Source organism: Nyctereutes procyonoides, unplaced genomic scaffold, assembly GCF_905146905.1.
Source record: "Nyctereutes procyonoides isolate TBG_1078 unplaced genomic scaffold, NYPRO_anot_genome, whole genome shotgun sequence".
Taxonomy (NCBI): Eukaryota; Metazoa; Chordata; class Mammalia; order Carnivora; family Canidae; genus Nyctereutes; species Nyctereutes procyonoides.
The window spans coordinates 28,069,555-28,139,504 of record NW_026575049.1 but is presented as its reverse complement, the minus strand read 5'-3'; the positions used below and the strand labels follow the sequence as shown (position 1 = coordinate 28,139,504).

The 69,950-nt window shown below is 58.1% G+C and overlaps 2 protein-coding genes across 2 annotated transcripts; both read right to left on the bottom strand.

Annotated features, from left to right (window-relative positions):
* Positions 1–817: 817 nt before the first annotated feature.
* ELFN2 (extracellular leucine rich repeat and fibronectin type III domain containing 2) lies at positions 818–3,342 on the bottom strand. The gene has a single exon (XM_055328744.1). The coding sequence runs from the start codon at positions 3,272–3,274 to the stop codon at positions 818–820; it is 2,457 nt and encodes an 818-aa protein (XP_055184719.1). The 5' UTR covers positions 3,275–3,342.
* Positions 3,343–42,599: 39,257 nt separating this feature from the next.
* On the bottom strand, positions 42,600–58,811 carry LOC129512153 (uncharacterized). Its single transcript, XM_055329426.1, has 4 exons — positions 58,770–58,811; positions 53,227–53,451; positions 52,088–52,532; positions 42,600–42,801 (listed from the first exon to the last, which is right to left on the bottom strand). Exons 1-4 carry the CDS (start codon positions 58,809–58,811, stop codon positions 42,626–42,628), a joined length of 888 nt encoding a protein of 295 aa, XP_055185401.1. The 3' UTR covers positions 42,600–42,625.
* Positions 58,812–69,950: the final 11,139 nt, after the last annotated feature.

The window sequence follows — 69,950 nt, the reverse complement described above, 5'->3', positions numbered from 1 at the left end:
TCTCGCAAGCAACACCTCCCATCTCTCCTGGGTGCTGGCAAGGGGGCGAAGGACCCCCAGTGTGATGAATCACAGCTCCACGCTTGGGGCGGGGGGGGGGGGCATGGCTGTGGGGCTTTCTAGAAAGGAAGAGCACCTGCCTGACTCTCAAGTTCCTCAGCCCCAGGAGACCACAGCTCCGGAAGGGGGTGGCGGGCGGACGAAGGGCGGGGGACACAGCATGGGGCTGGGAAGTTGGACAAGGGCCTAACCTGCCACGTGTGGCCCTGGGGTTATCACCTCCTTTCTCTGAGCCTCAGTTTCCCCAGCCATAAAGAAAGGAAATGATGCCCGGTGTCTGCCTGGTGCTAAATCTCCAAGTGAATGACGTGTCCCCAGAGCCGGGGGTGGGAGAGGGGAACCCTCTCCCCGCCCCGGACTCCTCTGCCCCCAAACCCATCCCTAGTCCCAGAGCCCCAGACCCCACACCCCCTTTCAGCTTCTTTCCTGGCCTGCGCCCCGCCCCCCCAGCCCCGCACACCCCAGCAGAGTCCCTGGGCAGCACAGTAAAGACGACTGGTTTCGGTATCAGTGTGTAAACTTTAAGGAGAACGTGTCTTTGTTTTCCTGTCCGTTATTGTCGGGTGGTGGTTGTTCACAGTCAGGTGGTGGTCAGGTGTGTGCATGGGTGCGTGCGTGCGGGTGTGCGTGTGCGTCCACTCCTTGGCCTCGGCCCCCAGCGCCCCCTGTCACCCCCCTCCCCGCCCCGGCCGGGCCGCCGGGCCCTTCCCCACGAGCCCCCAGCCCTCCCCCTCCGGCCTCACCGGGAAGGAGAGGGTCACAGCTTCTGCTGGGCCGAGACCCCCTTCCAGTAATCGAGGATGTCGTGCAGGTCCTCGTCCTTGGCGAACTGGACCTTCTTGCGCAGGGCGTGGCCTGCGGCCATGTACACCTCCTCCCGGTGGTGCTTCTTGTAGGGCCGGAAGCGCTCCCAGATCTTGTGCGTGCTCTCGGATGAGTACTCAGGGCTGGACGAGTAGCCTGAGTAGTAGTGTCTGGGGGAGAGCTGCGAGTAGGTGGAGTCCCGCTTGGAGCGGGTCAGCGGCTTGAGGAAGGACACGCGCTGGCTCAGGCTGTCGGCGCCCTCCTCGTAGTACAGCGCCGGGAAGCTGTGCCGGTGCTCGCTGCAGTGGTAGGCGGGCTTCACCTCCAGGTGGTGGATGCCACCGCCGCCCCCGCCACTGCCCGCCGGCACCAGCGGGAGCCGGTCCAGCGGGCTGTTGAGGGGGCTGCCCTTCTCGATGTACTTGGAGTCGCCCTTGGCCAGCCCTGCGGCGGCCGGGTGGTCGGGCACGTCCAGGCTGAAGACCTTGGCGCTCTTGATGGAGCCGCTGGACGACACGCTGCAGGTCTTGCGGGCCACGGCGGCGTCGGCGCTCAGCTGGCGCTGGAGCGGGTGGTGGGAGCTCTCCTTGTACGGGGGCGAGAGGAAGCTGGGCCGCTCCAGCGCCCCAGGGGGGGCGGCCGAGGCAGCGGCGGCGGCGGCCGCAGGGAGGGACTGGCACTCGAAGGCCAGCTCGGGGTCCCCGCTGCCGCCGCCACCCCCCAGAAACGAGGCCGAGTCCAGCTTCAGGGCATCGATGCAGTTGTTAATGATCTGGTTGACCTTGTCCACCTCCTTGGCGATGGTGGAGATCTCGGCGGCCGAGCCCTGGCCGTTCTCCAGGTCCGGGAGGTCATCCTCAGGCCGAGCCAGGCCATCCCCACCCGCGCCTGTGCGCACCTCGATGTAGTTGCCCTTGGTGGCCACCTTGGGGGTGTCCAGCCCAGCCTCCAGCCCCTTGGAGGTGGGCAGCTTCTCCCCAATCATGGAGGGGATGGAGGACATGCAGGACACGGGCAGCACGGGAGGTTCGCCCAGCTTCTGGGCGGCGTGGACCACAGAGCCGGCATCCACATCCGCCCCGTAGCGCATCTCCAGTATGGTCTTCTTGACCTTGACCGACTTCTGCTTCTCCTCCTGCATGCGCCGCTTGCGCAGGCAGTAGTAGACGGCGCCCAGCACGATGACCATGCCGAAGAGGCAGCCCAGGATGGTCATGATGTAGTGGGTGGTGGTGGAGGTGCTGGGCGCCAGGTCGCCCGGGACGGGGTCCCGCGTGGTGAAGGTCAAGCAGGTGTGGTTGAAGCGGCGGCTGTTGCGCAGCGAGGTCACGCAGAAGGTGTACTCGGTGTGCGCCCGCAGCTTGTCGAGCGTGACGATCTCCTTCTTGTTCTTGAGCGTCATGACGTCGGAGAAGTAGCTGTTGTTGTACTGGACCAGGACATACATCTTGCTGTAGGGGTGCGGGATGATGACCACCAGGGTGGCCGAAGTGAAGGTGACGTGGTGCAGCTTGATGGCGGGCCCCGCCGATGCGTCTGTGGTGGACGAGGCCGGGGGCTCCACCGAAAGGATCTCGTCGGGGTTGAAGCCCGAGTTCTCATCGGGCTCCCTCTGGGCATCGGTGGAGTAGGGCGTGGGGTGGCTCGCAGGCCGGGCGGGCAACGAGCCGTTGCGGCACTTGGCCTGGAGCACGGTGATGGCGTTGAGGCTGTGGTAGGGCCGGGGCACCAGCAGCGGGTAGCCGGCAAACTCGCGTGGGGACTCGCACTGCAGCCGGTCGTAGTTCTTGGTGACATTGTTGAAGACCACCAACCAGGCGAGGAAGCCGAAGAGGTCGCACTCACAGTTGAAGGGGTTGCCGGCCAGCTCGCACACCATGAGGCTGGCCAGGCTGGCGAAGGTGGCGCCGTCCAGGCGGCTGAGGCGGTTGGAGGACAGGTCGATGCTGATGAGGCTCGGGCACTCAGAGAAGGCGGCGGGCGTCACCACCTCGATGAGGTTGTGCTGCAGGAAGAGGAACTGCAGGCGGCCCATGCCGCGCAGCATGCCCTCCGTCAGGTTGCTGAGCTTGTTGTACCCAAGCTGCAGCACCTGCAGGCTCGACTGGCCCAGGAAGGCGCCGTCCTCGATGTAAGAGATCTCGTTCTTGGTGAGGTTGAGGTCAGTGAGGTTCCCGAAGCGGTTGAGCGAGGAGTAGAGCACGGCCTTGAGCTTGTTCTCGTTGAGCCGCAGGTCGTGCACGGTGCTGTTGATGTGCTGCGGGATGGTCTCATAGGGCGGCTGGTTCTGGCTGCAGATGGCCAGCCACACGTACCCCTTGTCGCCCTCGATGAGCCAGCAGTCGGCGCGCACGGTGCCCGGCCGGCACACGCACAGCAGCGCAGCGGCGCACAGCCCCAGGCGCAGCATGACGCCGGCCGTGGCCCCCCTGGAAGGCCGGGCTTGGGGTGAGGGGGGCCCGGGGCACGGGGGACCTAGCAGCGGGAGGCTGGGGCTGGCGGCACAGTCCTCCCTGGGGCCGCCACCATCTTGGGGGCGACCCCCGGCACAGGGGTCCCCCCGAGGGAGCAGACGTGGCCGGTGCCAACCGCGGTGGAGGGTGGCGGTGTGGGGGGGATCCTCCCAGGGGTGCTACTGGCAGGCGTGGGCCACCGAGGATGGGCCTGGGACGCACCCCCACCGCCTGTTTCTGGAAAGGTGCACGGGCTCTCAAGACTTCCTCTCCTTCCTCCTCCTCCTCTTCCTTGTCCTCCTCCTCCTCCTCCTCCTCCTCCTCCTCCTCCTTCTCCTCCGGTTCTAGGCTCAAACTTCAGACGATTCCCACGATTCCCACAGGAGGCTGGAGAATGAAGCTCTGAGGAGGGAGCGCGAGAGACGGGACAGGAAGGAAGAGACCCATCTGTCTCCTGGCTCCTGAAAGGCAGCACCGAGAGGGGGGACAGATCAGTGAAGGCTCAGAGCACCCCAGTGAAGCTCCAGCGGGGCCCTGCTCCTTCTCCACCCCTCCCACGGGGACCCTTGGTTTCAGCAGCACTCTGGGCTCCCTGTTGCATCAAAGAAGGGAGGGTGGCACGCAGCAAGAGAGGGAGGAAGGGGTCAAGAGGTCTGGAAGGAAGGAGACAAGAAACAAGGAATAGGAAGAAGGGGACAGAATCTGAGGACGGTGGGCAGAGAAGGAAGACAGGACAGTGACAGGTCAGGTGCATGCGTGTGCACACACACACACAACACACACCTCAGCACTCCTGTCCACACTCATCCACCTGCCTGCACAAGGACCCACATGCCCTCACGTGAGCCAGAACGCAACCCACGCCCACAGTCTTCTGTTGGACAAATGGGCCCTTACACACACGACCACGTATCCAGGCAGGCACCTTCCAATCCAGGAAAGGAATTAAGAAGCCCAACAAAATGCCTTCTCCCCTCCATACCCAAAGATAAATAATTCATTTGTTGTGTAACCGCTCTTGTTCCAAAAATAATTCCCTTGTCTCAGCTTCCACGGGGGAGGGGGAGGACAGCAGCATTACCGTGGCCCCCCCCAAGCCGGGGTCTCCCACAGGGGGAGGGCATGGGGAGAACTCATTTCTACAAGCAGGACCAGAGCCAAGGGAGAGAGGGTGAGAGTCTGGGAGGCCAGACACACCCCCAGCATCACCTCCCTTTCCATTAGAGGGCCCTGATCCTGTAGCACAGGCCTGCGGCAGGCACCGTCCCAAAGAGTGTGGCCGAAGCCCTGGATCCCCTCCGTGGCTGGAGAGCCAGAGGCTCGGAGAGGGGCAGCGACTTGCGCCTAGTCCCACAGCACAGCCCGGGCCAGGATCAAGGCTCCCAAGGCACCAGGAGTCAGGAGGTCTGGAGCCCCCTCCACCCAGCCCAATTAGCCAGATGGAGCCAACCACCTCTGAATGTGTTCCACATTGTAAAGTGGGGACCAGATGCCTGCCCAGCCATCTGATGGGGAAGAAGTAAGGGGAGCCATGCTGCCGAATGCCCGAGATGCAGAGGAGCAGGCTTGATGGCACAGGGCACGCAGCCAGCAGACCCTCGTTTCACAGGTGGGGACTGGGCCCCAGACCAGGGGAGACCTGCCCCCATCACCCAGCAAGCCAGACGGGCCGCTCGGCCCCACGTGGCTCCAGCTCCCACTCCAGGCTCTCTCGACTTGCGGGAAGAGCACAGTGTGCCCACCCCTCACCCTGGGCAGTGGCCAGAGACATGAGACTGGGCCAGAGAAATCCATGTTCAGACAAAGCAAGCCAGAGACTGTTCACAAGAGCCACCTCTACCTCACGCTCCTCCTCCTGGGAAACTCCGGAGTGCTTTGAAAAGGGGCAAAAAAAAAGTATTAAACCTTTGCTGTTAAAGCAAAACCAATTTACAGCCCTGAGCCCCAGAGGGTTAGAACAGAGGAAAGGGAAGCAGGGAGAGAAACAAGTCCAGGCAGGCAGTTCCTGTTGAGGAGGTGGCAGGTGAACAGGGCATTCGATGACCTCTCGGATCAAAGGCAGACACAGAGACAGAAGCTGTGATGATCAGGACCTCTAGGTGAGGCGAAGTCACACCTCCTGGTCCCCCGCAGGGCTAGTTCAGGCTGAGGGGCTGGATGGGGATCGGCAGGGGACTGGGGGGGACAGGCAGGTAGGGTATGAGGGGGCACAAGGCAGTCAGGCAGGGATGGGTGCCCACCAGCAGAAAGCATTCTTGTCCTTGGCCGTGCCACCGTGCAGCCTCAGGGCTGGAGTCTGGAGACCCGAGCTGCCATCTGACCTGGCAACTGGCTCCGTAGGCCCTCAGTTCCCTCCCCTGCCACAGGCACCCAGGTTGTACAGGAGGCTGAGATGCCAAGCTCACCCTGCCAGAGAGCCCTCTGTCTGCACCACATCCGGCTGGGAATGGCTGGGGACCGAATTTGTATGCGGGTATGCATGCAGGTGTGCACCAGCTCAGAACGCCAGCGCAGGGGTGTGCAAGCAGACGCGTGCAAGCAGACGGATGTGCAGGCGGCCGTGTGTGCACATACACACCCAAGCGCCCAGGATGTAGGCACCTGTAGCCTGCCAGAGAGTATTCTCAGGCCAAGGTGAGCTCACTTGTGTGTGGAGGGATGGGAAGGGGGTCATGTAGGGGCATCTTGGGAACAAAGGCAGATACCTGCTTATGTGTCAACACATTTAAGCACATGTGTGTTCCACACGTATATGTATGTGTGCACATGTGCAACTTTAGCCACACGAAGGCCCCCTCCATTCCCCACCCCCTATCTTCAGATCTGAGAGGGGTTCAAGGCAGCTCCCTGCAGCCGGGTGCAGGGGGTGCAGGGCAAAGCTGAGCTGGCCAGAGCCTCTGGAAATCCAAAGCCAAGCTGAGGAGGTGTGACAAGGCTGAGGGAGGGTGGAGAGGGCACTAGAAGGAGGCACCCAGGCTTAGGGACAGGGGTGGTCCTCTCCCACTCCTTCTCTTCCCAGTCCAGAGAAGCCCCCACCCCCAGCTACTCTGAGCTGTGTGCAGCCAAGCCCTCAAGGTGACCCTGCCCGGGGCACCCTCTCCTGCTCCTCATGATCTCCAGGACAGCCTGGGCCAGGGCCCAGCTCCCCTCACCTACCCCTCCCATGACTCAGACCAAAGGGGAGGAAGCTCCCCATCACCCCTTCCCGTGTGTGCGTCAGCCACTCTGTCCCAGTCCCTGGGCCGCCTGCCCACCGCCCCTGGAGGCCTGACACTGCCACGGAAGGCGGACAGCAAGGAGAAGGTGCTGACAGCAGCACTTGGCCCCCAGCCCAGCTGCACACCCACTAAGGTGTGGGGGAGGGCTGCTGCCTCGCACCTGGAGCCCAGGGGCCTGGTGGCCATAGCTATCCCCCAGCACACAGGCCAGCAGAGGAAGCAGACCGACCCCACACTCCGGGGTGGGAGGTGGGGGGTGCTGCAAACAGAAGGCCAGGACTGAGCAGGATAGGAAAACAAAATACCAAAGAGAGCCAAGCGGGAGAGTCCGAGGAAGGAGATGAATGGAGAGCAAGCGTCTGAGACAGGAACCAATCAGCAGAGCAGCTCAGGGAGGCGATGGAGGGCACGGAGCCTGCGGCCCACCTGCCAGGCCGAACCGCAGCCAGGGACCAGCTCTGAGGGGGGGGGCAAGCAGCCCAAAGTAGCTGTTGAAAGCAGGGCCTTTAAACCTGGGAGGGCCTGGCCCACAGGGAAGCAGGCTGGGGGCCGGGGCGGGGGCTAAAGGGCTCCGGGGTGCAGCATCTGGCAAGAGCAGCGCTCAGGCTGACCTGGCCTCCCCACCCCCCACCCACCCTGGCCTACCCCCAGGGCACAGAGGTGCAGCAGGAATTAGAGACCTCTGGCCTGAGGAGGGGCAGGCCCCAAGTGCCTCCACGGCACCACTGTAAGGATGCCCCTCTCTCCTGCCAGCACAGAAAAGGAATGTGGCAAAATTGGGGGGTGCAGCATACTGTAGAGGGATCTTGGGGTGGGCCCCCAGCCTAGCTGGCTTCAAAGTTCCCTGTCACGGGGACTCCCTTGGATGGTGAGGAAGAAGAAGGGCCAGTAAGGTGGGGGTCTGAGTTCAGAGCCATGCAGCCACCACAGACTCAGAATCCTAGAAAGTCAGAGGAGGGATTAGGGGCCCTGCCCAGAGGGTAAACAGATACCAGGACCCCAGGGAAGGGTCACACACCGCTGGTGGCAGGTCAGGCTCAGGAGCAGGGTGGCCAGATCTGCCAACCTCAAATCCCTTCTGGGGGCTCACTGCCCCACAGGGGCTCCCTGCCCAGCCACCCAGGGACACTGCTCAGGCTGCACAGCACATCATCCAGCACACAGGACTGCTCCCCAGGGCTCCCCCCACCCTGGGCTGGATGAACGGGATAGGGGTGGGGGGACAGGAAGCCTGCCTGAGTGTGCCCCCACTGGGGGGTGGGGTGGGCGGGGGATGGGGGAGCCAGGGTCAGCAGGGGTCAGCAGGGGTCAGCAGGCTGGCCAGCCCTGAACCTGCCTCTCCACCTGCATGGTGAGTGCCTCCTATAGACCTCCCGGGCTCCTGTGAAACCCCAAGCCATGGTGGACACAGGGCAGGAGGCTCCCAAGGGGACACTGGAGGAGGGGACACTGGTGGGATCTGGGGAACAGGTGCAGTCCATATTCCAGCCTCCCAGGAGCAGGGAGGTAAGGGTTAACTGGGGAAAGCTCATTTGCAGCAGCTGATAAGCCCTGGCACGGGCTCTGCCCTGGGCCAGGCTGGCCAAGGTTCCCCGAGGTGCCATTGTCACCGTCCGTGTCAACACCATTACCCAGGATTAGGAGGGCTGAGGACTCCTGGGACCCAGCCAGAATTCTCCGGGCAGGCAGCCGCCTCACCTCACTCTGCCCCAAGACAGCACTAGGCCGGGGTCCCAGAGATGGGCTCCTACCCCGCTGCCCTCTGGGGGCCGGACCCTGAATCTTGTCGCTGCCTCCACCTCACGGGGTTCCCCGGGGCAGGCCACTCTGGGCCTCAGTTCCTCGTCTGTAAAATGGGATAATTACACCTTCACCACTGAATGGTAGTGGCAGGTAAACCATTCGGATTTCAGGTACAATGAGCCCCAGCTGCAGGGCAGAGAGCAAGAAGTATGGATGTTGAAGGCAAAGGATGCTGGGATTGAAAGCTGAGCTGTTGACCTCTCTGGGGCTTCAGTCTCCTCCCCTGGGAGATAGTCATAACTATCCCTTTGCCTGACAGTGTACAGTCCTCGAATCTTCTATCAATCCTTCATGACTGGTGCTATTAGCCTCATTTTACAGATGAGAAAACTGAGGCTCACTCCTTCCCCAGCTTCCTCTAAAGAGCTGGGCCCACAGCAGGGACTGGATATGCAGGGGCTGCCAAGTGGCTTTCCTACCCACTGTGGAGGCACCCTCCTCCCTATCAGGAGATGGGCTCCACGGGCCGAGAGACTTCAATTTCTCCATCTTTAGAAAGTACTTATTCCAGGCCAGCTGTGCTCCTCAAACCCCCAGCCCCCAGGCACACTCCTACCTCAGGGCCTTTGCACATGCTATTCTCGCTGCCTAGAATGCTCTTCTCCCAGACCCCACTTGGTTCAGGTCTCTACTCAACTGCTCCCCTCAAGCCCACCTTTCCTGACACCAAATCTGAGATAACTCACTGGTCACTCAAAGCTGGCTGTGGTCCCATCAGGGCACTCATCAATACCAGACACCATTTAGTTTATTACCAGCCGCCTTCCCCCTCCCATCACCAAATCAACGCAGGCTTTATTTTGTGTGCAACTATAATTAACCTCCATGCCTCGAACAAGGTCGGAGTTGTAGCAGGTGCTCAGAACACGGTGTGTGGAACAAGAGCTCAGGGCCAAAGATGGGGACAGAGGGCAGAGGGAGGCCCTAGAACCCCAGACTCCACTGAGTCAGGATGATAATATCAGAGGGAGGGGCCTCGCTGACGGGGTGGGGGTGCTCAGGGGCTGCAGGAAACACGCTGAGCCTGCCTGTTAGCCACATGACTCCCTTATGCTTCTCATTTACAGATGAGGAAACGGGCTCAGAGAGGGGCAGTGATCTGCCCAAGACCACACAGCGGGGAGCCAGGGCCTGCCTGAGCTCTTAGAATCGCAGGACTTCCCAGAATTCCTGCAGAGGCAACTTCCCCCAACTTGCATACCCCTAGTGACAGGGATCTCAGCACCCATCTGAGGCTACTTAAACCCTTCTCGAACAGCTCTGATTGTTATCAATTCTTCTTATATGCCAACTCCGACTCCTTGTACCCCTGTCCACTGGTCCGACTGCCATCTGGAGCCACTGAAAACAAGGCCAATGGCCTCCCTTAAAGACCCTTCCAATATTTGCCCATCAGTTACCTCATGCCCTATTGTCAGCTTATCCAGGCTGCGCAGCCTCACGTTCTCTACTACTCTTCCTCTGCCATGGTCTCAAGTCCCCAGCTCTTGGATCCTGCTGCCCCAGGTCACGCTTGCTGTCAAGGTCCCCCCTAAAATGTGTCACCTGGAGCCCGGCATCAGGCCAATGTAGTCTGAGCAGGGACAGGCACCAGGGCCCTCTGCCTCCCTCACTTTGGCACCACACTCTGTTCGAGTAGCAGGAGTGCATCCCAGCCTTGTGCCCTCACCTCGTCCTAGATGTCGACCAGACCCCCGGGGCCCCTTCCTTCGCACATACTACCGGGGAGCCCCAGTACCCTGAACATCCTCAGGCAGCCCCGGGCAGTGTCGGTTTGGGCTACACCCCAGGTGCCGGGCTCCGTCCACCCCCATTCAATCACGTCTCGTTAGGCTCAGTCTATGGTGCAGCTGCTCCACATCTCGGGGGAGCTGGCTCCTGCCCCTTGGTACCTCGGCACCCGTTCCCGGCTCCCTGCCATCCGGAGCCAGGCGAGCAGACAGCGGCTGCATCCGTATCTGTGTCACCAGGAAACGGGGAGCAGGCTGGCCACTCAGCCCTGGAGCAGGCGGGGCACTCCGTGTAACCAGCTGCACGCTCACCCACATCTGACACATCAGCCTGCAGTCGCCTACAAGGGGCCTGGCACCGCAGCGGACACAGGCCCTGCCTTCATGCAGCCTCCAGCTCACCTAGAAGAACACCACACCAGCAGCAGCAGCAAGGGCTGAGAGCTAAGGGCGGTGGGCGGGGTGGGGGGTGGTAATTGGGTTTGCACGGCCTCAACATACAAGCACTGGTCCCCTAGCCCAGTAACCTTGACCACGGAAGGGCTCAGGCTCGTCCTCGGTGCTCTCGGCTGTCACAACACACTGCTGGCTGGCTCAACGTGTCACCTTGGGCAGGTCAGCACTTTACCCTTCTGGGCCTCAGTTTCCTCGTCTGTGCAGCGGGAGGACAGCTGGGCACTGGCATCTCCCTGGTTTACTGGGGCCATCCCCGAAGCCCTCTGTAAACTGCCCACTGAGTCACCCCCCATGAGCCCAGCTGCTCCCGGGGCTGTCGCATCCGTCATTAGCACCCACGCCCTGTCCAGGCCTCAGTGGGAGGAGGCGAGCAGGAAGATGGAAGAGTTTTTGCCAAAAGGCTTTGGTCTTGAAAAACTACCTGGCAGCCAACCAGAGAGGCCTGACGCTGGTTCAGAGCTCTCACAGACGGCCCACTGCCTGGTACCCACTCTCCAGCCCCGAGAGGCCCAGCACCCACCCCACCCACCGCCAGGCACCTGGGGGAGACTATGAGCCCCCTGCCCGGAGCTGAGGGTGGCCTGTTTTAAAAGTTCGCCTCCTAGTTCCATCCCAGGGGTTATCTCTGACTTTGTCCCAGAATCCTCCAGGCTATTCAAAGGACTGCCTTCCCAGCTGACCCCTGCCTCCTCCAGCTGATCCCTGCCCTCCCCTGACATACCCACCTGCCCCCTGCCCCCACCTGACCCATCCCCCAACCTGACCCCTGACCCCCTCACTGGGGCCCTGCCTCCCTGTCAGACCTCTCCACCTGGTCCCCACCTCCCCCACCTGACCCCTGCCTCCCAACCTGGCCCCTGACCCCCCACCTGGCCCCAGACCCCCCGCCTGACCCCTGACCCCCCATACCTAGTCCCCACGCCCCCCACCTAGTCTCTGACCCCCCCCACCTGGCCCCCAACCCCCCAAACTGGTCCCTGCTGGCCTCTTGGCCTCGGCTCCAGCAAACCCCAGGCCCCGCTCAGCTGCAACCCCGGGCACTACTCACCAGTCTCCACTGGACCCGCTCTTTCACCAGTGCCTGCACACGCGCGGCTGCCTCTGCCTGCATGGCCTCCATTCATTCATTCAATAAACATTTATGGAGCACCTACTATGTACCAGGCACCGGCTAGGCCTGCCCTCCCAGCTCTGCTTGCTCCTCCTCCAGGGCCCCAAGGGATGAACATTTCCTTGCCTTCCAACACCCTCAGGGCTATCCCAAAGCGGGGTAGCACGTTAGGAGCCCACCGGGAGAAGCGGAGGCTCTGGTGGCACAGAGTGCGGCCCCCTGGGAGGCAGCCTGGCGGCAAGCTGCAGACCCGGCTCCTTCACGAGCTGGGCCTAAGCACCTCTCACGTCAGCTCGTTTATCCTCAGCACCACCTTGGGAGCCAGGACCATTATCATTCCCACTTTACAGAGGAGGAAACTGAGGTCTCAACGACTCCTGCACAGTTGGCTTTGACCCTCCGTGGCACCAGGCTCTCGGTCAAGGGATGCCATGAGATCCTGTTTCATCCGGACAGTGCTTCCAAAACATTTTTTCAATTAGTTGCCCAATGTTGAAAACTTGGGATACTTCATTTCAAAAATCCCCATTTCTGGAATCCACTGAAACACCTGGAAAGCCTGGCTGCCCAGGATCTGCATCCCTGCAGGGACAAAGCACATGCCCATCGGCCTCCCTGCCTCTCCGGCTGAGGCTGCCTGCTGCCCCTTGGAGGTTGTGAGCCCAGCCACGGAGGGAACCTCAGCATGGGAATGATTAGAATCCCAGGCCTGGGGTTGGGTGGGGGGAATCCCACAAGCCTCCTGGTCTAGGACCTGAGAGTGCCGAAGTCCCTGCCTCCCTGTCCTCCCTGTTCTGTGGCCCTGGGACACTCTAACAGCAGGCTCTCCCATCTTGGGGTGCCTCTATAATGAGTCTGAGCTCAAGAGTTCTCTACCTACCCATCAATCATTCCTTGGTCCTAAAAGCCTACTCAGTCTTGGTCTCTGTGGGTCATCAATTCTACTTTTAAGCTGCCCTGACCCAAAAGCAGACCCCACCTTGGCTCCAAGCAGGCCCACTGGGGTGGGGACCTCTAACCGGGGGAGCACCCATACAATCTCCTGGCTCTGTCAGTCACCCCCAGGGGACCCCTGGCTCTCCAATGATGTTGCCTGGGTTCCCGGATCAAGTTCGGGGTTCCTGCTGAGGTTTGAGGTTTACTGGCTCCAAAGACAATTCCTACCCCCATAAAACACTGCCAGCCAAGGCTGCTGTGGACACTGGGAGGCCCGAGGCCTCGGCTGCTGAAGCCACATCCCAGGGACAGTTTTGAGATCACCCCAGAGTAGTGCCTGCAGCAAAGGGCTCTGGAGTGTCTGGAATGGCCCCTTGCTCCCACCCCTCTCCCCATAGACCTCAAGACCCCCTCACTCTGCTCACCTGGGACTCCTCCCCCCCCCCCCCGCCTGCCACTGTCTGTTGCAGGCCCCAGCACCCAGGGTCTGCAGCCAGCCCAGGGGCTCAGCCCATCCCAACCCTGAAGCAGGCAGTGGCAAGGGGTCCCTCTCCTGGCCCTGAGACTAGCTTCTCTGGAGCAGGTGGGGGAGCCCCCAGGGGCCTGCAGCTGTGGCATCGGAGAACAAGGAAGCTCTGTCCACGCTGGAAAAGCCCCGGAAATGCAGGGGGGGCACCCCATGACTGCCGGCTGCACAGAAATCATGGCCCAGGGCGCGTGGCCACCAAGCCATCCTCCAACAGCATGGGTCTGTCATCTTGCGGGTCTCTGATTAAAAGGCTGGGGCTCAAGAGTCCTATCCCTAGCTACCAATTCCTTGGTCCTAAAACTCATGGGCGATCCACAGAGACGGCCACCCCCGAATGTTCTAGAAGGGCAGGCCACATTCAGCTCAGATCCCCGCTCTGCCACGGAACATGCCCTCTGAGTCTCAGTATCCTCTTCTGTGAAATGAGACCAGAAGGGCCCTACCTCAGAGGGCGGAGTGAACAGCCACAGAGCAGAGTCCGGCACATAGTAAGTGCTCAATAAAGTCAGCCACCGCTAGTACGGTTACAGTGGCCAGGCTGGCGGGCGAGGCACAGCGCCCCACCCACAGCGGGTCCTTGCCACCCACTGCCCTACCGATGGTGGCCAGGAGGGGATGAGGCCTGGCCCCCCTCAACAGTGTCTTCCTTTCAATCTCAAGGGCAACACACCCCTCTTTGCCTGCCCCTGGCCTCTCTCACAGGTCCGGCCCCCCAAAGGCCTGCACCCACCCCCACCCCGCCATCCGCTTGCTCCCCAGCCTGGTTTCTCTCCCATTGCCAAAGCACAATGGCTGTTATAATTAACGGATTATCTCAGTGCGACAGCTGTGGTCCTTTGAAAATTGGGTTGAATAACAAGATCCTGGCGTATGGTAATTTCTTTTCATCTCCTGTTCCCTCTTTCTCTCTCCCTCACTTCGGCCTTATTACGCATGCAAATGCTCTCCCCTCTTCATCCTTCCCTAACACCTTCCTCCTTGGGATGGCAGAGATGGCAAGGGGACAGACTACAGTCCGCTTGCCGGTCAAAGACTTGTGGCAACGCCGCCCCCCCGCCGCCCCGGGGCCCTCTCGTGGACCTGACACTGGGCAAAGTGCCCGACACATGTGATTTGTGCCATCCCCCTCCCGAAGTCCCTACACCTGGCTTCTCCTCCTACCTCCCATGCTCTCCCCCTAGGGCTCCTCTACGCTGGCCTCCCCTGAGGTCCTGGCCTGGCTCTCTGCAACTCCCAAGCCTGCTCCCTGCCCCACCCAGCATCTCGCCCCTCCGGAGGCTTCTGACCAGGCCCACCCCCTCATACCAGCTGCCTCCTGTCCCTCCACTCCACTCCTCTCCCCACTCCTGCCTCTGCCCTGAGCCAGCCAGAAGCCCACAGCTGCCCAGCCCCTCCACACCTGGAAGCCTCTGTGCACCCCCTCTGTGATGCTTCAGTCTCTTTCCTTGCCCAAAATGAACTTCTCTATCAGCATCCTCTCTGGTCTGTCTCCCCTCTTCTGGCCTCCTTCAACTCATCCTCCATCCGGCAGAGCATGAGCCTCCTAAAGGATAAATCTCTGAGTGTGGCACTCCCTTTCTCAAGTCTTCACTGGCTCCCTACTGATCTGGTAAGGTTCCAACAGCAGACATCCGAGGCCAGCCCCTGGGGTCCTGCGGAGTGGGTTCCTGCTCTCCTCTCCTGCCCTCCTGCCTCCCCTGCCAAGTAAACCTGTCTGGTTAGGGTCCCTCCTGTGGGTTCCCACAGCCCTCAGGGTTTTCCCCATCACCACCAGAATCGGAACTGCTGCTTTTACTCTTGGACTGAGTTCTCCGAGGGAGGGCCAGATTTTCCATTAAAGCCCAGCACCAACCAGGCACCCAGTAGGTGTTCAATAAATATCTACTAACCACTGAACGAAGGAGGCCTGCTGTCTCCCTCCACAGATAAGGAAACCAAGGCTCAGAGTAATTAACGACTTGCTCAAGATCCCACCATTTGTGCAAGACAAAACCAGCATTTGAACCCAGGTCTGGGCTCCAATGCCAGTCTTTTCCACTTCCTGGAGAGGGCTTGTAGGGGTCTCCTTCTGCACGGATCTAGGGAAACTGGATCTCCTTCCAGCTGCACTCAGCTGGGAGAGAGGAGACAGGGCTCCCTGCTCAGGCTGTCACTTCCCTGAGTTTGACTTTCCACTAGGCCACATGACTCCCCACCCCAGGCCTTAGCCTGCTCATCTGTAAAGTGGGAAGGAACCCCGCCTCACCATCTCCAAGGGTGGCTGCGGGGGCAGAAAGTCAGGTCTTGGAGAGAGACCACCTGCTAACAACATCTGGGGGTCTTCCCACTCTCACCTCCAAAGACGGCTGTGTTGCCCGTGGCAGGCACTCCTCAGAGCTTGGGGGGGTGGGGGTTCCCAGGATGGGAGAGGTCACACAGGACAGAAAAATTCCTCAGGGAGAGCCAGTGAGAGAAGCGCAGGGGGTTTGGGGATCAGATCATGATCTGGGTGAGAAGCTTCCCTCTCTCATCCTCCATGTCCTCATCTGTGAATTGGGCCCATCAACGCCCACTTTATAGGGTTGCAAAGTGCCCAGCACGGTGTGGACACCACCTTGGCCACAAGGTCCTATGGAAACATGACTGTGACGTGTACCCCAGGGGAAAGGAGAAGAGAAGGGGCAGGACAAAGCAGGACCATTGTTCCTGACTCTCGGCCCTGAACAGCTCACAGAGCAGAGCTCACACCCCAACATGTCACCCTTGGGCCCCTCCCCCGCCCAGCTCCTACTCCATGACATCCCTTTAGAACCTGGGAAGCTGTGGGGATGCCCATCTACATGTCCTCTGGGCCTCTGCGCATGCTGTTCCTAAGCCTGGGTGCCATTCCCACTTTTCTCTACCCCCTGTAGCCCGGACCTCATGCCTCTTCCTCCAAGAAGCCTTCAGATTTCCTCTGTGCAGGGAGAGTAGTGGTCTCACTGCTCTACCCCCATCCCTTGATTCTATCCCCATGGAATCCTGGAAGGATCCTAGAGATCGCCTCACCCCACCTCACCTCACCCACCCCCATTTTACAGATGGGTAAACTGAGGCACAGACGAGAGACAGCAGCTCTCCAGGGAGGCACTCGAACCCAGGTACCTCTGCTGCTTCCAGCCCCACATGCAGCTTCTCTCCTGGTGCTGAGCTGTTCAGCTTCTCCAAGCCCCCCCAGCCCAGAGCTACCTGAGGATGGGACCCCATCTTCCTCTCTGTTCCCCCACCCCCGTGCCTAGCCTAAGGCCTGGCGCATAGTAGGCACTCAGTAAATGTCTGTTGAATTGAATTGCGCTCAGGGCGGCCAGTCGTCTCTGCTCTGTAAGAGAAGCATAGAGTTAGTGGAGCTGTCCCCGTGGCAACGGGGTTGGAGCCAAGTTGGTGGGGTGAGGAGTGCAGCCTGCCCCAAGGACCCCACGGGCCCTGAGAAGGAGACGAGGTCTGGGAAGCTAGGACATTCGGACTTCCAGGAGTCCGAATTGTGCCCCAACAGGCAGCCTGGCCCTGGCAACGTCAGGCCACCCCAGGTCCTCGATGGCCTCAGCTAGCCCATGGAGAGGACACTCCAGTCCCTACAGGCTCTGAGCACTGCATGGGACAGGGATCAGAAGAGACGTGAGGAGCGTAAACACTGACTCCCAGCTCACAAGCCTCTGAGTGCTCAGCGCCTGACATGTGAAGCTGGGAGAGAATTAGGCCCAATCCTACAGATGGGGAGACTGAGGCTTGCCCGAGGCCACGCAGCCCGTGTACACGGCCCCCCTGCAGAGCGGGAGGGCAGTGGAGCATAACATCCCCCAGACAAAGACCTGGAACCCACCAAAGGGTGACCCGAGCCCAGGCCCAGGCCGGCAAAGATTCTCCAGGTGAAAGGCCCAGCGTGAGCCCCAGGGCCGCGAACGGACAGATGAGAGGCCACGTTCTCCCCTTCCTGTGGGGGCAAGTTCTGATTTCACAGACCCCCGGGGGTTCAAAGCCGTCCTTAGATCCAGAGGCTGCAAAGGCCTCTTTTGCAGGCCCCGGTGTTAATATAGATCAGCCGAGACTATAAATACCCGCCCAGGCGGGGCACAGCCCGGCTACACCGGGAGCGGCCCAGCAGGGGCTCTGACCCCAGCCCTGCCCCACAGCCCTCCTCCCCGCTGGGGCCTCAGTCTCCTCATCTCCTCAACACAGGCTATGCCACGCCACGACCGTGACAGCTCGGGTTCTTTACCCAACAGCCTATAGTTCTCTGGCCCAGGCCCGCAGGGGGTGTGCCTTTCAGGGCCCAGACCGGAGACGTGGGAAGGAAAAGAGGAGGACACAAGACAGCCTCCGCCTGGGCGCACCTGGGACGGCCTGGCCTAGAGCCCAGGAGCGGCCAGGCAGGGGCCTAGGTAGCGACCACCCATCCACTCACTCCCTCGTTCACTCGGCCAGCCACCCTGTAATTGCCTCCCACTGGGAGCTGAGCACCCACAGCCAAGACACAGCCCGGGTGGGGGGCCTAGCAGGGAAGCCCGCAAGATAAATGAGCACGTCTTCCCCACCCCCAACAATGCCTGAGTAAGGGCCATCCTTTCTTTCCCATACCCCATCCCAGCTTGCATCACGGGACACGGGTTTCACACCTGCCTTCTGCCTGGACCATGACCTTGTCAAGGACAGGGACAGGGAGGGCGGTCTCACTCACCCTGCAAACCCAAGGTCCAGCAGGGCACCCAGGAGGCGCTCCATAAATGGTCACAGGCTCAAAGGATGAATAAGGTGCCATGGGAGCATAAAAAGGGTACCCACGCACAGGGGCCGTGATATGGGCCTGGGGGAGGTGCAAGGGGGGAAGGGAGCTCACTGCGCCCAGTCCAACTGCATGCGGGGCCCACACACTTAATCTACAGCAGCCTCGCTGCTATGCCCACTGGAAGGATGAAGAGACAAAGGCAGAGAGAGGCTCAGGGTTGCGCCCGAGGACCCAAAGCTACAAAGTGGCCCAGCCCCCACGGCCCCCAGTATGAGACAGGGCTGCAGCAGACAGACTCCCAGGACAGCCATTCCAAACAGTAAGAGATGATGTTTGCAGAGCCGGGGACTCCCCAAAGGCCAGGCACACGCAAGGGGTCCATGTCCCATTTTCTCATCAAAACCCCAAAACAGCCCCAAGTGGCAAACAGACGCTCACACACCAGGCGAAGAAGCTAAGGCTCCGAGAGGTGATGCAAGGACTCCCAACCCCAGGCCCGACAAATACTCTGAAGGTCCTTCCGGTCAGTGCCACCATGGGACCCTCCCCTGACTGGTGGTTCTATCTCCACCTGCTCTGGGATTCATGGTCAGGAATGGGGACCTGAGCCCAAGCCCGACTGTGCCTGCTAGCTGGTGACCTGGGCAGTGACCAGCCCTCTCTGAACCTCAGCTTCACCGAGAACCATCTCCTCTGCCCCATGCCACTGCTGCAAAGAGCCAAGGGGTAGACCAATGAGAGACGCACCCCCCCCCTTACAAACTGTAAAGTGTTGTCCATATTTAAGGGAATTTAACGCTTACTGTGATTCCTTCCTTGGCTTTTCTCAGCCGTCTCTGCCCTCCTTTTTTAACAAGGCTATACCAGTTTTTATCAGATGTTTGCACAGTGCCTGCCCCTATGCTAAGGGCCCAGGTACCAGGTATGAGCCTTTTGCAGATGAGGAAATTGAGGCTCAGAGAGGTTAAGTGACTTGCTCAAGATCACACAGTAAAACATGAGCACACTTGGCCATGACATGGTCCATCTGCCCCTGAGCGTCTATAAATTCAACCTCTGTGGCCGCTAGAGTCCTCCCCAGTGCATGAATGCCCACCTACTCCCCAGTTTATCCGACTTCCCAGCTGTATGCAATATTCATATTTCCATCAGCAGCTCACACACCCCTCTCCAAAGCCTTGGGAGCCCCATTAATCATTCAGACACACCTGCATATTCATTAACTTCCGAATTAATACAGGGCCCCTTATTACTTCGGGCCTGCTGCCTGCATTAAAGACACTTCGACTTCATTCATTATTAAACTCCCCTGATAAATGATCACAACCCTCCTTCACAGAGGAGGGCAGTGCCCAGGCCCCCAAGCCAGCAGGTCTGCTCCCAGTGCCAGCTGCTGTGTGACCTTGAGCCAGGCCCTCACCCTCTCTGGGCCTCCTGCATGTTTACCTTGGTAAAACCAGACAAAGGACGGTCTCTAAGCACTGCCCAGGCTCATCAAAGTTGGTCCCGTCCCATCCTTCCGCAGACCCCTCCGTCACTTCCCTGCAGTTACATGTATCTCTGGGGCTCACATAACCCCCATAACTCTCTATTCTCCACAAACTGGAGCCCATCGTTCTTTCCTGGCCCTCCCCCCGCCCCCGGCAGCCTCCTCCCATCTGAGCCTGGGCCTTGGTCCGGGCACTGCCCATCATCTCAAGGAGACGGTCTGTCCCTGCGCTGAGCTGGCTCGGGAGGCCATGACCTGTCCCTGATCAGAGAGGCCACACCCCAGGCCGTGTGCTAAGTCCTGCACTGTCCCACTCATATTAGAACAACCTCCACTTTACAGATGGGAACCCGAGGCCAGCTGCAAACCTGGGTCTCTCTCACTTAGAGTCCTGAGCTCCTCACCATCACACTCGCCACCTGAGGGCGGGATGCTCGGCTGCCAGTTGTGCCGGCTGCATCCTTCCCTGACTGCTTCCTCTGCGTGCAAGCCCTGCCTATTGGAGCCGTGAGCAACACAGCCCAGACCCCCCATCCCCAGCAGATGCCCTGACCCGTCTCCATCACGCCTGGCGCTGGGCAGAGCCCGAGAATGAAGCACTGAGGAGGCCGCCAGCACTGCCCCTGTGGGCTCTGTCCTGCCTTCCGCCTCCACCCTGTGGGCCCCTCTGTGTAGGGCCGCCCCCTACGAGCCCTGGGCCCGAGGTTTCGCTCCCTCCCCCGCTGGCTGTGTGACTGTGGCCCTGTTACCAAACTTCTCTGCGCTCAGCCTCACCATCCCAATCACACTTGACTCTGCCTCTGCCTGGTCCATCCCTCACCCCCAATCCATCCCGACACCTGTCTAGCCCACACGCCTGTATATCCAAGCCACTGAGGCTCTTACCCAGACAGCAACAGCTGCCTCCCAGCATCTCAAGCGTCCCCTGCATCCCTCCCCTTCCCTCTGCTCAGCCACCAGAGACCTTTCAAAACACCATATACCATGGGACCACTGAAAGACCCTCTCTTCAAACACTTCCAGAAGCTTCCATGGCTCCCAGGCTGAAGCCATAAGTCCTCCTGAAGGTCAAGGCAGCCATGAGGCCAGACTGGGCTGCCCACTCCAGACCCTCCCTCTGGCTTTTGCCCCAGGCAGCTCTCCCCTCTCTCAGTGACTCTCCCAGTTCTTGTCTGTAACAGGTGTCCACCCCTCCCCACTGGGGCCACCCAGCACCAAGCACAGTGTGTTCTCCACCATGGCTCCAGCCCTGCCAGTCGGTACAGTAACCCTGTGGCCTGAACAAACAGGCCTCCGTCAGGTCCAGACAGCAAACCCACCGGGCTGTGGCCAACACCAACAGCGAGCCTGGTTGACACAAAGGAGGCTTCATCGCCCCTGATCTGTGTGCACACACAACTCCCCACCTAGTGGGATGAGAGGATAAAGCTTATCAGACCTCATTCTCAAAGGAAGAAACTGAGGCCCAGAAAGACAAAGTGGCCTCCCAGGTCACTGCTGGTAAACAGCACTCAAGCCCTGCTGCCTGTGTCTGAGCACTAACTACATGCCAGACCCTGATCAGCCTTTTACAGGAATTAACTCAATCGACCCTCTCCCCAGCCCTGTGAGGTGGGCATCATTAATTATACCCATTTGAGAGATGAGAAAACTGAGGCCCAGAGCAGTGAAGTCACTTGTTCAAGGAAGGGCGCACAGCTAAGAAGCAGAAGGGCTGGAGACAAACGTGGTTGTGGCCATGAGGCCATCCTGCCCCTTTAGCTTTGTTCAAATCCTCCCAGGCCCTCAACTGCCAGGGGTGCTTGGGGCAAGAGGCATCCACTTTGCAGGCTCCATCTCCCTCCCAGCTCCCTGGCAGCAAGGATGTGAGCCAGGGCCTCCCTTTCAGGCCCCAACTTCGTCATCTATAAGGGGGTAGATGAGACACATCAAGCGGTGGCACATTGTCCACAGGCTGGCCAACTGGTCTCTGGCCTACAGGGATCCCCATGGGGTGGGAGACCCAGGGGGGATGGAGCAGGGAGTTCATTCAGGGCTCAGGGACAAGCAGGTATGAGGCCGGCCTGTTGTCACCAAGCACACGGCAAATCCAACAGGCAGCCAGGAGGCCAAGGGTGTGGTTGGCTGAGCCCCAGACGCCAAAGATGATTATTAACTGGGAGGGCTTGGCGCCTCGGAGGACCTGCTGCTCCCCGAGGGGGCTGGGGATCCGCACGGGAGGCCACACTTCTGCCAATGAGAAGTCCCACATCTAATGAACACCTACTGTTTTGCCTGGCCTGGGATTCCTGGCCCATGGTGGAGGGAACAAAGATGAGCAAGGAATTCACAGACCGGCAGGGGACTCGGGCAAATGGAAACCCCCCCACACGCACTAGAGAGTATTGCTGTTGAAGGAAAGCCTCCTGCAAATTATTTTGTAAAATAAATAACCAGCTTCTAAGTTCTCATATAAAAAAATCTGCATTTTCACAGACTGGGGCTGTCAAGTGAGGTAGCAGCCCTGGCCTTGTGGAGGCCTCCTGGCCACACACCCCACGTGAGCCCAGAGGGTTGGGTGGGACCAGGCCGAGCCCATGCCCTGTTGCAGCCCCAACACGGGAGCTGGCACACAGGAGGTGCTCAGTAGCTCTGGCCAAGCGAACCCCATCAGTGCACTCATGTCCAGGACCAAAGCCACTGTGTGTGGGGACCCCCAGGGGACCTCGCTCCTTCCACTTCCTGACCCTCTGGAGGGCTTCACAGAACGTCAGAGCTGGCAGCTCCCTGAGCACGTCTGAGCCCTGGGTGTGCAGCACCTGAGGAGACTGCAGCCCCTCCTTCCAGGGTGTCCCCTCCGGCCCCAGCCCCTGAAACACGAGGGCTCCTCCAGGCTCCGTCCCCCACCTCCCCACAGCTGCTCTCCCATCCCACCTGCCCTCAGATGCCCCAGACTTGCCAGGCCAGGTCACCTTCTAGAACAAGCCCACGCCTGCCCACATGTCTCCTCCTGGTCAAGGTCACCACCACCCACCTGCTTGCCAAGCCACAGACCCCAGCTTTCCTCAACTCTCCCCTCCCCCAGCAAATGATCGGCCACTTCTATCCCCAGAAGGTCTGCTTACTCCCCCACCTGACCAAGACAGGCCGCCACCATCACCTGCCCAGCAGCCCGCATGGCCTTCTCGAGCCCCTCCGTACAGCAGCCAGAAAGAATTTTCCAGAGGGCAATTCTGACACTGCCTCTCCTGCTCCCCATCTTTCAGGGGCTCCCTGAAGGCCCAGGGTTAGAGGCCAAGCTCCCTGCTGGCATGAGAAGCTTCTGTGAGGTGGGCTAAAACTTCCCCAGCTCCTGCTCCAGCCACATGGCCCGCCTCATGTTACCCGCCACTCCACCCCACATTGGCACTGGCACCTCCCTCTCCCTACACTTGCTGCCAATACCTGAACCCCTACTGTCTTCAGCTCAGGTATCACCTCCTCCAGGAAGCCTGCCCTGAACCCTAGGTCTGCCTTCACCATTCCACAGCAACCCCATGCTCACCAGCTCCAAATGGTGTCCCCCTAAATAGTCACCGTCTTCCTTCCGGAGGGCCAAGGCAGCACCATGTCCCCTCTGTGTCCCCCTACCCCCACCAGATGGGGGCCTGGCCCAGAGGAGGTGCCTGGGGCACGGGATTGAAAAAGCAAAAGAAAGAAAAAGAAAAAGAACCGCCCAGCGCCCCCAGAGGTGCGTCATTCCCAGCTGGTCTCTATCCCCACCTCCACCCCCCACCTCCCCACAGGCTGAGGTGTGCTCTTTATTACTACTGGTGACAAGAGGGCCTCCCAGCTCCTTACCACTGCTGTTATAACCATTAGGGCCTCTACCGACGCAGTGGCTCCCGAGTCCACCCTGGCCCCAGCCCACTCAAGGCAGCGTGGTCAGTAGGTGCAGAGAAACAGGGGAAGGAGCCCACACAAACTGGCCTTATGGGGCACGTGCGGCCCCCATTAACAGATGAGAAAGCTAAGGCTCTGAGAGCATGCAGCCAACCTGAGGCCTCCCGCCTGGTGGGGGCCAGCCTACCTTGGGACCAGAGGCTGACTCCTGCCCCCCTACCCCACCCCCGCCAGACCCCAGGAGCACCAAGCATGCTGGGCCAGGCATTTGACAGGCCAGCCCACTGCCAGGAGGCATGGAGGCAAGTGCACCAAGGCTGGGTACCCTTGCTGTACCCCTCACAGCCGTCCCTCATCTGTCCCCAGGTTGCAAGGCTGCCCTGCTGTGCTCAATGAGATCAGAAGGACCACAGCCAATTAACGACTTAACCATGGAGCATCTCCAAGGCCTGCTGAAGGTGGATTAGCTCACCTAATCCTCAGAGACTCCGCAGGGGGCAGGTCCTAACAGTCCCCCCATTTTACAGACAACAAAACGGAGGTGCTGGGTTCCACAGACCCGCCCCAAGCCAAGCAGCTGGGAGTGGAGCTGGGTACCCACCCAGCTCCTTGCACAGGGTTGGGGGGGAGGCGTGGTGGTCCTCAGTAATGATGATATTCCTTCCCAGCTCAGACCTTCACTTTCATCCTTCAGAGGCATCCTGAAGGGACGGGCCTCTCCCATCACGCACCCCCCCCCACCGCCCCGTGCCAGCCACCTGCTGTGTGGTTCTCTTCCACCCCCTGGGAGCAGACCTCTCGCCCTCTACAGCCCTGATCAAATGCCACCTCTTCCACTGAGCCTTCCCTGAGCTCTGCTGCCCTCTCTCCTCTCCTGTGCCTCTGCCACCGCACATGGAAGCCCCCCCAGACAGATGCAGTCTCCTAAGGGGTTTGCCCAGACTACCCCGCCCCCACCCATCCTCTGCCCAGCTGCCAGAGGAAGCTGCCTGAAGCACAGCGGCTGGGCTCGTGGCTCACTGCCCTGCTCAGAAGCCTCTGATTGCCTCCGTGGTCCTTATCCCGGCATTCAAGACCTCTCCTGATCTGGCTTGGACTTGTCTCTGCAAATCTGCCCTGCAACACCATCCAGTAACGGAGACACCGTCAGAACACACCGCTCCCCGCTGCATGCACACGTGGGCACACATGCACTGGGCCTCCTCGGCTCCTCCCCTGACCCCTCCTCCACCCACCACCTGCCTCTCACCTGACCCCAGAACAGCACCACTGAGAAGTCCAAGTGCCCACCATGCCCCCCCGCTGCTGGAAGACTGCACATCCCAGACTCCTCCTGGCTCCTGAGCCCTACCTCCTCCCCAGACTCCCAGATCCTCCTTCCCAAATCCATCCCAGACCCTCGTATCCTCATATATGGGCTTCTCACCTCCTCTGAACTCAGGAGGTCTTTTGAGACCTCTTGGCCTTTCCCCTAGAGATTCCCTTCTGCCCCGGCCCACCTCATGTAGGGTTCAAAGTCACCTCCTACAGGAAGCCCTCCAGCCCTCTGGGGCTGCACTCACGCTAGTCTGCCTTCCCCCTTGGCAGTGCGGTCCCTGGTGCCAGGCACGGTCCTCACTGAGCCCCCAGACCCTCAACACCTTGCACAAGGCCTGGCTCATACCAGATACTGGGGAACTGTCTGAATAAATGCACTTCCCTCCTGTACCTTCCCCGAGCTCCAGGGGACAGAGTGGACAAGTTCACGAGCCAACAAGCACCAGTGCACATCTGCCTCCTGCCCGCACCTCCACCAGCCTCCAGTGGCACACCTGAGCCACTGCAGGAGCTGCCCGCACCTTCCTCCCTGCCGCCACCCTCACCTGCCTGCTGACTCCCTTTAGGTCACAATAAAACCCACAGCCTTCCAGACCTGGTTTCCTCACCTCTCTGCTCACCACCACCCCCACCCGGGCTGGCTCCGCCCCCCAAGGTGCCCTTAGGTGACTGAACCCTCACTAAATCCCCAGGAGGAGGATGTGAACTGGCACCACCCCCAAGGCATCGATGAGGAAATAGAGGCACAGAGAGGGTGATCACCTGCCCAAAGCCAGGCGCCCCTCTGCCTCCTAAGGCCAAGCCCTCCATGACCCCAGCCCACCCAGCAGGTCCCTGGGAGAGGGGAGAGCGAGCGGGGGGGGGGGGGGGAGAAGATCAGAAAGGAAGGCACCCCTTACTCTTCAGCCTCAACCTCCCCCCAGGGGGCCACCCCAAATGGGACAACCCCATTCAGAGAAGCTGACCACCCCTCACACATCTACCCCCCATCCCACCAATCCTCAGGCCCCTCAGATCCCCTTCCCCACACCCCTGCCTCCTAGCTCCAGGCTGACTGCAAATTCTATCCAGAGACAGACCCCTACAGTGTGCAGACGACCACCCCCACTGTCACAGGCCCAGGGACAGCAGCAGGGACAGCCACTCCCTCCAGAGGCCCAGGCACCCGTGTCTACAGGGCCCGTCGGCCTTCTGGATAGGCCAGGGCTGTGTGGACAGGGCTGCAAGATGGGCCTCCTGGCAGGTGCCTGGCAACAAACCCCCTGAACTGCCGAGAATCTCACCTATCAGAGCTGGAAGAAGCTGTAAGCCTCTGAGCTGTCACCCACTAGACGAGATGAAGGACCGGGGCCTACAGAGATGCAGCTGCGCCCCACGGCCTCCTCAGCTTCCTCCCACCCACACTGTGCCTGCCTATGGAGGACAGCCTCTGAATCCCTGGAAGGCAGCATCCCACCTGATGCCCCCCAGGACCTCCCTACCCAGCCCAGAGCAGGAGTTCAGGAGCTGCCCTGAGCAAACAAATGAGTGAGGGCTGGATTCAAATCCCTCCACGTCCACCTGGGCCTTTGCTTCCCCATCTGTAGCCTGCCCTGCCTTCTTAAGATTTTTTATTTATTTATTCATGAGAGACCCAGAGAGAGAGGCAGAGACACAGGCGGAGGGAGAAACAGGCTCCCTGCGGGGAGCCCAATGCAGGACTCGATCCCAGGACCCCGGGATCACACCCTGAGCTGAAGACAGATGCTCAACCACTGAGCCAGCCAGGTGCCCCCCTTACCCTGCCTTCTTTGCAGGGGAGCGAAAAGGTAGAGATCAAATGAGGGCATTAGCCCAAAAGTGTCTTTAAAGCTATCAATCAGATGGTTGAGCATCTGACTCTTGAGTTGGGCTCAAGTCATGATCTCAGGGTGGTGAGATTGGACCCCATGTCAGGCTCCATGCTAGGTGGGGGGTCAGCTGGAGATTCCTTCTCTCTCCCTCTGCCTCTCCCCCACCTCCCTTGCTCTCAAATTAATAAATAAATAAATCTTGAAAAAAAAAAGAAAACCCATACATCACTACACACCTGGAAGGGACTTCTAATTCCAAAGGGGTGAAAAACAAAGGATGAGATGATAGATTTCATCCACTCATTCATTTAATACCACTTCTCATGCCCTGGGGCAGGCACGAGGCACCCCAGGGATCAGGATGGTCGTGGCTCTGCCCTGAGGAAGCTCACAGCTGGAAGGGAATTATAATTACAGGACACCAGTAATGGCAGGGGACATCGGGGAGCCCCGGGGGCTGCCAAGGCCAGGTCAGGGGTGTCCAGTCAGGCCTCCCAGAGGAAGGGCCACGTAGCTCTCAGGGCTGTTGGAAACAAAGGGTCCCCCAAAGAGCCAGGTCAATGTGCAAAGAGGTCATGCCACCCCCCAAGTCAACATCGTCCCGGGCGAGCCGTGTCGTGAGCAGGACATAAGCTGTAAGGTCAGCACCACCACCGTCCCCATTTTACGGATGAGAACATCAAGACCTGGAGCAACCTGCCTCAGGCCTCACAGCTCTTACGCAGCAAAACTGGTGGTCTTTGGGCCTCCAACACCTTCCAAGGCCTCCCCCAACCAGGGGCAGGGTGGGGAGGGAACAGGCTCTAGAATATTCAGCCTCTGAACTAAGGGCCAAGCTGCTCTGTGAGCAGCCAGGTCACCTGGTCTCACACACAGCAAGGAGAGTCCGGGCCGCAGGAGCTAGTCCACGCACACAGTGGCCGTCAGGAAATGGCCACAGCTGGATCTGAAGAAATCCCCACACACCCGCCAAAACAGACCCTCCGGACCTGGGCAACTGCTGGATGCCAGCCTTGGGGGCGGTGGGCCGATGCCCCGGGAAGCGTGAGGTTTCCTGGTAACTTCGCTGGGCCCTGGGCCGGGCAGCCCTCCCTTTAATGCATGCAAATGAAGCGCATAAATTTCTGCTTACTTAACTTCACAAATGTTAACAAGCTCATAAAAAATCAGTTATCCTTCCTCAGCTCCACAACACTCTCCCTCTGCTTAATTTTGTTTCTCCAACCCTCCCCCCTCCAACCCAGAGAGAAGCACAAGCTGTCACAGATCTGGGGGTTCCCCCCTTCGCCAAGCAGGTCTGCCCTTCCTCCCTCCACCCTCTGGGCTCAGAGGAGACACCTCCACAGAGGAATCAGAAGGCCCCCCGCCAATGCGGGGGGGGGGGGGGAGACCCTGCTATCCCCCCACCAGGGCTGTGTGACCTTGGGCTCTGGCCGAACCTCTCTGGTATAATAACCACAAAGTACCCCACTCCGCCTGCCTCCAGGTTGGTGTTAGGATCACACAAGATAATCCCACTAAAGTGCTTACTTCGCTCCTGGCACAGAACGAGCCCTCAATAAATGTTAGCCCTTGTTATTATGTAAAGGAGAGTTAAATACCCCCCAGTTAATCCATTTGTAGAGTTTGCCTTCTGGGGCAGGCTGGCAGCTCCAAAGGCTGCCCGGATCACTCTGGTTGGCTTGCTCACTGTTGATAAAAACTGGAGTTTGATACCATCGGGCTCTGAGTGCTGGCGGGCACCACAGGCCCCACCACACCCTATTGTCCCATGGACCGGATTCGAACCTTTAAGTGACCTGGCCCCCGTGGGCACTTGAGTTTGCCACCCCTGGTTTATGCCTCCAGAAGTTTCTCCAACTGGTGATCTCATTGAACACAACATGAGGCCCAGGTGGCAGACGAGGAAACAGGCTCATGGAGGGCCAACGATATGCCCACGGTCCCTGGGGGAGGAGGCGCTGTGGGGCAGCCACCAGTCCAGGCCCAGCCCCACTGTGCCAGCTTGTGAGACGCCTCCAGGGCACACGGAGGAGCAAATGGCCCCTTAGCCGGGTGGCAGGAGAGACAGGCTTGGCCCTGGTGAGCTCAGTGCATTCGGGACCAGGTGGGTGGCGGAGTAGGAGGCAAGGCCTGCCCTGAGCCTCATCCCAACCTGGCGATGGTGGGCCAAACCACGTGCCACTCCTATGTGCCACACCCCCACAGAGCCCAGCATCAGAGGGCCCTCCAAGGATGCGGGGCAGGGCTAGAGCTGGCCTATTCTCCTCATGGCCCCTCAAAATCCTCCCCCTTGGATGGACCTCCAGGGATGGCTTAGGCCAGAAACTGCAACTCTTTCAACCACACTAGCTCCTCTTCTGACGTCACAAAGCATAAGAAGCTGAGACATAACATGAAGACTCCTAACTCTGGGAAACGAACTAGGGGTGGTGGAAGGGGAGGAGGGCGGGGGGTGGGGGTGAATGGGTGACGGGCACTGAGGGGGGCACTTGACGGGATGAGCACTGGGTGTTATTCTGTATGTTGGCAAATTGAACACCAATAAAAAATAAATTTATTATTTAAAAAAAAAAGAATTTTAAATATATAAAAAAAAGAAGCTGTGGCCCCAACCTGCTACCATCAGGGTTACACCAGCTACATCCCCGTGATCCCCCATCTCTCAGAAATGGAAACTGAGGCCCGAGCAGGAGGAGGAATGGATTCCCTATGGTTCCACAAAGAGAGGCTAGCCTTCTAAGACCTGTCTCGTGCTACTGCCCAGCCAACACCAGCCAGCACGATCCAGAAAACAGGGCCCAGACCCACGCCAGAGGCCAGCCTGCAGCACCAGCTACCCCCTCCAGGCCTTGACTTCCCCATCTGCAATATGGCCAACTCCGACACAGTGAGCCGTTCTGAGAGAAGACAGTGGGGGCAGGGGGTCCTCAACACCAGGTCAATGTGGCCATCTCTGTGTGTGCCTCAACTTCCCCTACAGGGCAGTGGGGCTTCCGTCACTTTTGCCTTCTCCAGAGCCCCTCTCACTGGGTAGCCCTCAGCCTGCATCCAACGGTGGCACAAGGAGCAATCAGGTGGACACCACGCTGGGGGCTAGGTAGGTGTAGAATCTACTACACAGATGCTGCTATGCCCGTTTTTCAAACAAGGAAGCAGAAGCACAAAGAGCTAAGTATTTTGCCCAAGGCTACTCCGCAAGAAACAGCAGGTGGACTGATGTGCAGACCAAGCAGCAAGGATGGAAAACCCAAGCCTGGTTACAGGAGCCCAGATGAGGCAGAGGATGAGCCGAACCAGGTGGGGATGGGAGGAGGAGGAAGGAGTCCAGTGCCTGGAGCCTGGGAGGCAGCCCCATCACTGCTGCCGACCGTAGAGGCCGCCTGACCCTAACAGCGCCCGTCACCTCCGGGACCTCAAGTTCAGGCCACAGTCATTCTCCCTCTCTTGCCAGCCTCAAACGGCTCCCTAGAAGCCCCTCCTCAGGCAGGTCCAGTCATCGTCCTTTCCTACTGAACAAAGCCTGGCTCCCAGCTTTGCAGGTCTTGCCCCAGCTCCCACCAAGCCAAGCGTGCCTGAATGCAAACTCAAACCCAGCTCTCGAACATTCCCACCCACTACCTCCCGATTTGGGGAAAATCCCCAAGGCACCCCCACCCCCTGCAGAGGGAGAGGGTGGGGCCTGGGGCATGAGGGACGGGCCATGGAAGGCAGGGGCGGGGCCTGGCTGAGGGGCGGAGCCGTGAAAGGCATGGGCGGAGCCTGGCAGGTAAGGGGCCCACCGTGAAGCCGTAAGGCTGGATCCTGGGATCCGTTGCCTTGGTAACCTCACTAATTGATTCCGATTGGAGCTCCATCTGTGCCTTGGCTGGATGGGTGGTTTGGGCTCACGGGTGTTTGTTTTGAAGCGAAGGAGAGATTAGTGGGAGGAGCTGGGAGGCTGCGGGTCTGGGCTGGAGAGCCTGACGCCCCGCCCCACATGCACAAGCAGCATCCCCACCCCGCAAAGGAAGAGGCAGGCTTGGTCCCCAGAGACCATCCCAGACGCTCCCTTCTCCCCAGGGGGCGGCTAGTCCCAGCCCAAACACTGCCTGGCCCAGACAACAGACAGCAGCGTCTGTGGTGCGCGCGCACAAGCGCACACGAGCACACACACATGCACAAGCCGAGAACATGGGCTCCGCGGTGAGAGAGCCTTGGGGTCAGAGGCCAGCCCAGCTTTCTGAGCCTTAGCTTTCCTACCTGCAAAATGGGAACACCACTCCCCTCAAAAGGCTCTTCAGAGAAATAGAGGAACGTCCCTTGTGCACCTGGGGACCTCCTTATCCTGAGATCAGGGAAGGCTTTGTGGAGGGAGATCCTGGTGATGGAATCACCTATGCAGCACCCAAAGGGTAGCAGTCTGAGGAACTGGAAGGAGGCCAGGAGGAGATCTGGTATGGAACACAGCGCACCAAGGTGCAGCTGAGGACTGAAGGGCAGGACTGATCGGCTGGAGAGGGCGCCTCGAGACAGGAGCACTGAGCCTGGGCCAAGTCCCGGCAGGTCTCCGAAGCCAGGGTAAGGATTTTGGATCTTGGCCCAAGGAAAATGGGGGGCCAGTGACATGCTAGGGAGTCCCGCCAATGGGAGAGTGCAGAATGAACTGCAGGGACAGGAGTGGAGGTGCAGCCTTTGAGGAGCTGCTATGATGGTGGCAGGATGACCAGGAGATGGGAGGAGGCTGCGAGAGCAGGGTTCAGTGACCCATAGGGTCACCTTCAGGATGAAGACAGGAGGCTGAGCATAGTGTTCAGGGATGACTCCCAGGGTTCAGGAACGGCAGTGCCCACCCCGGAACAGAAAGCTTCAGAGAAAGAACAAATGGGTCAGGATGCTGGATGAGAGGAGTCCAGGATGGAACAAGCTGAATTTTAGGGGTGAGAAGAACCCCCACAAAGGATGTGTCCAATCAGCAGGTGGCCATACCCAATGCCTACCAGCCAGTGGTGGGGCATAGCGGAGGACAGGGGCCTGGGTGCTCCCTCCCACCACTCCCCTGTACAGGGAAGTGGAGCACCACGCAAAAGCAGAGGCTGACGATCAGGCCAGGAAGTTGACTCCTCAGGGACAGGCATGGCCCTGAGTGGACACTGCCGAGCAGGGGCCTTCCACATGGCAGCACTTGGAGCCAGACCGCCTGGGTTCAAATTCGGGCCCCTTAACCTCACCAGCTGTGAGATCCCCGGCAAGCCTCAACGTCCCCATCTCTAAAATAGGACTACAGGTGATGCCTATCCCACAGGTTGTATGAGGAGGGCCTCCTCCTGCATCCCCCGAGGTGCGGGATCTCAAGGAACCTGCTCCTTCAGGGAGGGGGCAGGATGCTAACCCTTGTAGAGCACCTAGCACGAGCCAAGCCGTGCACCTCACAGGTGTTACAGACCATAGGAGGGGTGCTCAAGGAGGAAGTGCCCAGAGTCAGCTGATCCGGGGCTGAACCCTGGGTCCTTGCTTTCTAACTACAGGACCAGGAGCGGCCCCCTGCCTCCCCTCCAACCTCTGCTTCTGGGAATATGAAATGGAGATAAGGAGGGCATCTGCCCATGGCTCATGGGATTGTTGTGTGAAATATGAAACCCCATTAGCATGTGTCACCACCCAGCACACAGCAAACACTAACTAAATCATCACTGTGGTCTTCATTACAGCTTCCTCCCCAAGAAAGCGAATGTAATGATCCCCACGCAATAAATGAGAAGGGCAAAGGCCTCACTTACCCTAGCATCCGGGACCTGAATTGGCCACCATCTGACCCCAGGATCCTCCCTCCCCAGCCCAAAGGGCCTCTCAGCCCAGGATAGGGCCAAGCAAGACTGCCTGGGTCTGAACCCTGCCCTAACTGCTCTGAGCTGTGTGACTCCGGACAAGTCACTTCACCTCTCTGGGCCTTAAGTTCCTGCCCTAAAAAATGAGGGACCCTTTGCCTGCACCACTGTCTGAGGACTAAACGAGGAGATACACAAAAGGTGTTCAGCCCAGGAACTGCACACAGCAGGTGCTCCATAAATGACAGCAGATGCGAAGACCCGAAGGAAAGAATGATGCCCCACGAGCACTCCAGTGGGGCCCTGGGAGTGATGCCCTCTCCTCCTCCTGCCCCAGCCAAGGAAGCATATCCCCAGAGGGCTACAGCCGGGAGGTCCACCCGAGGTGCCACCCCCACCCTGGCATTCCTCCACCAGCCCCGCCACCCAGCCATTCCCCAATGGTGCCCCGATCCACCCCCACCCATCACCCCCACCGCCTCCTGCACCGAGCACACAACCGCATGAGCCTCCACCCAGCCCCATGACCAACCCGGCAGCCCCTTCCCTCCCCTCACTGTGCATCTGCTCAATTAGGGAAACAGGGGAGCTAGGGAAACAAAGACTTAATTTCTGAGCTAATCAGCCTGCCTCATGCTAATTACCATCCTCCTGGGCATTAGGGCAGGCTTCCTGGGGGAGGCGGGGGAGGCTGGTCCTCAGGAATGACACCCCCTCCCCCAAAGCCTGAGATGGCCCAGAAATGGTGAGGGAGAGAACTAGGGACGCTTGGGCAGGGATTTCAGTGTGGGAAGCGCTGGATGTGGCCTGAAGTGGGGGTGGGGGTGGGGGCACAGCAGGGAATGTGACTGGGGCAGAGTCCCTTAGGTCCTATCCTCCCAGAATCCCTTTCCGGGACTCCTGCCCCATCCTGGGAGCAGCCAGACTTGGGGGAGGCCCCAGAACAGGCATCCCATTAGGTGTCCAGCCCACGGCCTTGGCAGAGAGATGGACAGATGGATACTTTTAAGCTAGAAAATTGAGCGATAATCAGAGTGAAGCTTTTGGATCATGGCACAGAGTGAGTGCATCGAACGTGTGCTTGTGGGCTTGCCTGTGTGTGTGTGTGTGTGTGTGTGTGTGTGTGTGTGCGCGCACGCGCACGTGCTACTTGCATCTGTGAGTGCACACGAGAGGGCTTGGGACCGGGAGCCAGCACGTCTGGCCTCAATCCCCGGCTCTACACTGGGTAAGTCCCTGCCCCTCCGAAGTCCAGGCTTTACCGGGAGGGAGCAGGAGGGGCCAATCGCTAGGATCACTTAGTTAACAAATGGATACCAAGCACCTACTACGCACACGCCAGGCTCCGTGCTGGGCACGCGGGCTCAGCTGTGGACAGACAGACAAGGTTTCTGTCCTCATGGCTTCCACTCTTCCAAAATTCCATGTTCCGATCACCACAGGGTGGGATGGAAAGAAGTATCCTGCAAGGCACCGACCCCATGGAGATGGGCCAGTGTGACCGGGACGGGCTACCGAAGGCAGGGCTGGTCACTGCATTTCTCAGAAAAGGTCCTGCCCAGCAGTGAAACTTCAGATAACTGTGACTCACTGGGGGTCCCAGTGCAAATCCCTTCCCCTGACTGGGCCTGTTTCCCCATCTGCAACAATGACAGAGCAGAGTGAGATGGTCTCCAACTCTCACAAGCAAGGACTCTCGGTCGTCTCCCTATTGTGGGTGCATGTACCTGTGTGACACGAGGGGTGGTGGTATGCTCCCGACACACACACACACAGCTGACTGTCCCAGCCCTGGGTCCAGGAGCACGGCAGACACACTGGATGGACAGGTGCACCCAGTGATGAGAGGGGCTGCCCTGCACCCCCAGGGGCTCATCCTCTCCCAATCAAGGCTCCCAAGGGTGCACACTCACTCCTGCTGGCACAGGCCACCCCTTCAACCGCCTCCCTCTTGCCTTGTCGTGGAGCCATCACAGCTGGCTACCACATCCTGAGTGCCTGCAATGTACCTGGTGCTCCCTACACCTCACTGCACAGAATTCTCACAATGGCCCTCCCAGGTAAGCACTGTTACCCAGTTTGTCAAAGGGGGAAACTGAGGCTCAGCTAGGTCAAGTGACTTGCTTGGTAACTGATGAGCGGGGCACTCAAATCCAGCCTCATCCCAAGCTGCCACACCCACTGTGCACCAGGAGCACCTTCCTGGATCACCCACAAGGCTCAGACCAGGGGACCAGGCTGGCCCAGACCCTGGTGGAGCACTGCTCTCTACAGATTATCAAGGGCTCCACACTGCAAGGCAGTTGGGGGCAGGAGGAGCCCGAGAGCCAGATGGCCCAGGTTCAAATCTCAGTCTCACCACTGACTCTCTCTGTGACCATGGGCAGGATCCTTAACCTCTCCGCACCTCAGTTTCTCCATCTGTAAAATGGGGGTCAAGACATTTTGTTGGATAGTTGAGAGGATTTAATTTCTGTAAAGTTCTTAGGACAGAGCCTGGCACATGGTAAGCATTACTTGGCTGTTGTTAAATTAAAGGAATAAACTATTCCCCTTGACTCGATGGATGGCCTGAGAGTTGGGTCCCCCAGAGGGCAAGGGGTACAGCTGAGATTCAAACTCTTGAGTCCAGGACTCCCTGCCCAGTACTTTCTCCTTACAGCACCAAAGGAGCTTCAGCTACCACAAGAATGAAGAAGTCCCAAGACTGACCCTGGCTTGGGCCCCGGGAGGTAAGTAGAGGCTATATGGATACAGAGGTCAGAGCACAGGCTGGGAGCCAGGCCCTGCACCTCCTTCCCTGACCCACCCCCAGCTCCAGAAGCCCCAGGCACTTTCATGGCCACCCAGGGGCACTGGGCAGCCAGGTGCCAAAGCAGCTCTCCTTGGTGCCAAGGGCACAAGGCCAGTGGTCCTGGGACATGGCAGGCAGGGAGTGGCAAGGGGCAGTATGGCCCCCCAGCAACTGCTTCCAGCATTCTGCCCCAGGGACAGCCGGGGGCTTCCTGGGCCCACTCCTCCCCAGGTTCCAAGAAGCCCCACAGGCATGAATCCCATCCAGAATAGGGGTCCTCCCTGAAGCCTTCAGTTGCAAGGGGAACCTAGACCACATTCAACCTCAGAAGCTGATCCCCACAAACAAGCTCACCCACATCACAGGGAAGCCCCCCCGGGCCAGAGGTGCAAATACCTGAAGTCGTGCACCGTTGGTGAAAGTGGAACACATGCAACCAACGCAGACCACTCCACCCTCCAACAGGGAAATGGCCGTGCAAGGGGACCCTGTGCCAAGGCAGATCGGGACCAGGCCCCCGCGGCGGCCCTGAGGGGAGATGCCCAGCGTGTGGGGTCAGGGGCAGGGAGTGAGGGGTAGAGGCTGCAAGGCGAATCCCACGTGGGTAAGACCAGATGGTGCACATGTGTTTGCAGGTGCCTGGAAACACGGGGAAGGGCCCTACCAGTGATGGGGCAGGGGCACCAGCCCGGTGCCCTGTTTTATGCACAGAGAGCACGTGTCAGTTCTTAGTTAGAAAGCAGGTGTTTGCACACACATTCCTTCACACGTACACACTCCAACACTCAACAAACACACATAAATCACCCAGTGCATGCAGACGCACAGCCAGCCAGCCACGTTCCTTGTCTGACCCAAGGAAGGGACACGACAGCTGCCACAGAGATGGGCAGAGTGGAGAGATGAGAGACAGAGAGGAGACGGGAAGACACGGATGGAGGGAGAGACAGAGACAGAGCCAAGAAAGCTCTGCTCAGACCCTGGGGTGACCGGCTCAGAAGCGGCCACTTCGGGCAGGCCCGGGGGCCACAGAAGGTGAAAGGGCCCATGCTCAAAGCTGTGGGACCCAGGCTGTGCCCTCAGCCCGGCCGCTCACCCTGCAATGACCCTGGGCCCGTGGCTCTCTGGGGGGATGCAGACCCTGATGCCATGTGGAGGCCCGGCTCCCACCTCTCCCTGCACCCCTCGCTGCCTGCAAGCGGCCCTGTGGGCCCAGAGGTCTCTGAGCACAGCCCCATTCCTCCTCCCTGGAGCTCCCCCCTGAATCCATGAACCCCATTCCCAAAGCCCCCTCCCTCTCTGCAGCCACTATCCCCAGCCCCGGTCAGAGAGGGCAGGAGCAGGCCAGTGACAAGGACAGCAAGTACCACATGCCCTGTGAGCCTGGAGAGGAGCGCATGCAGCCCGTCCACTTCATCTCACTTAATTCTCATGAAGGCACTTGATCCCGTTTTGTGGATGAAGAGTCTGAGGTCTGGAGACTGATCTGCCCAGAACCATGCGCACAGCCAGCAAGGGGACAAATGAGCTGGGATGGAGCCCAGACCACCTACTCCAAAACTCAGCAGCAGTGTCCACGTCTTGTCCAGCAGGAACTGGGGAGAGTGGGAGGGACCCGACAGGCAGACACCCCCACATTTCCTAACCCGGCACCCCAGGCCTCAGGACTCCGTAGGCCACAGCCAGTCCCCAACAGCCTGAGAGGTGGTGGCTGGGAGGGCCACTGAAGCCCTGCCTACCTGCTCCTGTCCCCAGGAACCCCAACAACAGAGTGAGCATGTATTGAGCACTCTCTGTATACATGCCAGGAGCAGGGCACTTTATAGGATCAATCCTAGGAGGCAGGTACTATTTTTATTCCCATTTTACAGAAGTGTGGCCACTCAGAGTAGAATCTGGGGTTGGATCCAGGCCTGGGCCCACATGCCTGACCCCTGTGTCACCCCATGTTCCAGCCCTGGGAGTTTCTCTGCTCTGACCCAGTGACACCAAGCCGATACCCAGGAGTGTCAGACAGAGGCAAGACGGGCCTCCTTTGAGTCCCTGCGTAGCTCAAGGACTCCAAGGTGCCATCATCTGAGTCACCTGCTCTCCGCTGCCAACCTCTCCACGGCCCGTCTCTTCCCAGGATGCTCGACACTCGGGATCCCCAGCCAGCTCCCACCTCCATCCTTAAAGTGCAGCCCTGGGTGGGGAGGGGACGGTCTGTGTCTCCCCTGACCTCAGCTAATATCCTCAAGATGAGGAGCTGGGTCTCAGCCTGAGGCCCAGAGAGGGTGTGGGATTAGCCAGGGTCACACAGCAAGTCAGAGGCAGGAAGGAGAGCTACGGCCCTTGGCTTTACCTCACAGATCAGCACAGTCTGCCCTCCCTCCTGTGTTTATAAACACTGAAGCTAGGTTGGCTGAGCTGTGCCTTTCCTGAAGGAAAGGCATTTGGGATTTTTAGCAACTTCTAGAATGCCTCAGGCCTTACCAACCATGCAGCCCCAGTAGCCCTCTGGGCCTGCTGTGTGTAAACACTCCTCTCTCCATCCCCCGCAGGAGCCCAGCACCCTCCGCAGGCAATGTCCCCATTTCACGGATGAGTAAACGGAGAGCTTCATCGGGTGCACAGGACCACTCAGGGTCGGGGTGGAACCCACAGCGCCTTGCTTCCCAACCACAGAAGATGCCCTCCCAGAGCCCCTGCCCAAAATCTAACCCCTTCCTGATCTTTAGGGACTTTCTTCCAGGAAGTCTTCCCAGAACTCAGGGAGCCTCCACGCAGAGGGACTGTTCCTTGCTCCCACACTCCCGAAGCCGACTGAGCCTCTGCCCTCAGACCTGGGCTCCTGGGAGACAGGGGACTCCCTGAAGTCAGGGCTACGCCTCCCTCAGACCAGGATACTGATGGCAGAGACTTTCTTCTCACTATGACGAGGGACTCCCTGAGGACAGGGCCACTACACTCTCCTTCCTTCAGATTAGGAAGTACCGAGGGTGGGACGCCCACCTCACTCCTGCCGCACGCCCACCCACACAGCCGCCCACCCAGAGAACGCTCGGCACCCATGGCACAAGCAGGACCCCTCCTCCTCTCTCTCTCCCTCCTGGCAGTCCTCCAGGCCTGGCCCGTACCAGGCAGCCTCCTCCCCTCCCCCGGGCCCTGGCCATGAATCCCACCTCTGTTGGGCACCACAGACCCCACTTTCTCCTCCCCAAACAAATGGGGTCTTGAGTAAGCCACTGGGACCGCACACAAGGCCAGATCTATTCCCAGGGCTAATGTCGCTGCCAGCAGGGGGCCAGGGGGCAGGGAGGGGGGGAGCCAGGCTGCGAGGAGCAGGCTGTCCCGGCCACAGCCTCTCTTAAGGCCCAGCCTCCAAAATCAGGGCCAGGGCTCTCTCAGCTATGTCCTGGTGGGGCTACAATCAACAGCCCACTCCCTGGATAACATCAGAGCAGGCCCACCCCGGACACCCGCATCATGCCTGCCCTGGCCCGACACGATGCCAGCAGGAGCCTCTGAGCCCAGGTCCAAATCCCTGCTCTGTGCCCTATGGAGAATCTCCCCCAACCTGAGTCAGGTCATCTGTAAAATGGGCACAACAACCCCTTTCCACCCGGGCTGATGCGACTGCGGAGGGGGACAGACAGGAAGGGCCATGGCCAGTGCTCAAAGGAAAACGAGGCTCCTTCTTTCTTTGATTTTTCTCTTTTTAGGGGGTGGCATGGGCAGAGGGGAGAGCACAGGCTGGCAGGGCAGAAGACGGCCCTTTCCAAGCGCTTGAAATGTCTCCTATTCAGAAGTGAGAAGTGCATCCCTCAGGAATGAGCAGCGGGGCCTCCCAGCACTGGGGTGATTCAGCAGTGGCTGTTTTTCTACCCCGAGGAGAGGGCCTTGGAGTCAAGCCTGCAAATCGAAGCTCAAAGCCCACTGCCTCCCAAAAGCCTATCTAGATAAACCAGGATATCATCTCCATTTTACAAACAAGTAAACTGAGAACACAGAGTGGTTAAGTAATGGGCCTAAGGGCACACAGCTAGTGAGCAGCAGCTGAACTGATCGCTTCTGACAATTCAGGCTGCTACGGAAAGCTCTTCCTTACGGCCGGAGCCTCCCCACGTCGGAGCCTCTCTGCTGATCTTGCCTCTGCAAGTTCAGAGTGAAGTCCAAACTCTCTAGCTTGAAAGCCCAGGTCCCCAGCAAGGTAGCGAAGCGCAGCAGAAAAAGCACTGAACCCAGAGTCAGCCCAGTTGGGGCTCAGAAGCCACCTACTTTCTGCTGTGCAGCAACGGCCACTTTACCAGGCCTCCCGGGCCTCACTTTCCTTGTGGGATAAATGGGAACAACAAGACTGGCGTTCCAAGGTGGCTGGTAGGGTTACCCACCACATATTTATTTAACACATACTATGGGCCAGGCCCCCTTCGAGGCATTTGGGATAGAGCAGGGTACATGACAGGAAAAGGTCCTGCCTTCATGAGGTGACACGTAGCAGTGGTGGCAAGGCAGATGATAAATAAGCAAATAAAAATGGCATCAGGTTATGCTAGGGGCTAAAGGAAACACAGAGAAGGAAGAGACCCAGAGCCACAAATAGAGCGGTCAGAAAGGGTCTCCCTGGGGAACTGGGGACAGCCCTGTAACCAGCCCGGGGAGCAGCAGTAAGCACAGGAGGGACAGCCGCTCTTGCAGAAGGAACAGCTAGTGTGAAGGCCGAGGAATTCAGCGAGACTCAGAGCCTGGGGGAAGCGCCCAGCACCCCCCCCCCCACAGAAGCTCCAGAAAGAGCAGCTGGTGGTGTTAACTGCTATAAAGGCGCCTTGCGAGCTCCTTGCGCCCTGCCTTCCCCCTCTGGGAAATGGGATGCTGTGCAGATTCCAGGGAAGCCTGTCTGCTCCACTCACCCCCAATTCATTTTTATTCCTCCCATTTTGCAGGTGGGGAAGCTGAGGCTCCCCAGACCCCACAGCCCATAAACGGTAACATGAAGATGGGAACCAGGGTCTCATAATCCCAAACCCTATGTCCTGCCGGCCTCCTGGGGCCTCACGGGTCCCAGAGCACTCACACACTCACTCCCTCTCCCCTGGGTTACCCCAAGACCATGCTGACTGTCAGAAAGTCTCTTGAGATGAACAGATGTCTGGGCCTTGTTGGCCCCCTTCTGCCATCTGGAGCCACACAGGACAGCCCCCTCCACCCCACCCCCACCCCCCACCCCCTCCCCCCTCCCACCCCCCCTCCCCCACCCAGCTTCCTGCAGGTCACTGGCAAGGTAGGGAAGGGCTCATGGGTTCAAAAGAGCAGCTGCTGCTCCAGGAAGCCCCTCCCAGGCGGCAGACCCTGTGCTCACATGGGCAGAGTCAAGTGGAGTCTCATCGCATCCATCGCAATCCATCGTACAAATACAAAAACTGAGGCTCTGAAAGAGAAGAACCGGGCCTGGGGCCACCCACCTGGAGAGCGGCAGAGGCTCTGAACTCAGGTCTGAACTCAGAAAAAGAGTCCTGCTGCCACTCACTCTCCAAATCAAATATCCTCAAAGTCCCCTTTGGGCATTCTTTTCCTTCCATCATCTGGCCTGTCCCCTGGTAGTGGGAAGGGCTGGCCCTGAGTCCAACTCTCCCAGGACACTACCAGCCACTCGCCAGGCACATTGCACCCAGGCCGGGGTTGGCCGAGCAGGCTCAGGATGCTCAGACCCTGTGAAGGAAGCCAGGAGACCCCCGAGTGAGGTGCTCCTGCAGGCCCCTGGAGCAAGCAGCCAGGGAGTGTCCAACCAGCACACCTGGTTCTATACTGGCTCAGCACCCAAGGTGCTGCATGACTGTCAGGAGGGCCTTCTCTCCAGCCTTGCTTCCTTACCATCGGGTCACTTCCTCTGGGGCTCAAGGGTCAACAGGAAGGGAGCAGCAAAGCAGATCACCAGCAAGAAGTCACCTCTGTCCTCCCCCAGGCAAGTCAAAAAATCATTTTTCAAAGTAATTATGATGGTGGTGGTGGCTGACACCTATGGAGAGTCTACTACGTGCCAGGAGCCACACCGGGACCATCACACACATTATCCCGAGTGCCAGCAAGCCCCCAATGCATGTGCATCACCTGCATTTTACAGTCTGGGAAACTGAGGCACAGGACCGTAACAGCTGTAAGCACCGGAGTCAGGATTCAAACCCAGGACTCTGCTGTTCCATGCTGCTTCCTACTGGAATTATTTAAGTGAACTGTTTGCTTAGGCAAAGTACCTAGGGCCCCGAGGGAAGACAGAGATAACTCTCAGTGGGTGGTCACAGAGAGGCAGGCTCCCCGGGGAGGAATCAGGACTGGGGAGCTAGACATCTGGGGAGGCAGGGGCCCAGAGGTCCAATCCCAGCCTCAGTGCATGCCTGCTGTGTGACTGTGGGCAAGGTACCTCCCCTGTCTCAAAGGCAGGTGTCAAAGCCCGGTATCCCGGGGCACACCAAGCCTGAGGGCAGGGGACGAAGTCACTTGGGGCCAAGGAGAGAACAAGCATCTAGATGGGGGACTTGTAGACTCAAAGGCCCTGAGGAGGCTCCAGGCTCCAGGAGGCAGAGGTGGGGAGACTGGTGCGGAAGTGGGAGGGAATAAGAGGCAAGACGGGGTCTTGGGAGGGCCCTGTACAGTAGCAGGGTCCCCAGTCTGGCCCCAGGGACAGACAGGATGAGCATGGAAGGGACAGGCACAGCTCAGCTCCACCCAGCATGCCTTGCTCCCCAGGGACCCCACTTAACCCCGGCCGGCAACCCCAAGTCCACCCCAAGTCCACGCCGCAGCCCCTCCCCTCCCTGCCTCACCCCCACCAGCCCCCCCCACTCTCTCCCTGCGCGGCCCCCCTAGGGCACCCACCACCAGCCCTTCCCTGGGGCTGTCAACACCTCAGCAGCCACAGCCCCTCCACGTGGGGACCACCGCGCCCTGGAGACGGCATCTCCCTCTCCTTAGCAACCACCAACACCCAGGCCCAGACAGCCAGCCTCCTCCCTTGTCTCCTCCTCTCTCCATGGAGACCACAATGCCACAGAGGCGGCTCCCTCGCCAAGGCAACCACCGTCACTCAGCACCCGCCCGGACCACAGCTCCCTCCACGTGGCCACCACCAACACAGCCGCGGTGACAGTGACAGCCTCTCCTCTCCGGGGCAGCCACCAGCCCCAGCCTAGACGGAGCCGCTCCCGCCCGCCCGCCCGCCTGCCTGCAAGCCCGTGGCCTCCAGCTGCCTGACGGCTCCCCCAAGAAATTCCAGACGCTGGATCAGACCCGGTATCGATTCTGACCTGCCTGTCTGTGCTCCCAGCCCCTCAGGCTGGCCCCCGACACCCAAAAGACCCCCCCCCGCCCGAGGTTGGAAAGGAGACCACCTGGAAGCCGACCCCTGCCCCTGCCCGTGCGCAGGTGCCCCGGCCCTGCTGGGGTGCAGGCAGGCTTAGGGCAGGATTGGGCCTCCTCCCACCCACCACGGGGGGCCTGTCCCAGCCCCCGGAAAGGCCCGCCGCCCTGACAGCTGCCTCACAGCCCGGGGAAGGGATGCCCAGGAGGAGCCAGTGGGCGCCCACAGCCGGGGGCGGGCAGGGCAGGGCAGGAAGGGACTCAGGGGAGCCGGGCAGGCCATGCTCCAGCACAGGTCCCAGGCCAGGTCATGTGAGCCGGGCTCACACAGCCACACAGTCGCGCAGGGTCAGAAGGACCCTGTCCTTACCGGTGTCTGCAGGCTAAGGGGGCCCCTCCGGCCCACGAGGTCTATCCCTGGCCTGGTCTCAGGGAGGCCCTGCGCTGGCGGCGGCAGCAGGAGCAACGGGGTCTCGGTCCGGTCTGGCTCAGGCGGCAGCAGCTTCTCACCCAGGTCTTCTCCTTCTGAGGAAGCGAGGGGGAGAGAGGGGAGGGAGGGAGGGAGAGGAGAGGAGGAGAGAAGGAGGGGGAGGGGGCAGCAGGAGGGAGGGAGGAGGGAGAATGCTGAAGTCTTGAAGGGTACACTCACTTCTTTCTTAGGTTTCCCATGGCAACCGAATATACCACAAATGAATATCAGTGTGAGAGAGAGGGAGGAGGCAGAGAGAGGGGAGGGATGGAGGGAGATGGAGGCAGAGATGGAGAGAGATGGGGCAGACGAGGCAGGGAGGTGGAGAGATGGAGGCTGGGAGGTGGAGAGATGGAGGCTGGAGGTGGAGAGATGGAGGCTGGGAGACAGGGGAGGTAGAGGCTTGGAGGGGGGGAGGTGGAGGCTGGGAGACAGGGGAGGTGGAGGCTGGGAGGTGGAGAGATGGAGGCTGGGAGACGGGAGAGGTGGAGGCTGGGAGACAGGGGAGGTGGAGGCTGGGAGGTGGAGAGATGGAGCCTGGGAGACAGGGGAGGTAGAGGCTTGGAGACGGGGGAGGTGGAGGCTGGGAGACAGGAGAGGTGGAGGCTGGGAGACAGGAGATGGAGGCAGGAAGGTGGGGGAGATTGAGGCTGGGAGATGGAGGTGAAGAGATGGAGGCTGGGAGATAGAGAAGATGGAGGTGGAGAGATGGAGGTAGGGAGATGGGTGAGAGGGAGGCTGGGAGATAGAGGTAGGGAGGCAAGGAGATGGAGGCAGAAAGATGGGGAGCGGGAGGCAGGGAGATGGAGGCTGGGAGATGGGGGATGGAGACCTGGAGATAGGAGATGGAGGCTAGGGGATGGAGTCTGGGAGATGGGGGAGATGAGGTTGGAAGATGGAGAAGAGGGAGGCTGGGGGGGTAGAGTCTGGGAGATGGGGAGATGGAGGCTGGCGGAAGGGGAAGAGGGAGGCTGGCTACAGAAAGATGATGGAGAAGAGACAGAAGTCTGGGTCCCCATCCTCCCCCACAGGGTTCGGGAGTGAGGGGAGGGAAGGGGCCACAGGACTTCTTTCAAGGCCTCCAGGTTCCCGGAGGAGGGGCAGCCCACGGATAGGGAGATTCTCTGGGAGCTGAAGGGACCCCATTCCTACCACCCCACCTAGCCTAGCCCATGGTCGTAGCACCCTGCAGGGCCCCGGAGCCTGGAGGTTCTTCCCAAGTCCAGCCAGACACCCTACTCAGCAGACCCAGGTGGGGTGGCCCCCACACCCTCCCACAGCCTGTCGCCAGGTGCTCACATACACAGCCCCTCCCTCCTCACACGGCAACCACACCACCTCCCAATGGCCACCCCAACGCCAACCCCACCTAATCTTACAGCGGCAGGGAATGAGCACCCATCCCAGCCTATCATCTCTCACTGACGCTCTGGCCTGCACCCCGCCCCCCAGCGTGCCCACAGCCTGCGTCCTGCCAGCTGCAGGGCGGCCGCGTAGACTCACACGCCCTAAGGGTAACATACCTGCCTGACTTCCACCTGAACAGACACACAGACTTCCAGACAGACGTGCCTCCACCCAACCTTCCTCCATCTGGGCGCACACGTGCACACGCATACACTCATCCTCTTCCCCCAGAGGCCCCTCCTCTGTGTGGCCCCCACCCCCCACCAGCCCAGATGGCAATCCCAGCCCTGCTGCACAGGCAGGGGCTCACACCTTGGCCCCCTCCACACCGCCATTCATAAACACACGTGGCTGGCAGCTGGCCGCCTCAGAACAGAGGCACATGCGCGGGCCCCGCTCACAGGCACAGAACGAGGACCGACCAGCCGGCTCCTGGAGAGGGCTCTGGGGCCCAGGTCCCCAGGGGTACCTCCCCCCACACTTGACCCTGAGCCCCCCCACACACTATACCCTCACACACACACCAGCACCCACAGGACCCCCAGGCGCAAACAACACACCAGAATTTCACATTCCCTCCGACATACGTGTGCACATGGACGCAGATGCACTGTACACAACTGCCCACAGAACCCCGACACGGGGGCACCCCCTGGACACACAGACTCACACGCCCAGGGCCACTGCACAGACACCCGTCCACACACCCATGGAAATGCTCTGGAGCCCACTCGCCCTGGACGGCCCCCAACACACACAGGCTTCACCATACACACCCAGACAAACATGCCCACAGGCACAGGGGCCCCGACACAGCCCCACACACTGTGCCTCCACACACCAGGAACCACTCCCTAACCCACCCCCCACCCCCTGCAGACGCAGGGCCCCCACCCCCCACAGGCGCAGGGCCACTCTCCCAGGGAAGTTCTCAGGGGCGCCCCCAGCCCATCCACACCCACCTGACACACACACACACTCACCAACAAGTCGCAGGCTCTTCGGGTCGCCCCTCCGCCCCCTTCCCAGGCACGCCCCGCGGCCTGCCGCCTGCCAGCCCCTGCCCTGCACCTCGGGTTTACGATCTGTGCACCGAGCTGAGCCCAGAGGCCGTGAAATTGGCTGAGAGCGGCAAGGGATGCGGTTGCAAATTCCAAGCACAGGGAAGTAAGGCAGAAACTGGCGGGCAGCAGGCCACCGAGCTGGCGGGAGGGGGGTACTAGGGCTCCGTGTGCACCCCCGCCCACCCCGCCATCATGCATGTGCCCTGAGAGGGCTGTGCAGGTGCACCCTGGGGCCGCCCGGGACGGGCCTCTGACTGGCACTAGGGATGGACACACCCCCAGACCCGCCTGGGCCAGAGCACCCACGGGATGACAGCCCTCAGGCCCCAGCTAAGCAACTCTGCACTGTCGCCTCCAGGAGGCTTCTCCGTCCTCCTCTGGCTTCTCTGCTCCCACCTCCACCGCCTGGCAGCCTCTGGCCTCTGCTCACATGCACAACTCCAGCCTCACCTCCACCTGAGCTCTGGCACCAAAGGAAGAGAGAGGGAGGGCACGGTCTGTCCAAGATGCCAGGCAGGCTCTCTCCTGTGTCACTTCATCCCCACCGCACTTCAGGTCTTTACCAGCTGTGCAGCCTTGAACCTGTGCCCACCAACTCTTATCGCTCCCTCCTCTGTCTATACAACAGGAATGATGCAGAGAGTCGCTCTGGGGTTTTAAAGAGGGCCACTAGGGGCGCCTGGATGGCTCAGTGGTTGAGCGTCTGCCTTGGGCTCAGGATCGAGTCCCACATCAGGCTCCCTGTGTGGAGCCTGCTTCTCCCTCTGCCTCTCTCTCTCTCTCTGTGTGTCTCTCATGAATAAATAAATAAATAAAATCTTTAAAAAATAAAAATAAAGAGGGCCACTGAGCAAGCTTAGAACTGCAGTCAGTGACCGTGGAGACGACTAGTCAGTAGGGGCCTGGCCTCGCCACAGACAAGGGACCGCACTTCTGTGAGCCCAGGCTCCTCTGAAAAATGCAGGTGGTTTGCTGCCTCCCCACCTGTGTGGGAAGATCCAGAAAATGCAGCCCCCTCGGCTGCCCTCCAACCAGCAAACGTGGGTGAATTAATATTCTGGAAATGCATTGAAAATGCAGGTTCCCAGGGCACACGTCAACCTTACTGAATTAAAACCTCAGCAGCTGAGTCCCAAGAATCTGCATTTTTAACAAACACACAGAGACTCTGGTGCCCACCCCCTCGCCTGCCCCCTGACAGAAAGGCCAACACTCACTTTCTTGGCCCAAAGTTTACGTCCTATGTGACTGATCCCTCAACTACACGCCAGACTCATTTTCCCAAAATCCACTCCGGGCTTTCCGACCTCCAGACCTTGGCTCACATGGTGGTCTCTCACCTGGCCTGCCCCCACCCAGAGTCTGGCTGGACCTCTGTCACTGTCCTCCAGCCAAAATTAAACAAGATAATGGACAGTGTTGTGTCCCGTGCCTGGCTCACAGCAGGTGCACTGTCACGGGAATCCTGCCGAGCCTGAGCAGAAGTGGTCCCCAGCCTCTCCTGCCCAGATTACCAGGCTGGCTCAGCACCTGACCCGCAACCTGCAGGGCCAGCCCCCTCGAGGTGGGGTCACAGACAACCAAGAACCCCTTGTCACCCAAGCCCTACTGTGTGCAGGCCTCACGCAGGGCACTTGGCAGATGTTCCACGTGTCCCATCTCTCTTCCAAGGCAGGAACTCCTCTCTGCGAGTTCCTGCCTGAGCCCCAGACCCAGTGGTTTTATCCCTGGATTAGATATGCTAGATATGCTTGTGCACACGCGCGCGCGCGCGCGCGTGTGTGTGTGTATGTACTGAATGCGAAATGCACCAGCCAGTCCATCCTCAATAGCATGTAAATAAGAAGAACTTCTGCAAGTAAATTTTGAGGGCCTACCGGTCCATGCCTGTGTGGAGCTGCCGTACTCGTACTCGTAGGAGACAGACAGGAAATGCTAAACAAGCAGAACCATGAACCCCCTCCTCCCAGGTAATGAGAAGTACAAGAACCAAGGCAGGTGGGCTGCCAACCCCACCGCCTGCATCTCTCCACCATCCACGGAGAATTTCAAGGAGGACAAAGATGGGCCAAGGAGGGAAACTGAGTCAGGCCCGAGTCTGGGGACTGGGCCCAGAGCAGACGGGTCAGGCAGCCCTTCAGAACTGCTCCCCACCTTTCCCAGGGAGAGGTGGAGACCGGATGTGCAGGTACACACACAGAGTCACACACACACACACACACACACTCGCACACCTATACAGTCACATACACGCACAGGTGCACACAGACACACATGCCCTGCCCCCTCCCAGCCCCTCTGCACGTTCCAGCTGGGGAAGCTCCCAGCCCCTTCTCACACATCTGTGGGGCCCCCCAGCCTGGCTCTGGAAACATTTTCTATGTATTTTAGGGGGTGAACACAGAAGCTGGAAGCAGAGGGAGGGATACATACATACACACACATACACACACACAGCCCAGGACCCACTCCAGAGAACCAGGCATGAATAAGGGAGACAGATGGGAAGGGGGAGGGAACTCATCTAATTGACACCTACTATGTGCCAGACACAATGCTCCACACTTGACATTCTCTTATGTAACCACACTGGAAAAGTTAGGAACCCGGCATCATTATCCCTACTCTATATTGAGGAAGCAGGGCTTCTGGAAGAAAACTTACTCTCCCAAGACACACACAGTTAAAAAGAGGCAGAATTTGGACCCTGGGGCCCTACTCTTTCCGAGAGTGAGACAGGGGGAGGATATGGCCAAGTGGCCCAGGGGGGACCACAGCTGAGACAGTAACAACCTTGAAGCCTGGGGAAGATACTGATCTGGGAGCAGCATCCCTTTCATCACCCAGGGGACGCCCCTACAGAGGACCCACTGTGTGCCGGTGCTGTGCTCGGTGCCACGGGGATGCACAAGAGAGTGTGCTGCTGTCAACAGGGATGTCACAGGTCACCTGGTGGGGGAGGGGCACAGAGGAGGGTGGGACAGGCCTGAGGCTCCCCGCCTCTCTGTCCCTGCAGCCACTGCCACACCCACTGCTTCTCCTGCTGATAGATGAGCAAGGCAAGGCCCAGAGGGGTCCCTCAGTGAGGAACACCCCGAGATGGAAAGGACCCCTGGCAAAGGAGTTCATCGATTCACAGTGCTGATCTGATATGGGACTTCCAGTCCTGGCTCCACTGCTGTGTGGCCCTAAGCTGGTCTGTAACCTCTCTGTTTCTTGTGTGGGAAATGGGGAGTAAGAATAGCTGTGCTGCAGAAGGTTCTGCGGGATTAAACACTTACAAAGAGCTTCATCCCGGGCCTGGCTCTCAGGCTCAATGAATATTAGCTAATATCATGATTATTATTGTCACTGTAATTATTGCTGCCAGCGGCACCATGCAGCCTCAGCTTGCCCAGGTGGCTCCCTAGCCCTCAGAGCCTCTCTGGGGCCTCCCTGGGGACTGTTTGCAGAGCAGAGGGGGAGGGGCTCTATTATTCCAACCCCCAGTCACTCCCCCCACCCCACCAGGACTAGGGGCCTCCCAGTAATAGGTAATAATGGCAGTGACTCTGCCCCAGGTGCTAATTGAGCCACAAGAAGGTGAATTTAATAGGGGACTGGACTGAGCAGCGGGAGGCAGAGGATTGAGTTAACCTTCTGGACTACTGGTTAGGGAGGCTCGGCTTCCAGGCAATCCTGTCTCCTGGCTTTCTGCTCTGCATGGCCCAGGGTGCCACTGCAGACTTGGGGGTGGGGTGGGGGGCACAGACCTGGACCCAGGGGCACTGAAGCTGGACTGGGTGAGGGTAACCGTGATGGGTACCTCCCAGCCCTGCGCGTGGATGCCACACTTTCACACTCGCTCACTGAGCCTGCAAGACAGCAGCCGCTGCCACCTCACAGACAGAGGAGAGAGCGGCTGACCCCCGTGTCACACACTGCTGCTCGCTGCTCGGTGGTGGAGGTGTCACTGAACTGGTTCTGCTTCCCAAGCAGACATCCCGCAGGCTTCAGGGGATGAGGAAGCCACACCGGGAAGGGCATACAGCACACTGGGGAAGGCTCAGCAGCCAGAAGCACCCATTTCTATCACCCTGCCTGTCTCTGAACCTTGTCGAGTGGGAGAATGAACCAGACTGGACTGGGAGTCTCGGCAGCCTCTGCAGTCACCAGTGACCCCTGGGCCTTGGGCACTCCCCACCCCCACTGCACAGAGCTCTCTGTCCTTCCATTAAAAAAAAAAAAATGAAAGTGCCCTGCAGGAAGGGACCTGCCAATCCAGAGTGTCTCCCCGCACCCGCCAAGCTGGAGAAGGCAGATGGGGGCAAGTTCTCACTAAGGAATGAATCAACAGACAGCTTACTTTACCCTTCAGACCTCAGTTTGCTCATCTGTCAAGTGTCCACGTGATGGCAGCCTGCCTGCCAGCCCCACAGGACGGCTCTGGGGATCCGAGAAGGGAAAGAGAAGTTCTTTACAAAGTTGGACTCTGAGCTGGGGGACGGGAGGCCGGGGGCCATGGTGGACTGAGCCCCCACTGTGGGCCAGGCACCCAGCACCCCAAAGGCCCATTGTCTCCTGGGACACCCCTCACCTTTCCAACCACCCCTGCCCCAGGTTCAGATGACAAACTGAGACCCAGAGAGGTGACAAGAATGCCAAAGTCACAAAACACAGAGTACAACATAGGACTGGAACTCTCGAGGCCCTGTCTCCCCGGCTGTGCTGTCACACACATTTACACACACACTCTCACTGGCTAACACGTATCTCCATGACCTAGCTGGAACTGGTGAATAGGGACTGCCAGGGGGAGGAGGAAAGGCACCCCATATGAAATGTGGAGGGCAGAGAAGATGCCCTATTAGGGCAGGATGCCTGCAGAAAAGGGGCTCCACATCCACTTGGGGCATCTGGAGAGGGACCCCTCACTCAGAGGCTCCATCCTCCTCCCCCTCTCACTGCTCACACATAGGGGATATGACCAGACTTGGCCGCACCCCCACACACACACACACTGACATAACACCCTCTGGCTGCTGGGGGTGACCCCTTATCACTGCCGTCCTAGTGACGTCACTGGCAGCCTGGAGCTGATGTCACACCCAGAGGTTCTCACTGACGTCACACCCACAGGCCAATGCTGATGTTATGCACACTTCTCCCTGAGACCCCCTCCCCTGCAATTACTCCTCTTTCATGCTGCCCAGCGGCAGATGGCCCAGAAGTCCCCACCCACGTACACAGCTCCAGGGGCACAGTTCACTCCGGACAGGCGTTTACAGGCAGGGCCTACGCGTGCATGCGCATGTGTGTGCATTCCCCATAGGACACACGTTTACACACATGAGCAGGCCCACGTGCCCTGCTGATGGCCTAGACACAACACGTCCCACAGGTGCTCGACAGACCACGGGAACAGGTGTGTGAGCCATGGACACACATGTACACAGGCAAATCCTCCCAGCCCCACCCCCACGATGCAGCTCCCTGTATGAAAATGTCCCTCAATGACTAAATCACTAAATCAGGCAGTCGGGGCTGGTGCCTTCTACCACATTCCTCCAGGTGTTGCCAGCACCCCCTCCTCCCCCCACCCCCACCCCACCCCAGCTTCCCTCTTCCTCCGACAGCCTGGCCTGATGACGGCAACAGCCGCAGACCGGACGCGCGCACACACAGTCCAGCCCAACACCTGTGTCTCGGCAAGGGGACCCGGGCCGTGTCCCCCAGAGGCAGCCACTGGGGTAGGAAGAGTTCAGAGGGAAGGGGCGCAGCGCTACAGAAAGTGCCCTCAAGTACTAAGCCTGATGTTCCTCCGAGGCTAAGCCGAGGGCCAGCACCACCAGCCCCTTCTGGTCTCTCTCCTTGGGCATGCCTGACACTCCGTGGCTGCTTCTGTCCTGGACACACGCCTCCCGAGTGCACACACATACACACATAACCAGCTCTGTCCCCTCCAGACATTCCAAGGAAATCCTGCTGGGCCACAGACAGTGTGTGTGTGTGTGTGTGTCCACCCTGCACACGGCCCTGTGTGCACACACAGGGCACACACATCCCTCCCCACGTGCACATAGCGCCCCACCAGCTAACACGCCCACCCCCCTGCCCCCCAGCTTTTGCCAGTTGCTGGAGTCCACACATGCAAACACACACACACACACACACACACACACACACACACACACACACACACGCAGCCCGGCAGTGGCCCTGGCCCTGCCAGAGCTGCAGTCTATGCCGGTCTCCCGTCTCCGCCGCTTCCCAGGGCTGCCTCCCTGCTTGCCCCGCACCAGCACCACGGAGAAGGGGGCAAAGCCTTTGCAAGGGTCCCCACCCACCCAGGGGACCCCACTCCCCGGATCTGGCCCTCACCAAACCCATCGCCCTCCTGCGGGTAAAGGGGTAAAGCCCCACCCTGCCCCCTCCCCCCTGGAGCAGCAGCCATCAAACCCCCCTCACCGGCTACGAAGATGAATTCCTCGGGCGGCAGCACCCCGTGAGAGGGGGACGAGGGCCCCCGATTCGCGAGGATGGGGGCTGAGAGGTGCGCTGTGGCTCTGCCCGGTACAGCCGTCCACCCTCGAGCCTCTGCACCACCCCCCGAAAATGCTCGCCTCACCGGCCGTCCTCCGCGTCCTCCCGCGCGCCTCCGCCCACCGCCCCCGGCACGCTCCGCGCAGGGGGGTCCCGGGGGGCTCGCGCTGGTGCCCAGACCCGGGAGCCCCTGCGGGCGGCTTTCCTGGCCTCATCCTCCGCCGCCGCCCCCCGCTGTGGCCCCCGCGGGCGCCACCCCACCGGCGGAGAGGGGTGCCCTCCGGTCCCAGCGCTCACTCCCTCCGCCGCGGCCGGCCGCGGGCGCTCGGGGCCGGAGGGATTCACTTACCTCCAGCCCGGCCGGGATCCGGGCCGAGCGCCGCTTCCGGAGGCGGCGGCGGCGGCTGCGGGGCCTGCGCGCGAGTGTGAGTGTGAGTGAGTGAGTGAGTGCGAGCGCGGGCGCGGGCGCGGGTGCGGGTGCGGGCGCGGGCGCGGGTGCGGGTGCGGGTGTGCGCGGCGTGGCCCGGGTGTGCGTGTGCGTGTGTGTGTGTCTGCGAGCCCGCGTGTGCGCGCAGACACCGCCGCCGCCTCTGCCTCGCGGGGGCCGCCGCCGGGGGTGGGAGCGCAGCGTGCGTCAGGGGCCGCGGCCGGCGGTCTGTCCGTCCGTCCGTCCGCAGGCGCGTCCGCAGCCAGACCCCGCCCGCCCCCTCTCCCGGCCCGATCCTTCCACGGACACGCGCGCACGCAGACACGCGGCCGCGGGGCGGGGGCCGCGCCCGGCTCCAACGCCGCAGCTGCAGCGCCCGGGGAGGCGGCGGCGGCGGCCGCGGGGACCGCCGAGCCCCCGCCCCGCCCGGCCCCCCGCCCCGCGCACCCCGCGGGCTCCGGGTCCCGCCGCCGCCGTCGCGGGCGCATTCAACAGCTGGAGGCAAACTTGCCGCGGGGCGAGCCGCCCGGTGCGCAGCGCCCCCCAGCGCCCGCCCGGGGACGCCCGCGGCCCCCCGACTCCCCCTGGGCGGCTGGACCCCTCCTCACCTCGTCCGGCCGCCCCGGGCCGAGCTCCGCGCTCCACCGCGGGCAACCCGCCAAGTGCGGCCGCTGCGTTCCCATTTGACGGGCGAGCCAACTGAGGCTCCCGGAGAGGAATGACTCGCCCAAGGTCACGCAGCGAGCTTGGCCGCAGAGACAGCCTTAGACTTCAGATCTCCACCCTTGCGCGGGGGCTCGGGGCTGCGGCTCCCTGCCCTTCGCCCCGGACCCCTGCAGACTTCTTAGGCCCTGGCCCCTCCCCGGCCGATGCCCCCACACACCTGGGCCACCCGCGAAAGGGGAGAAGCTAGGGGGAGGAGGTAGGAGATGCAGAAAGTTCTGGCATCGGGCCCTGTACGCCGGCACCTGGGCACACGAGCACCTCGTGGGGAGATTCGGCTTGTGCCCCTCAGACCCGAAGAAACAGGCGCCTTCTCTTGGCTCCCAGGACCCGCGAACCCACACGCTGAAGCCCCGTCTGGAGCAGGTCCTCTGTGTCTCCATCACTTCTATGGGACGCATGCGCCAGTGCCCGTCCTCAGGTGGTGCCCAGCAGACCTGAGGTCCGCGCTGCAGGAGGGCGGCAGGAGCGTCAGGAGCGTCCCGTCCAGGCCAGGAACGGCAGCGACTCCCCGGAGCCCCTGCCCGAGCTGAATCTCTGATGGATGAGTAGGAGGTGGTCAGCTGGAGAAGGTGGAGAGGGGTGTATCAGGCTGTGGGAACAGCCTGTGCAAAGGCACAGAGGCGTGAAACAGCCAGGTGTGTGTGTGCAGGGAACTCCACAGAGCCGGGTACCACTGGAGCGGCAAGACCGTCTGTTCAGAAATTCCTCCCTCCTTTAACTGAGAACAGGAAAGCAGGTCCAGGATGGGATCGGGAGGGCGGAGAAGAGCTGGGACGCAGGCACCTTTATCTCCCCAAGGAGGAGAGAGACAACAGAGCGTTGCACCTCTGCCCTCCCCAGCGGCACTGCAGGGTGCTCAGCGCACTCCTACCCACCCTTCAAGGCCCCTCACTGCAGATCCTACGAGTCACTATGCCGTCTCTGCCCTTTGAACTGAGCGCTCCTAGAGGGCAAGGGCTTCCAGGACGTTCCCCGCACAGAGCTGGGCGTGAAGCGCCCGGTCCTCCCCTCCCCGGCCAAGTCCTGGCGAGAAGAATCTCACCCTCCCCCCCACACTGCCTCGTCCACCTCAGGAGGCGACACAGCGGCCCCTGCGCCCTCTGGCGGGTGGAGTGCTCCACTGCACAGAGCTCCCCTGGTCACCCCGGTGACCGTGGCTCCAGCGTGCAGACCCTCCTAGCGGATGAGGCCCGCCTAACGCGCTCCGGCCCCAGAAACTGAGCCGGGATCTCAAGGAACACCGGGCAGCGGGCAGCCAAACAGCCTCTTCTGGTTCTGCTGCGTGACTCTCCCAGCCATCTGCCGAGGGGCAGGTCGCACCCCTCTCTGAGCCTGGTTTCCCTTTGGTGAAATGAGAGTAGCCAAAGCATCCCTGTCCTCATCACCACGCTGTGCTCGCTACGTGAGCACTGCCATCCCACCTGGGACCCCCAGATCTAGCTGACTTAGCTCTGGGGTGACTTCAGCTCTAAAATGTTCTAAGTGAGACTCTCTTCCTGGAGACTGCCCTTCCTAGGCCGACATGGGCTGGAAAGACTTTCAAACTCTTAACTTAGTCACTGCCACTAAATAGGAGATAGAGTTGGTCTGCCCCCCTCCCCCGGGTCATGGTGGCCCACACCATCTGGACACTTCACTGGGCTTTCTCTAGACCAGTACTGTCCAATAGAATTTTCTGTGATGGTGGAAGTGTTCTAGTTTTTTAAAGATTATTTGTTTATTTATATGAGAGAGAACACACGTGCAATGGGAGGAGTGCAGGGAGGAGCAGAGGGAGAGGGACAAGCAGACTCCCAACTGAGCATGGAGCCCGACGTAGTAGCTCAATCCCATGACCCTGAGATCATGACCTGAGCCGAAATCAAGAGTGGGATGCTCAACCAACTGAACCACTGAGGCACCCTTCCTTTCTTCCTTTTTCTTTTTTTTTTTTTTAAGATTTATTTACTTACTTATTTGAGAGAGAGATAACTAGAGATGTGGTGGTGGAAATGTTCTATCTGCACTGTCCAGCACAGTAGTCACTAAGAACATATGGCTGTTAAGTGCTCGAAATTGTGGCTAGTGTGGTCGAGCAGGAGCTGAATTTTAATTTTTGTTTTATTAATTTAGATTTAAACAGCTGTAGGTGGCTAGTCGCTATCATGTCCGATAGTGCAGGTCCAGAAAGACAGCAGCACCCTCACTAAAATAGAGGCCCATAGGGAGCACACACACACACACAGCACCCTGAGCATCCCGGCCGGACCAGGGAGCAGGGGTGATAAGGAGACTGTCTAGAATCTCTCTAGATGGACAGGTAAGGTTAAGACAAACGTGGGCAGCAATACGTCCATCCCCGTCGTCACTGTCCTAGATCAGGCCTTGCCATCTTTCACGTGGACACCTGCACTGTCACCTCATCATCACCCTCCAAGAGCTCCCATGCAGCAATGCGGTGTGTTCCATTTCTCATGACAATGCCATGGGATTGGCAGCAGCTGCCTGAGTGCTCCCTCTGCAGAAAGTGTCATGACCCACTGGTGATGTCTGCCTTCGGTGCAGACCGGGGACGAGTAGTATGTCCTCTCTGCCACGACATAAAACCCAAACTCCTTAACCTGCCCAGATCAGGCCCTTTGCAGTGGGGCCTTTATTTACCCCCCACCCCAGCATCTTCTCGTATCACCCCACACGTGCTCTGGGTCCCAGCAACACCAAGACCTGCCCTTTCCAGAACATGCCATGAAATCTTATAATCTCCATTCCATTTGTGCTTTTGACGCTGCTATTCCCTCAGCCCGGATGCCTTTCCTCCTCCCATATTACCTCTCTAGCTGTTCACTTCCAGTCTTTCTTCAGGTACTGCTCAAAGGCCACCTCCTCTGTGAAGCCTCCCCTGAGCACCCCTAAGCTGAGCTGGCCAAGTTACTTCTTCCTCCATTGGTTCCTGCCACACTCTGTGTAGGTCTGAATGACAGCAGTACTATTATTCATCCTCACGTGTGTCCTCCCCCAACTTACTCCTCACCCATCACCTCCATCATAGCAGCTACTGGATATGGTGGCTGACTCAGGACCAGACACTGTGCAGAGCGCTTTTGATCCATTATTCTCATTAATAAGTCACTGAAGTGGACATTAGGGGGCTTTTGTTCTGGGCACCCAGCATCTATCTCCCTTCCCACCAACACTACAATCGCCTCTCTCCCCACCTACGTGTGTGTATGTGTGTGCGTGCGTATGCAGTCTTGGTGGAACGCGAATCAGAATGCCTGCCCACCCACCCCCACCCCCGCCCCTGCTGGGCTCGTTGAGCCCTCGTAGGTGGAATGATGTGTGGACAGGAAAAACCACCGAAGCAGAACCATCCCAGAAGCCTTCATGCCAGATGACAGGCAGGTATTTCCAGCTGCCTGGACCCCTGTCCTGAATCCCAGATCCCATGCGTTCTGGAATCTCCCAGTGGTGCTGGTGAGCTGCCTCTAAGAGCCCACCCACGAGCACCCCTTTCCCCTGAGTTGACCAGACATGGATCACACCCAGATGAGCCCACTGCCCTGGCCACATGGCCACAGGGACATTTTTCCAGAAGCTCTTCCTTTCTGCAGGGCTTAGAGAGTGGAGCAGTAAGTTCCGGAGGAACCCAGGAATGCTAACAGCTCCCCGCGCTGTCTAAAGTGAACCATGAGATCTACCCTTTGTACTTAGATGAATTGTTTTTCACTTGGTCTATGTGGCATTTTGAGTTGATTAAGAAGATTAGGTTAAGATGCTTTTAGTGAAACATACAGATACCAGAGTGTGTATGAGGTGTCACATTCCTGTTTTGGATCCAAACCAAAAATCAGCTTTTTCTGCTGTGCCTCTGCTGCTGGAATTAAGGCTACAATCACAAGAGACAAGAACCAGTGATGAGATGCAGGACCCCCCAGAAGGGAAAACCTGAAGCTTCCCCACCCCCAGATCTCTGCACCTTGCCCACCACAGAGCCATCCCAGGGGAATATGATGACATGGAGACCGAGCTTCTGGGGAAGGGCGGGGGCGGGGGGGTCCTTTACATGGGAGTGTTTTGTTTTGCTGGCACTATAACAGGTCACAGAATGCAAAGTTGAAGGCAGGGCAAATTCCCAGGCCTAATAGGATGAGAGGATTTGGGGCTGGTCAGGAGGAAGGAGTGATGCAGGGAAGCCCCCAGAGAATGGACTTTGGAGAACACACACACTTCCCAAAGGGATTCTTAAGTCATTTTGCTGTGGAGTGTACAGTATAATCCCCCTCCCCACTTCATCCTCCCTAAACCCCTTCCCTTCCCTGCTTCCTTTAGGAAAGTCTACATGCTTATCATATTAGTCATCTGTGGCTGTGTAACACAGTACCTCAAAACCCAGTGGCTTATATCAGCCAAAACAAAACAGAACAAAAACCCAGTTATTATTGCAATGTTGCTGAGGTCAGGAATTTAGGAGTGGGTGATTCTTTTTTTTTTTTTTTAAGATGTTATTTCTTTATTTGACAGAGCAAGAGAGGGGGAGCAGCAGAGGGAGAGGGAGAAGTAGACTTCCTGCTAAGCAGGGAGCCCCACACAGGGCTGGATCCCAAGACCTTGAGATCATGACCTGAGCCGAAGGCAGATGCTTAACCTACTGAGCCACCCAGACACCCCCTGGAGCAGGTGATTCTTGCTTGAGAAATCTCCAAAGAGTGAGTCGGGCTGTTGGTTGGGGCTGCATTCATCTGAAGGCTGGGCTGGGGCTGGAGAAGCTCCTTCCACAGTGGTTCATCCACGTGGCTGGCAGGTGGCGCTGCTGGTGGGGGGAGGCCTCAGTTTGTGCTGCGTGGACCTCCCAACAGGACTGCTTGCGCATCCTCCCAGTATGGCGGCCGCTTCCCCCAGAGCCAACAAAGAGGAGGCCACAGTGTCTTACATGCCCCATCCTCCAAAGTTACACATTCTCAGTGTTTGCAATTTCCTACTGGTTACATAGGTCTGCCCTGTTCCCTGTGGGAGAGAACCTCACAGGATATGAATTCCGGGAGGAAGGTATCACCGGGGGCCATCCTGGGAGCCCATGGGCTTGAGGTCAATCAATTATATTGGGGGAAATTCAGAAAGTTCTGTGTCTGCATCCAGACTAGCAAAGGCGAAAACAGAATTAAGAGTATGGATACTGGAGCTGGAGAACCTAATTCCATGGAATTTGATGATGCTGAGAGTCTAGAGTCCTCATATCCATGAATCAAGGGCAGCTCAAGGCTAGTGGGGCAGGAAGAATGTACATAAAGTTCCTGATGAGGCCAGACGGGAGGCTGGCTGGGTGTTGGCCCCCAGGAGAGGGTGCCTATGAGGGCCAGAGAGCAAGGCTACCTCTGGGGGATATTTTGAAGTGTCCATGGGGATACCCTTTGACCCACAGATCTAGTTATGGGAGGGCCCCCAGGGAAGTTCCTTAAGGGTGCTAACTGTACCCTACCTGCCCAGCTTGGAGCAGAGATCCCTAGGTGGCGAGGTTGACCAGCCTGCCTCCCCACCATCTTGGTAAAGCAGACCTGGAGGGCACCCTCAGACAGGAAGGGAATGAGAGCCCCTCTGTGGGTCTACCCGGTGTCTCCCCTGGAAGATGAGCAGCTCCCAGCTCCCAGATCCAGCCACATCTGACCCGATCTGTATCCTGGGTGCCCAGCCACTCACCAGGCACAGAAGGAGTGCCCCTGGAGGGCCCTCATGAGCTGCCCAAGCCGGTAGCACAGGGGTGAGACTGAAGCCTTCTCCAACACAGGTAGGGTCTGCATGCATGGGACAGACGGGCTCCCCAGCCTTTGGAGCCAGGGGTCATTTCTGAGACACCCCCCAGGGAGACCTGGGAGGGGATGAGGGGCTCAGGCACTGCATTTACCTGGTCTTTGTTGCCCACTAGCAAGAGGCTGCGGAGCCCCATGCTGTCAAGGTGTCTGCCGTTGGGATCTAAGCACCCTTACATGGGGCCTCAGAATTCTCCTGTCCAGGGACCTCACTGGCGCCTCAAGCCTGGGCCGCACAGCTGTCGCAAGGGGGTGGCATGTGTCTCAGCTGGCTCAGCGGCCACAGGGTCAGCCAGGCAGCCTGCGTTATTAAACCATCTATCTGGCTCTGCCCGGAGGGATGCTGGGGGTGAGGGCAGAGTCACTTCTACTGCCTGGGTCTGGAACTGGGGCAGCCGTAGGCCCCGGGAGGCTGGAGGTCACCAGCCTCGTGGCCTGGCTCGCCCCCGCTGACCTGCTGCCGGCTCTGAGGCTCAGATTGCTGCAGGGACTGGAGAGGTGCTGACTGGCTGGTTTCCTTGTGTTCTTTCTCTGCTCGAAAACTTCCAGGCTCTGACTCCATGGGGTGACGCGCCAATTCCTTACGCTAGCATCTGGGCTTTTCTGCAACCTGGCCACCTTCTACCTAGAATCATAATCATAGCGCGACATGGGGGCGTTTACTATTTCTTTCAGGCTCGATGCCAAGTGTTTCCCATGAATTAAAGTCTCAGTGAACGATGACAACAACCTCACGAAGTACTCAGTGTTATTAATCCCATTTTACTGGTGAGGCTCAGAGGTGCTAAGCAATTTGACCAAGGCAGCACAGAGAGGAAGGAGCAATGCCACGACCACCCAGGTTGTCCTGTTGATGAAGCCATGCTGTACCCTCAGGAGTCTTGGGGTATTTTAGGCTGGTAACCCCATTCCTAGCCTTTATACTTACTGTTCTCTCAGTCTAAAATCTGGGTGTCAGAAGGTCCCTGTGGGCGGGAGACTAGCTGTGTGTTCCCAAGGCTCTGTGGGGAATGAAGGGTATGTGGCTGGTATTGGCTTACTGAGACCAAAACCAGATGCCACCTTGATGCCGCCTGGGCTCCCCACAAACCTGATCTATCAACAACTCCTGTTAACGCTGCCTCCGAAGTGTACCCTAAACCCAGCCCCTGGCCTCCCTGTCTCCCCCACGCAAGCAAAGGCAAGATCCATCCTCTTCTCTCTCTTCATTCAGAAGCTCTCATCCAGGGGCTCCTGGGTGGCTCCATCGGTTAAGTGTCTGCCTTCAGCTCAGGTCATGACCCTGGGCTCCTGGAATCAAGCCTCTAACCTCGCTTAGGCTCTCTGCTCCAGGGGAGCCTGCTTCTCCCTCTCCCTCTGCCTGCCACTCCCCCTGCTTGTGCTCTCTCTCTCTCTGTCAAATAAATAAATAAAATCTTTTCAAAAAGAAAGAAAGAAAAAAGAAGCTCTCAGGCAGTAGGCACTCCAAAAACGTTTGTGGAATAAAACGATCAGGTTCACGCCTGAGGGAACAAATGAAAGCAGGAAGAGGAAGCGGAACAGGAAAGCAGACGTGTGGGAGAGCAGGAAGGTGAGCAAATTCAGTCCTGCCCTGGGCACCGGGGGTGGGGGCTCTGGGCGAATGGGAAGTGTGCGCAGGAAGAGACGCCCCAGCTCCCTGCCAGCCTGGCAGGTGCACAGGGGCGTGTGGGCAGCACACCTGGAAGGAACGGGGCCCAGAAGCATGACATGGCCAGGACGACAGGGGGCAGCTGAGCCCCTGAAAGGCAACCCAGGACCCCATTCCATCCCTCCGCGGGCCCTACAAAGGTCCTCCCCAGCCCAAGGCCAGGTGCCTGGGCAAGGTGGCGGCGTGCCCTCTGTACATCCCCTGGACTCTCCTGGTGGTGTCTCCCTCCCTTCCTGGCCCACAGCCCCGACCTCAGATAAAAGAGCGACTGCTGCCCTTGCGCAAGCACGCAAACCCTTCTGATTGCTCTACCCATGGTTTCCCTCAGGCTTCTCCCAAATCTCCTGCTCCCCGGCCCCCTCCTGCTTGGGTCCCCTGGAACCAGGTCCCTGGAGCCACATCATTTTATCCTCAGAACAAGCACTAGACAAGCCTCAGCATCCCAAGGCCAGCGACATTTGGTTTCACCTGGATCTGGTCTGGCTGGGCCGGTGTGGGCTTGTCCCTCTATTTCCACAGAGGAAATTTCCTCTTCCCTGGTGCCCAGAGTCCAGTCAGCAGCACACTCAGCTCCCAGCACCGAGAGGAGGAGCCCCCATGCCACCCCGCACACCCCAGGGCCTGGAGGTGGGAGGGTATGTGAAGTCAGGGGGCTGTGTGGGAGCCAGGCGGGCAGTGAGGCCCGTGTCAGGGCCACAGCAGAATAGGCTGGAGTTAAGGGCAGGGCCCAGACTCCCTGAAGAAGATCCCAATACCCTTCACCATTTATGGGGGGAAGGGGTCCCATACCCTGTTGGAGACAACCCGTCATATCCTCACAACAACTTGAGAGGAAGGTATTAATCAGGACTCATGGGTTGTAAGTGACAGAAACCCAACTCGGGCCAGCTTGAACGGGTTTAAACTCCAGAGAAGATTTACTGGGTCCCATAACAGGACAAGCTGGGGAGGCCCTGCCTCAGGAAGACTGGGAGGGAGGAGGAGGCCACCTTGATGCCATCAGCTGTCTCTCTGTCTCTCTCTCACTCTCACTCTCTCGCTCTCACTCCCCCTCCCTCTCTAGGTGGCTTAGCTCTTCTGGGCCATAGTCTCCACTGCAGTGAAGCCAGGAGCACCCACAGCCCCAGCTGACAGCCTCCCAGATTCACAGGAAGACTGAGAGAGCATTGCCTCCTGTTCCAAGCTGAACAATTCTAGGGAAGGGCTCTGATAGGCCCAGCCTGGGTCACCTGCTTACCCCCCTGGACCAATCACTGCGGCCAGGATGTTGAGGGCAAATTAATGGTCCAGCCTGGGTCAGGTATCCCCACCCTTGTCACCAGGGTGGAGGGGGGCTCGGTCAGCAGAAGAATGGAGCAGGAACACTGAGCACACAAAAGCAATAAACAGCGATTGTTTTTCTTTTTTTTTTTTTTTTAAGATTTTATTCATTTATCCATGAGAGACACAGAGAGAGAGAGAGGCAGAGACATAGGCAGAGGGGGAAGCAGGCCCCATGCAGGAAGCCCGATGTGGGACTCGATCCCGGGACTCCAGGATGACACCCTGAGTTGAAGGCAGATGTCCAACCGCTGAGCCACCAGCATCCCAAGCAGTCGTTTTTCATGACCAACTTATTTGGGAATAATTTTAGGTTTTGAGAAAAAAGGCAAAGGGAGCCCAGGAGAGTTTGCCTGTGTACCCTTCACCCAGCTTCTGGTAAGGTTAACATCTTACGTAATAACCACAGGACATTTGTCAAAATTAAGAAATAATAATAATAAATAAATAACAATAAACTCTAGGTTTCGCTTAGATCTGCCCATTTGTCCACTAATGTCCTATTTCCGTTCTAGCACCCTATCCCTAACACCACTTAGCATTCAGTCACCCCATCCCCTGAGTCTCTGCTGCTCTATGACAGGTTCTCATTCTTCCCTTCCTTTGCATGGCCTTGGCAGATTCGAAGGGTACCAGTCAGGGATTCTGCGACATTCCTGACCCCTTGGGGTTTATTTCATGTTTTCTCCCATCAGGGATCATGGGACGAGGGGGAGAGCATAGAGCTGGGATGGCCTTGTCATCACTGTGTATCCGGGGGTACACGGGATCCACATGACTGGTGATGCCAACCTTGATCACTTGAATGAGTTGGGGATTTACTCCCATTTAAAAGACACGGAGACTGAGGCTCGCAGAGGCTGAGCTGCTTGCTTTAGAGCAAGTGGCAAGGTAGAATGTGAACCAGGGGATCCCTGGGTGGCGCAGTGGTTTGGCGCTTGCCTTTGACCCAGGGCACGATCCTGGAGACCCGGGATCAAATCCCATGTCAGGCTCCCGGTGCATGGAGCCTGCTTCTCCCTCTGCCTGTGTCTCTGCCTCTCTCTCTCTATCTCTCTGTGACTATCATAAATAAATAAAAATTTAAAAAAAAAAGAATGTGAACCAGGCCTGTCCGACTCCCATTCTCCCACAGTTCCTTGGAGTTTTAGACAGGGAAACCGAGGCAGGAGCCCAGCTCTAGGGGACGGGAAAGTGAGAAAGACTGTACCGTGGAATCTGCTGTGAGGTTTGCAGCAAGAGGACAGAGCCCAAAAATTCCCCTTGCGGGTGTGAGGCCCTGTGCTAGGATCGACCCGGGAGCCTGGAAGCCACTTTCGAGATAGTGATACAGGACATGATAGTATGGGGTCCTTCAGGGCGAGGGTGACAGCACAGGTCACATGCCCATGAAGCTGACCCAGTTCCCAGCCCTCAATGACCACGCTGACCTTGGGATCTGACGACCATATTTTCTCTGCAGTTCCTTGGCCCTTAATCACAAGCTGCCTACTGGCTCCGCTGGAATCATCTATCGAGCACTTGCTTTGCTCTCACGTGGTTTATCCTCTGTCTTGCCCTGGGTGGGAGGTTGCATGAGATGAACTCCAATGTGCTTCCAACAGTTAAATTTGATGTCATTTAATTTTATGGCTTTAATATTTTGTGTGAGGAAGCTTCTGAGCTCCTATGCCTGAGATACTACAAGTTGAGGGGTCAGGGAGAAGGACCTCATGTGGTCTCAAAATCCTGACATCCCCGGGCAGGGTGGAGGTTTTAGAGGAGAAAATAACTGTCAGAAGACTTTCGCTCACTCGCACTTTGTAAATTTGAAGTGTAAAATTAATCAAGATTTTTGTAGAAATCACCGGGTTCTTAAAAGTGGTGATATGTTTTCCGAAGTCCATCAGTCAGTGATGGAGGTTCCAAAGGTAGCAACCTTCCCTCGACAGGACGCTGTTAGCCTGGCTGGCACAATTTTTACATTTTTTTTTCAATTTTTACATTTTGTGCATTACTACTCATTTGTTTCCTTTTCTTCCCCCACCCCCTTATTGTCAAGAGGCGGAATGTTAGAAGCAGCCTGCCTGCACACGGCTCTTACCTCTGCCATGAAAACGTATGCAAATGGCCAAATCTCTCTCGGGTTCAATTTCTTTAACTAAAAATTCCAGACCAAATCAGTTCTCTGTCTTTGGTTACTATTCTGGCTTAAAAATTCTAGGGATGGGGACACCTGAGTGGCTCAGTGGTTGAGCCTCTGCCTTTGGCTCAGGGGATGATCCCGGGGTCCTGGGATCGAGTCCCGCATCAGGCTGCCCACAGGGAGCCTGCTTCTCCCTCTGCCTGTGTCTCTGCCTCTCTCTGTGTGTTGCTCATGAATAAATAAATAAAATCTTTTTTAAAAATTCTAGAGGTGAGGGGAAAAAACCCCACAACCATTTTATTCTGCTCACCATTTTATGGGTCAGGACTCCTAGAAGGGCTCAGCCGAGCACCTCGTGTGGGTGAGGTCAGATCCATTCTGGGGGCACCATCATCTGATGGCCCAGCTGGGCTGTGCGGCAAGATGGCAAGATGGCTCGCTCGCACAGCTGGCACCTGCTGCCTGCTGTCGTTTGGCAGCTCTGCTGGAGCTGGTGACTGAAGTGCTTACCTCTGTCACGGCAGAATCAGGGAGCTGGGCTTTTTCCAGAACGAGTGCCCCAGGAGAACCAGGATGAAGCTACACAGCCTTTTGGTACCTGGCCTTGGAAATCACAAATCATCACCTGTACTGCTTTCCGTTGGTGATAAGTGAGTCACTAACTCTGGCACAGATTAAAGAGGAAGGAATGTAAGTGCAACTTCTTAATAAAAGTGTCCCAAATGGGATCCCTGGGTGGCGCAGCGGTTTGGCGCAATCCTGGGGACCCGGGATCGAGTCCCACGTTGGGCTCCCTGCATGGAGCCTGCTTCTCCCTCTGCCTGTGTCTCTGCCTCTTTCTCTCTCTGTGTGTGTGATTATCATGAATAAATAAATAAAATCTTAAAAAAAATAAAATAAAAGTGTCCCAAAAATTGGGGAGCATGTCTTAAAATTGTCACAATATATATAAAGCACTTAGAATAGCGCTGGGCACATAGTGAGCCCTTAAACGCACCTGCTGTTGGGTTATAGCCCCCAAACAATGCAAATAGGTTGGTAATACAAAATGGCTTGTCAAAACACTAAAGTAGGGATGGAAATATTAATGAAAATTCCACGTTTCAGAATAAGGCATAAGTTCCATTGTGAATAGGATCTTGATGTGCCTGTGAAATGTGCTGGTTTGGAGCAGTAGGATTTTGCACAAGGGAAGAAGAAAAGTAAAAATAGTACAACCTAAATAACTGAAAGTGAAATCACGTCATACCCACGACCAGTGTGGGGTCTCTCATGTCGGGGTGTCCGGCGGTGGCTAGGAGCCTTTGAAGTTTGCACATCTTTTCCCCCACCAAACAATCAAGCCAGCCTTCTGGGAAACCATTGGAGTGTTTCTAGAACAAGCACGAAGTAAAGCTTTCCAGTGCAAAATTGATGACTTCCGTCACGAAAGGCAGAGAAGGGACCAAAAGCAACAGAGGCATTATTCAAAGGCACTTGCCTCATAGAAAAGCCAGGTGGAAGCTATTCTATTGTCAGGACAGGTACAGAGCCAGCCACACGGTGAGTGACAAGTCTGAGCGAACAGCTTAAGCTACTGGTAAAATTATTTTCTCTCTGATCCGATAACACTATTGGGAGTGGGGGTGGTCAGTAAAGTTAGCGGGTAACAAATAAAGGCAAAAAAAAAAAAAAGACGCTTGGGTGGCTCAGTGGTTGAGCATCCGCCTTCGGCTCAGGGCATGATCCTGGGGTCCTGGGATCGAGTCCCCCATTGGGCTCCCTGTGTGTGGAGCCTTCTTCTCCCTCTGCCTATGTCTCTGCCTCTCTCTGTGTGTCTCATGAATAAATAAATAAAATCTTTAAAATAAAAATCAGCGGCCAATGATGTAGAAAATGGGTGATTATCACACACGGGCTGGCACATAACCTCCCTGTAGAGCTGCCCCAAATCCCTGGTGGGCAGGGCAGCTCAGACTCTGGCACACACGTGGAAGGACAGGGCAGGCCGGCCTCCTTCCCTCTCTGAGGCTGAACCCTGCATTTGATGGGCCATGTGCCCTGCTCTCAGCCCATCTTGAGAATTAGGATCCCGATTTCCCAGCCTCCCTTGCCGCTCAGGGGTAGCCGTACAACCCCATTCTGACCAATGAGATCTAAGCAGGGAGCAGCTGGGGGGGAGGGGACGTTTCTAAGAAAGCTCTTCTTTTCTTTTAAAAGAAGTCCGACACAGCTGGTGAGCCCCACATCCCTCCCACCTTCCGCCCACCTGGAACCTAGCTGCGCTGGTCATCTGGTCCCACCTCGAGGCTTCTTGCTGGGCGAGGGAAACGGCCACAGCGGGCACGGCTGACCGCTCCCCCGTCCTTGAAACCCTGTCCTCTTGCTCTCCTGCATTGGAGTGTCAAGTCCATGCGAAACAGGATGCTCCCTATCTCATTCCCTGCTCTACCGTCACTCTTCTTTTCCGCTCCTTGGTTCTAACACGGCAGAAGGGATTGTCCCCGCGTGCTCGTGTGTGAGTGTGCAGGGTGGCAGTGCTGCTCCGGAGGCCTGGCCAGTCTGGAGTTCTGTGAAAGGTGAGGGGACCAGAGCAGCAGGACCAGTGTTGGGGGTCAGCCCCTCTTCCCCATCCTGGGGCCCAGGGACTGCTGGTAGCCAGCTGGGGCCCAACCCATTGCCTCCCCTCATCTGGGCCCCCATTCATACCCCTTTCTCTATGAATTCAACAAAAACCACTTCCCTACCTCTCTCCTCCCCCTCCCTCGTGGAAGAGGATGTGCTGGCTGGGGCAGAGAACTGAGCGGGGTCCCTGAGTCAGCGGAGAGCCCCCTCCCCATAACCTCGGAGAGGCCGGCACCTGCCCTGCGGTATCTGGGTATCTGGAATCTGGGCTGCAGCCTGGGAAGGCTGGAGGGGGAGATGGCCTGCCTCCCAGCTCTCCTCCTTGTCCCGCCTCTGTGCCAGGGGCCAGGCTCTCCCTGTGTGGTGGTGGGTGGGATGTCAAGACGTGTCATGTACATTTGTACCAAAAATAAATAAGTGACCATGGGGGAAAAAAAAGAAAAAAGACTTCTAGTTGTCCCCTAATATCTACTCTCTTTTTCTTCTGCAGAAATAGAAATTTGGGAGCACCTGGGTAGCTTAGTCAGTTGAGTGTCTGACTCTTGATTTTGGTTCAGGTCATGATCTTCGGATCGTGAGACAGAGCCCCATGTTGGGCTCCAGGCTGAGCATGGAGCCTGCCTAAGTTTCTCTTTCTCCCTCTGCCTCTGATCCCCTAGCCCCCACCCCCCAGCTGCTTGCACACACACACCCATATGCCCTCTCTCTAAAAAAAATAATAATAGAAATTTTGCTGATAAAGATGAAGACTACATTTCCCAGCTTGCTGTGCAGATAGGTGTAGCCACATGACTGGATTCCAGCCAATGAAACGAGAGCAGAGCCAAGGTGTGAACTTTCTATTCAGGCCCTCTAAGGAAGTGCATACCTCTCCTTTTTCACCCTTCCCACAGGCTGGAATGTGGCTGCAATGACAAGAGCTGGAGCAGCCATATTAAGCCAGACAGTGGGGCCATCTCCAGGTTAGGAAGGCCGGTAATACTGAATATGAAAAACTATAACCGATCAGTGCTGGTCATGTCATGCTCAGACTATTATATTCAAGAGAAGTAAACTTCTATCTTATTTAAATCACCATTATTCAGGCTTTTGCTATAGCAGACCTATATTCTCAGGAATGCACCTTTATTTATTTATTAAAACATTGTGGTTGGATATTTCCCCCGACACCCACAGCCTGATCTGTCCATGTATGAGAGAAATGTTCTCCACAATTTATTTGGTCCTGTCCATCCCTCAAACATTGGTGCTGCCAAAAAAGGATGTTTTTTGGTTAAGTTGATGATTATCTGTGAGCCACAATGTAGACTAGAAGGGACCATGAGACCAGGCCTGACTCTCCTCTGACATGTCAGCTGCGAGAAAGGGCACAGCTACGTGGATGGAGGCACTTGCCCTGGAACACCAGTGCTCAGAGCTTATTCACAGTGAGCAGCTGGCAGGCAACAATGTGTTTCCTGATCTTCATTCAGTGCCGAGAGAAATTGAGAATATTACAAGTGCAATCAAGCCAAGGCCACTGAGTGGACGTCTTTTTAGCCAGCTGTCAAAAGAGATGGGCTGAACAAAAGTCTGCTTTTCCAACCTGAGCCACTCTCACTGTTGAATGAAGGTGCACACATCGAGCCTTTTTTTTTTTTTTTTTTTTTTAATGAGGGCCAAGATTCAAAGTCTTTCTCTATGACACAAAAGTGCCCATGAAAACCATTCCTTTGGTTTTTGGAAACATGACTTGTCTCTACAGTCAGCACCTGGAATAATCAGACTCCATCAAATGTTCACATTTGATTAAAAGATACCAGGGTTTTGAAAGACCAACTGTGGGGCAAATTTCTTGATTCTCCCAACAGCCTGACTGTCCCAGCACTTGACGATTCTCTCCACTGCTCAGGGGGACAAATCGATGACACGGCAATGAGCGTATTAAAAGCCACATCCAAGGGCTGCTGCCAAACAAGAAGGAATGTCTTCTAGCCTGAAATGCAACCAAAGCAGGGTCTGGGCTGTTGGTCCCTATGGCGTTCCAGCTCTGGAGTATGCCGAGCGTGGCATCTTCCCTTCTGATGGCCCCAAAAAGAAGCTTCCGTGCAAAATTGCTTCTTCATCAGCTCAGGGGCTGTGTCCAATCCTCAAAGCCTAGGGCCACCGACCACCACCACCAGACACTTGTCCCAGCCCCACCAACCTGTGGTTGAGTGATGGGTTGTCTGCTCTGGTGAAGTCAAGAGAAGCAGCTGCCTGGATGGGAACCGTGAACTGCGGGACAAGCTAGCTTGTCATCGGGCCAGATGGGGAGGCCTGGTTCATTCATACACTTGGCAAGTCATGATGGAAGGCCTACTACGTGCCCAGAATACAGACGGCCTGGAAAATCAAAATCTTAAAAATTTTAAAAACAGGGGTTACAAACATAATGATCTCGTCTGGTGAAATGAAGACACTTTTTTAATTGTGGTAAAATATATATAATGAAATTTCCCATTTTTCAATGTAAAGTTCAGCGGCATTAAGTGCACTGGCATCATTGTGCCACCAGCACCAAGGTCCATCTCGAGGACTTTCTCATCCTCCCCGATGTGCTCACTCAACACAAACTCCCCATCGTCTATCCCCAGCCCCCCCAGAACCAGCATTCTACTTTCTTTCTCTATGGATGTGCCTACTCCAGATGCCTCACTTAAGTGGAATCCTCCAGAATTTGCCAGTTTGTGTCTGGCTTCTTTCACTTAGTGTTAGGTCTTCAAGGTTCATCCATGTGGTAACAAGGATCAGAACTTTACTCCCTTTTTTTTAAGCCTGAAAAATGTTCCATTGGCTACATGTTTCATTTATGCCTTCAATATGTTTATACAATGTCTTGTATTTTGTGTAACCATTCATCAGTTGATGGATATTTGGGTTACTTCCACCTTTGGGCGCTTCTGAATAATGCTGCTGTGAATTTGGGGGTGTGTTTGAATCTCTGCTTCCATAGTTCTTTCAAACTCCTTAGCCAGGAGTAGAATTGCTACATTCGATGATAACTCTATATACCTTTTTTTTTTTTTTTTGAGAGACCTTGTGAGCATGAGGGGGAGGAGCAGGGAGAGAGAGAATCTTTTTTTTTTTAACTTATTCATTCATTTTTTTTAAGGATTTTATTTATTTGAGAGAGAGGGAGAGCATGAGCGGGCAGAGGGAGAAGGAACCTGACATGGGGCTCGATCCCAGGACCCTGGAATCATGACCTGAGCCAAAGGCAGATGCTTAACCGACTTAACCCCGCAGGTGCCCCTCGATATTTCTCTTCTGGAGAAACTGCCAAACTGTTCTCCACACCATCTTACATTCTACCATTAATTTTAAACGTATTTTATTTACATTTTTTTAATTATGACAAATCTTTTCTTAATTACCTAAGATTGGTGGTTCCCCTGTGCCATTACGTAGTCCAAGATGTCATGGGCAGGGGCTAGACGACCCTGTGGGCTTTCAGTTCTGTGGTTCTGGATCAGAAAACTGAGAAGTTGAGGTCTTGGCGTGCTCAGACTAAGACATGTGGCTCTGTGTTGGGGCTTG

Coding starts and splice junctions, on each gene's coding strand:
- ELFN2 (XM_055328744.1), bottom strand. CDS start 3,274: ATGCTGCGCCTGGGGCTGTGCGCCGCTGCGCTGCTGTGCGTGTGCCGG.
- LOC129512153 (XM_055329426.1), bottom strand. CDS start 58,811: ATGGGGCTCCGCAGCCTCTTGCTAGTGGGCAACAAAGACCAG. Junction 53,452..58,769: donor TAGTGGGCAACAAAGACCAG/GTAAATGCAGTG, acceptor CACCTTCTCCAG/CTGACCACCTCCTACTCATC. Junction 42,802..52,087: donor GGATCCCGGCCGGGCTGGAG/GTAAGTGAATCC, acceptor TCGCTTCCTCAG/AAGGAGAAGACCTGGGTGAG.